At 34.2% G+C, this 58,126-nt stretch overlaps 3 protein-coding genes across 10 annotated transcripts in view; 1 reads left to right on the top strand and 2 right to left on the bottom strand.

The window, feature by feature from the left end:
• Window positions 1–1,133, top strand: part of LOC134255027 (uncharacterized) — a 3,173-nt gene extending 2,040 nt beyond the window's left edge. Inside the window, exon 2 of the mRNA XM_062737558.1 lies at window positions 1–1,133. This exon is cut by the window's left edge and continues 1,388 nt beyond it. Within this exon, the coding sequence (XP_062593542.1) occupies window positions 1–701 (701 nt within the window). The 3' untranslated portion in view covers window positions 702–1,133.
• Window positions 1,134–3,045: 1,912 nt separating this feature from the next.
• LOC134255030 (uncharacterized) lies at window positions 3,046–10,866 on the bottom strand. Of its 8 annotated transcripts, XM_062737564.1 has the most exons (6): window positions 10,560–10,607; window positions 10,087–10,153; window positions 9,730–9,782; window positions 8,585–8,834; window positions 3,798–3,874; window positions 3,046–3,321 (listed from the first exon to the last, which is right to left on the bottom strand). In XM_062737564.1, the coding sequence occupies exons 1-6, from the start codon at window positions 10,593–10,595 to the stop codon at window positions 3,088–3,090; spliced, it is 717 nt and encodes a 238-aa protein (XP_062593548.1). In that variant the 5' UTR covers window positions 10,596–10,607; the 3' UTR covers window positions 3,046–3,087. The 8 variants fall into 8 exon arrangements, with proteins under 8 accessions (XP_062593548.1, XP_062593547.1, XP_062593546.1 ...); XM_062737563.1 differs by lacking the exons at window positions 9,730–9,782; window positions 10,560–10,607 and adding an exon at window positions 10,828–10,866 and having other exon boundaries at window positions 3,058–3,321; window positions 10,034–10,153; XM_062737562.1 differs by lacking the exon at window positions 9,730–9,782 and having other exon boundaries at window positions 3,058–3,321; window positions 10,034–10,153.
• A 15,709-nt stretch (window positions 10,867–26,575) lies between these two features.
• On the bottom strand, window positions 26,576–32,094 carry LOC134255029 (ankyrin-1-like). Its single transcript, XM_062737559.1, has 2 exons — window positions 31,457–32,094; window positions 26,576–30,266 (listed from the first exon to the last, which is right to left on the bottom strand). Exons 1-2 carry the CDS (start codon window positions 32,046–32,048, stop codon window positions 26,641–26,643), a joined length of 4,218 nt encoding a protein of 1,405 aa, XP_062593543.1. The 5' UTR covers window positions 32,049–32,094; the 3' UTR covers window positions 26,576–26,640.
• Window positions 32,095–58,126: the final 26,032 nt, after the last annotated feature.

Raw genomic sequence — 58,126 nt, 5'->3', positions numbered from 1 at the left:
GCACTGCTTTTGTGTTACACATGGAAACTTACACATCTGACAACAAACTGAGTTATAGAGCTGACAAAATGTCCTGTCACATGCTGAAATTAGCAGCAAAGTCTGGCTGTATTACAGAAATGCTGTACATAGCCATGTATTATTACAAGACACTTAGATACAAAGAAGCTTTATCTATAATAGAGATAACCAAGGTCAAGTTAGCACAGCCTTATGTGATGTATGCGTATAATGTATATAGAGAGATATATACTGAGGCTGTAGGGGGACAGTCCTGGTCTACAAAGATGAGACAGGCTCTAGCAATGGATATCATACTTTGCAATAGAATCCATTACATCAGTGAACTGATACCAGAACAACAGTCTTCTCTACAGAGACAAATGTCTGTATTATTCATCCCGCCCTTCGTACTGTTATACATGCTAGAGATTTTGTGCTACAGACATGTAGACACAATGCGAGCACAAACATCTCTAGATGAACTACAGACCCTTGTTCACTATGATCAGGGACGGCTTATACCTTTATATCTCAGAGACATATCGTGGCAGATTCTGGGGATTTGTCAACAGGTGACAGGGAACCTCCAGGCTGCTCTATACTCATACCAACAATCTCTCAGACAAAGTCCAAACAACAAAATACAAACAGCTACAGAAATGAGAATACAGAGTTTGTCAATGGATTCCCTTAATTAATTAAATGTCAGTTGATATTTGTAGGAGTTCACCTGATAGAGATTTATCATTTACATATCCTCTTCTGATTTCATATTTTCTTTTCTGTCTGTTTTATTACATGTATTATAAAGCTAATCATCAGCCTATAATAAAATGAAAGAGGCACTAGTGCTTATTATAATTACAGTCAAACCTGTATTTAGCAGTCACCTACAGGATCCTTAAATATGTGACCTTTAAAGAGAGGTGACCTTTGGATAGAGGTTCATCTTTTTAAAGGAATTTATCATACATAAAAATATGCCAGTTTAATTGTGTTGATATTATGTATTTAACTAGAAATATACAAGGAAGTTAGGTATTGGACATGAGTGATCTCACTTTTAATTTTATTAAATCCGCATGACTTTTGTGGATGAATTCAAACAAAATTAAATTAATCCTAGAAAATAAATAAAATATTTGTATACTGTATCATACAAAATTAAGCATTATCCTTTATCATAAATAAAATTTTTTATTGTGTAAGGAATCAATATCAAGGTATGCAATATCCTCAATCAAATATTATTTTATCAAACTTGATTTGTAAAATTTTTTTTTATATTTTATGTTTAGACTAGTAACGTGATGCGGCAGTCACGCGACTTTAGCACATTGACTTGAAGTGTAAGGAATATTTTTTGCTGGTCAGCGGCATGTAATATTGATACAATTAAATTGTTTTTAAGATTTCAAGGATGGCACTTTTCAGTTAAAATCAATCAAATAAATTATTTTTGATCTAAACTTTGATTTGTAAAATTAATATTAATAAAATAGCGAAGAAGACATAAAATTCTTCTGTAAATAATATTTTATTTAATTAGATATATTTTTTTTGTTGTAAAAGCATTTACATGAATTGTAGTATAATAAACAGACAAGTCACTGTCAGGCGTACATGTGTATGTACTCTCAGTTGATCAAAGAAATGTGCCAGGTGTCATAAATCACTATGCTCTCTTTTTTAAATGAAACATTTTTACCCTAAGCTTCTTGCATTAGAGCAGACATTCATAGCTTTAAGTTTCTTCTTCAACAGGGGTTTGTTAAAATTGTAAATGTGACAATGAAACTTTATATGAAATTGTGACTGTGGCTCAAAAATTTCGAAATTGTAGACTTCTGATGCCCTGTGTCCACTTTCTATTAATTGTAGGATCACGTTTTTAGTATCATCTGACATTTCATTGCCATGGTTTCCCATTTGGTAAACAAGGAAGTAGAGTAATAACAACATCAAATTTACTCAAGAAAATCCGGAAAATTTAATGTCAGTAAGAGGTACTTCCCTTTGTTCATAAAAAATCAATACAACTTTGTTCATCTTTCTACCAATCTAACTTTGAAGTTTTGAAGCGGCTACGATATTCACAATTTTTGTTTCCATTCACCCATTGATGCTGTATACCAAATTTGGTTGAAATTTGTTGATTAGTTACAAATTAAGCTTAGAATGTTCAAAAGTTTACTAACAATGTACGACAGACGACGACTGACAAATACAGATAGCAATGGGTCACTTGACTAAACTCAGGTGACCAAAAAGTGTGCAATTTACTGTGCGAGATTTCTTGCCAACAGTTTAAGAGAGTTTCAATTTTTAATTTTTGTAAATCATTTAGTTTTTATCCCTCTACTTCCAGGCACATTTTTCACCTAATTTGTATATTTTATCCTCCTTTCAACCTTTAATCATGTTAATAGTCGCCTCTATAGGCGATAAACTAGCTTGATTTGAATTTTCTAAGGGATTGCAGAAAATTCTACTTCAATGAAGTTTATCGCTTGTAGAGACGACTAAAAAGGCTTGGGAGGTGTAGAAAACATATCGATTTATTTAAAATGTGTCGAATTATGCAGGGAAAGGAAGAAGATAGATTAAGCAGTGCTGGAGATTACTGAAATTCTCCCAAACAGTGCGCAAAAAATCGTGCGCACCGAAGTTTGCATTACGGGATCTGTAACCTAATGGTCAAAGACAACTATATAAAACCATAACGCTACAGTTCTGCAGCTAGTGATAAAGATGTATGTCTAATACTGGATTCATTTAATATTGTGGACTAAAGCTTGGCTAAAATTACAATTTCATTGATAAGTTAATTCACAGGGATGAAATCTTCATACTATATACAGAACTAATACAAGTTAAAAATGAAGAGTGAAATTTTAAGAACTGGGGAATCATTAAATTTCATGGAGTCCAGTTTTGTTTTTTGGGGATTTAATTTCCAGGATTAATTCACTTGTATCTACAAAAGGGCAAAAGGAAAGATAACTTTAAAAAGCCAAAGCCAGCTTATCTTTTTGTGGTCAAGAGGTACCTACAAATTCTACGAATATTGAGCGACCATTAAATCTAATCATTCCAAAGTATATTGTGATACATAAACAACATAAACAACATACCCTTTGCGTTACTGAGGACTTTCTCGCGTTCGTCGAGATGTGAGAATTCTAGCCCTGTGACAGGAAGTGATCGGATGCTGTCCGTCTCGCCGTCCTCTGAGTCCGTCTGCTGGCCCTGAGTCTGACGAGATTTCCGGGGAGATCGCAGTCGTGGGCCGTGTCTCTCCAAACCTTCCGAGATTTTCTGTTTAATTACAGTAGATAAAACTCGGATGTAAAACAATAAATGATCATCCATTACTGAACTTTTAGACATGTAGTATATATTTTAAAAAATTTCCAAGAAATTATTGAAGATTCAATTAACAACACAATACTCAGTTTTCTGTTAAGTTTATGAAGCCTGCTTTATTAAACCGCCCTCCCCTTTTACCTTCAGAAACTGTTTATTATCTCACTCAGTTTTTTGTTGAGTTGATGAAGCCCCCCCCCCTTTATCCGCCCATCTACCCCCCCCCCCCCCGTTCTTACCTTCAGTGATTGTTCCTCACTCAGTTTTGTTGTTGAGTTCACGAAGCATCCATTTATTACCCCCCCCCCATTATTACCCCTCCCCCTTACCTTCAGTGTTTATACTCCTAAATCAGTTTTTTGTTGAGTTTATGAATCCCTTCTTTATTACCCCCCCCCTCCCCGCCCCCTTTATAATCCCCCCCTTACCATCAGTAACCGTTTGTGTTCCTCACTCAGTTTTTTGTTGAGTTTATGAAGAAGGTTAGACTTGGCCATCTCGGAACCTGTGAATCAAAGTGAAAGTGAAAGTAACAATTTTATATACTCCACATGTTACCAGCTTCTGTATTTTACTACCATAATAAAATGTTAATTGAAAAAAAGATATTAAGTTTGTGACATTTCAAAATTAAACAAGAGGCCTAGGGGCCACAGCGCTCACCTGAGCTTGAATTTACTCCAACCCCCAACCCCCTCCAGCCGTTCATCATTTGAACAAACTAGAATCTACACTACCTGAGGATGATTCCATATAAATATCACTAATCATAGCTTTGAAGTACTTGAAAAGAAGATTTTAAAAGGTTTCCCTATATATTCTTATGTAAAACTTGGGTCGGCCATTTTGGCCCCACCATAGCCCAGGGGGTATTTGAACAAACGAATATACACTACCTGAGGATGATTCCACATGAATTTCATTTTTCCTGGCCCAGTGGTTCTTGAGAAGATTTTTAAAGATTTTTCCGATATATTCCTATGTAAAACTTGGGTCGGCCATTTTGGCCCCACCCTAGCCCCGGGGGGTCATGATTTGAACAAACTTGAATCTGCACTACCTGAGGATGATTCCACATAAGTTTCATCTTTCCTGGCCCAGTGGTACTGAAGGAGAAGATTTTTAAAGATTTTTCCTATATTCCTATGTAAAACTTGGGTCGGCCATTTTGGCCCCACCCTTGTCCCGGGGGTCATGATTTGAACAAACTTGAATCTACACTACCTGAGGATGCTTCCACATGAGTTACATGTTTCCTGGCCCAGCGGTTCTGGAGAAGAAGATTTTTTAAAAATGCCATTAATTTTAACAAATTCATGATTATCTCCCCTTGGAAAAGGGCGTGCTCCTTCATTTGAACAAACTTCAATTCCCTTCACACAAGGATACTTTGTGCCAAGTTTGGTTGAAATTGGCCCAGTGGTTCTTGAGGAGAAGATGAAAATGTGAAAAGTTAACGACGACGACAACGAAAACAACAAGGACGACAGACGACGGACAAATTTTGATCAGAAAAGCTCACTTGAGCCTTCGGCTCAGGTGAGCTAAAAATTCTTATAATTGATAAAGAAAAATAATTCAAAAGATCACGCTCTTTTAATACTGTTAAAAATAAAATTTAAGAAGAAAATTAGAATAATGAAGCCGTAGAAACAGAGATAAGTTAAAAATAGAACTGAGACATTAAAGCAGCAAAAAGCTCAGAAAAGACTTTTTATGTACTTTTAAATCCTAATTAACAAAATTTGTGAATGTGAATATATCGGTGCATTTTAGAATCAGATTATATGCTTAGCGGCTAAGTTTTGAATTTACTTTGCTAAAAATAAATAAATAAATAAAGTGCAGAAATTTTAATTTTTAAAATCTTTACATATTGTATACATGTATAGCACTTGGTTATTTGTGCATTTTTTTATGAGAATATATTTATAACACTATAACAAGAATACATGCAGTTATAATCTGACCCCTAGCCCTGGGCAGTACATAAAACAATCATACGAGGCTGTAATTATCCAGCAATCTTAACGTGTGTGAATGAAATATAGTAACTTGAAGACTACCAAGAAAAAAAATGGTTTCTGTGAATTCAAAATCACACTTTTTTTCATTGTCTCACAGAGTAAATTTTCTTACATCTTATATTAAAAGACTATCGTTTTCTAAATAAAAATCATTGATAAATCTTGACATTTTGATCATGAACACACACATTAATTAGCATGTATTGATTAGTTAAGTCATTTGTACAGTCGTTAGTCTGAGAAACAAACACACAGTAGCTGTGGCCTGATTGATTAAAATGTGGAGTGATTTCACAGAGATTTTCATGCAATATTGATAAAGCCTTCTGTTTGCCTGACACGAATTCTGAATAGTCCACACACACAAAAATAACACATCGGGGGGATTTATACAGGTCATCTGGTTTATTGTATGTAATGGTTTGGGCCGTGAATATCACCCTGGGTAGGTCAGTCAGTAGAGCACCTGTCAGTCGGTAGAACACCTATCAGCCAGTAGAGCACCTTTCAGTCGGTAGAGCACCTTTCAGTCGGTAGAACACCTGTCAGTCAGTTGAGCACCTGTCAGTCGGTAGAGCACTTGACAGTCGGTAAAGCACCTATCAGCCGGTAGAGCACCTTTCAGTCGGTAGAGCACCTGACAGTCGGTAGAACACCTATCAGTCGGTAGAGCACCTTTCAGTCGGTAGATCACCTGACAGTCGGTAGAGCACCTGTCAGTTGGTAGAGCACCTTTCAGTCAGTAGAGCACCTGTCAGTCAGTAGAGCACCTGTCAGTCAGTAGAGCACCTGTCAGTCGGTAGAGCACCTGTCAGTCAGTAGAGCACCTGTCAGTCGGTAGAGCACCTGGAGCACCTGTCAGTCAGATAGAGCATGTCAGTCAGTCCTGTCAGTCGGTAGAATCCTGTCAAAGCACCTTTTTTTCTTAATTGGCTTGATAGAGCACCTGTCAGTTTGGTAGAGCACCTGTCAGAGTTTCATTTGATCATCCGGTAGAGCACCTGTCAGTCAGTAGAGCACCTGTCAGTCGGTAGAGCACCTGACAAGTGATGCATGGGTCCTGGATTCAATTCCTGTCCAATCAAACATTTTTTTTCTCTTAATTGACTTGATAAACAGATGTATTTGGTTATTTTTTTTATTTTATGAGTTTCATTTGATCATCTTGGTACAGGCTAATTTATGATAAATTCACAATGAAAAATTGGCTTCCTTATAAAAAGAAAAAAAACGGTTTGTGAATTGTGAATTTTAAGAAATTCAAAGAAAAAATATGAAAAGAAAAGAAGATAAAAGATCTCTTGTTCTATAAAGCTGTGTAAAAAGATTTTTTATTAATGTACATCTACAGACAAAACAGTCAACAAGCAGTAAAAATAATTTCTGATTAAATTAAAAAAAATGTCTTATAACTAAATAACTAAACATATTCAAAGCAATTATATCAGTATATAAAGATCTGTAGGCTCATAGACTGTTCAAAGCTTAATACTTGCATCTAAAACTATTCATTTAGGTGTTAGTTCCATATTGTTTTAGAAAATGATGTGAAATGTATGTAAAATAGTTTTGTTTCCTTTTTTTCTTTTTAAATATTTTTAAACTACATGGTTTAGTAAAACACTGACTGACAAAAGCCACACTTCTAATTTAATTGTAACAACATTGCAACAAGTAAGCCCTCTTCTTTGTCATTTTATTTGTATCATCGTTATGTCTAGTTGACTATTGAAAAGTCATGAAATCTGCTTTAAAAACACTTCTTTTTCTACCCCTCAACTAGTCTTGGAGATAACTATTATAATTATATTGCCTTGAACTTTGAACTTCTCCGATTCCATTTTTAGTCTTGAACTTTGAACTTCTCCGTTTCTATTTTTAGTCTTGAACTTTGAACTTCTCTGTTTCTGTTTTTGGTCTTGAACTTTGAACTTCTCCGATTCCATTTTTAGTCTCCACTACACTGCGGGACAGGTACAAAAGCAGGTTACTATGGTGACAGTTATACATTAGCTACTCACCGTGGTGACACATATACACGTGTGTGTGAACTTGCCCGTGGGACTATCTATTTCAATAGTCTGGACAATTAGTATAAAAACCATGCAAATCAATACAGACAACTCCAATTATTGTAACATCTGTTTTAGTGATGTTTTGGTTATTGTAATATTTCTTATGATTGTAATCTTCATATTGTTGCTTTCTTTAATACACCCCCCTTTTTAATTCAATTTTTAGATGTAAGCTATTTCTTATTTCTATTCCTAAAGAATAACTGAATAATCATGATAATGGAAACACTCAATGAATAGGGCTGTCTGGTTGTAATTAATTGATATCATATTGTAAGTATCTACTGAGTGAATAAAGAGAAGTGGACTTATATGATACACCTGTTGTATTCCCTTTTTTCTTTGCATTCGATCTTAGGGATGTAACATTCATGCAATAATTATTATGTAATATATGCAAAGTCATTCTGTTCATGCATTTGAATACACAATTTAATCATAAACTGTGATTTCTAAAAGCTTTATGTGATCTTAAAGTTAAATATTTTATGCATAAAAATGCAAACACAGAATAAATCAAAAGCAAATATATAAAAACATTTTTGTATGTGCATTTCATTCAATCTAAATTTTACATGCTTTAGTTGTGTTTGACTTCTAAAATGTGTATTCGACATGAAACAAAACGAGTTCCCTCTATTTTGAAATAATTTAAGTCGTATTTAAAAAAAAAAAGTATTTTTAATATCAATTCATTAAGATTCTGATAAAACAAAGCAAAACTCTTAAACAGATTGTTTTACCATTTCATCTTTTAGCTATTTTCCCACATAAATAGACCAATGGAGAGTAAGACAGAGCTAATATCTCCAGTCTGAAATTTCTTCCAAATGTATCCCCCACCCCTCATAATTATAATTAGAATCAATAATGTCTGAAGGATCAGTCAATTCAAAGATTAATTCTAGATCCCTAATGTAATTCACTCAATTCAAAAAATTGTCCCAATGTATTCCACCTTTTAAGTATCAATCAAGGAATCAGTCAGTTTAGATCTTCTGTCACCCTCAAGCAATTCACTGAACTTTTACTTCAACAAAAGTCCCCATAAAAAGACATCACTCATACACCCAGACACCAAATCATATAAATCATACAGTTCTATCTCCTTACTTAGTGAGTCCTCCATTAGGGAATCATTGAGTTCATCCTCATGCTCACGCTCCAGTTCTGACATCCGACTTGTCCATTCCGACTCGACTCTGCTCATCTCCTCAGAGTGCTCCTTGTTCAGTGAATCCCTTAGTTCATGTAGAGCCGCTAGGTGGCGTTGTTCCTGTTCTGAGGTCATGACCTCCATCTGACCTTGATAGATCTGTTCCAAGGTCAGTCTCATGGCCTGTAACTGCAGGTTAAACTCTTCCTGTAAAACAGATGTTATGATGTCAAGCTTAGGTAATCTTCTTAAGGTCAAGACAGATTTCAACTTTTCTGGTCAATTTCAATAGCATATTTTCATGATCATTTTTTCAAGGTCTAGGCCCATTTTTAACTTTTATGTTCTTTCTTATTCCTTGAACTAGTTACTGTTTAGACTGGTTGACTGTACTACCTGGTTCTTTGTCTGTTGATCTGTCAGTCTCTGGCTGATCATCTCCCCCACTCCCTGTACTTAGTGTATGTGACTATATTACCTGGTACTTTGTTTGTTGGTCTGTCAGTGTCTGGTTGATCTTCTCCCCCACCCCCTGTACTTAGTGTATGTGACTATATTTCCTGGTACTTTGTTTGTTGGTCTGTCAGTTTCCAGCTGATCATTTCCCCCACCCCCTGTAATTAGTGTATGTGACTATATTACCTGGTACTTTGTCTGCTGGTCTGTCAGTTTCTGGCTGATCATATCCCCCACCCCCTGCACTTAGTTTATGAGACCATAGTACCTGGTACTTTGTCTGTTGGTCTGTCAGTTTCTGGCTGAAACCCCCTGGTTAGTGTATGTGAATATTACCTGGTACTTTGTCTGTTGGTCTGTCAGTTTCTGGCCCCCCCAAATGTACTTTGTGTATGTGACTACACTACCTGGTACTTTGTCTGTTGGTCTGTCAGTTTCTGGCTGATCATTTCCCCCACCCCCTTTACTTAGAGTATGTGTCTATACTACCTGGTACTTTGTCTGTTGGTCTGTCAGTTTCTAGCTGATCTGTTCCCCCACCCCCTGTACTTTGTGTATGTGACTATACTACCTGGTTTCTGTCTGTTGGTCTGTCATTTCTGGAATTTTCTGTACCCCTTGTCTCTTAGGTATGTGACTATACTACCTGGTACTTTGTCTGTTGGTCTGTCAGTTTCTGGCTGATCTGTTCCCCCACCCCTTGTACTTAGTGTATGTGACTATACTACCTGGTACTTTGTCTGTTGGTCTGTCAGTTTCTGGCTGATCATTTCCCCCACCCCCTGTACTTAGTGTATGTGTCTATACTACCTGGTACTTAGAGTATGTGTCTATACTACCTGGTACTTAGTGTACGTGTCTATACTACCTGTTTCTTTGTCTGTTGGTCTGTTAGTTTCTTGCTGATCATCTCCCTCACCCCCTGTACTTATTGTTTGTGTCTGTATTACCTGGTACTTTGTCTGTTGGTCTGTCAGTCTCTGGCTGATCATCTCTCCCACACCTTGTAAGATCCTCTCCAACTGTTGTTGATGTTCTTGATCAAGGCCCTCCTTAAATGACATCATCTCCTTTTTCCAACAACAAAGTCATTATATAGTAAATTAAACTGGTTCAAAATTAAATATTCCTCAAGAACGTAACACAAAAAAATTCAAAGATATCGCAGGTTTTTTTTTATAACATCAACAGTTCGTTTTCCAAAGATGTAAAAGTGATGGCATCAGTTTCAGATAAGCTTATGGAAATATACTGTAGGTTCATTTTAATTCACAAGGGTAAGTAAAATTTTGTTGGTTCGTGGGGACATCATTCATAGGTAACTCATATAAACAGAAAGTTCAATTAAGAAATATGTTGACGAAATAAATATTCACAGGGATGCAAATTAGTGGATAAGCCTAGTGACCTATGTAATCCATGAACATTGATGATAATCCACAGAACCTGACAAGACCTTCTGTCTGTATTACTTACCTGATGGTAGATATCTCGGATGCTCTGCTCAGTCATCTCGTCCTGTTTCTGTCTGTATTACTTACTTGATGGTAGATATCTCGGATGCTCTGTTCAGTCATTTCGTCCTGTTTCTGTCTGTATTACTCACTTGATGGTAGATATCTCAGATGGTGCTAGTCATTGCTCATCATTTTGGTACCGTGTCTGTCTGTATTACTTACCTGATGGTAGATATCTCGGATGCTTTGCTCAGTCATCTCGTCCTGTTTCTGTCTGTGTTACTTACCTGATGGTAGATATCTCGGATGCTTTGCTCAGTCATCTCGCCCTGTTTCTGTCTGTATTACTCACTTGATCGTAGATATCTCAGATGGTCTAGAGTGCTCAGTCATTTCACCCTTAGTCTGTCTGTATTACTCACTTATTGGTAGATATCTCGTATGCTTTGCTCAGTCCTCTCGCCCTGTTTCTGTCTGTATTACTCTCCATGATGATAGATATCTCGGATGCTCTGCTCAGTCATCTCGCCCTGTGTTTGTCTAGCCAGTTCTTCTCGAAGTGAGTCAAGTTGAGATTCATACTCAGATCTTAGGCCCTCCAACTGTGAAAAGAAAGAGAGAGTTGTAGATTATTCATATTAAATTAAGTATGTCCCGCTAAAGTTATTTTAGGGAACTACTTGGTATAAGTCATCTAGTATAATACCACACTTGATCTGCACATAATGATTTTATCAGTTACAATTCATAAATAATAATTATCTCACCAATTCAGCAACCAAAAAATTGAACTTTTCACCATCTCAATGAAATTTTAAGGATTTTAAGGAATTTTCATGTTTTTCTTAAATTCCCATCATTAAAAATACATTGTACATATATTCCACCCAGAAACATCATGAATTCTGACCTTGGGGCCATAAAACTTACACCAGCTCACTTTTGATCGGTGTCTCACTTTTTCTAAAGGAATATACAGTGGAAAAGTGAGACTAAGATCAAAAGTGAGTTTGTCTTAGTATTATGGCCCCCCAGACTGACAAATTCATTGGAACACAGATGAAGCATTCAGATTATAGATGCCCCACTGTTCTTTAATTAATCCCCAATAAAATTACTCAAAACATGTTCAAACCATACGTTAAATTTTAAATCTGAGAAATATCTACAAGTTCAAATAAAAAAAAACAGCCATTTACATGTACATCCTTTCTATTGACATTTATGGGTTGAAGGAATGATTAAACTCTATTTGTAAATTACTTGTCTGTGGAATTACGCAACACAGTTAAGGTGCGCAATGGAAATATCGACCAAATTTTGTATTTAAAAATGTGTCGTAATCGGGATGGCGATTATTTTTAGTACATTATTTATATCGGATAATTGTAATTATGATTAATAACTACATATCGAGGACGATTATATTTTATATTTAGACTAGTCATGTGATGCGGCAGTCACGCGATTTTAGCACATTGACTTGAAGCATTGATGTTACATATAAACATTACTAGTGCAAAGGCATAACCAAGTTAAATTTCCAAGTTTAATATATCAATATTTTCAACACGCCGTGTAGTTTCTAAAAAGTGCTGCGATCCTATCTAAATTCTGCAATTTCATTGTTAAAATTTTACTTGTATGACCGAATGCTATATTTTTTGCTGGTGAGGGGCTTGAAATATTGATATAATTAAATTGTTTTTAAGATTTCATCAGGATCGCAGCACTTTTCAGATACATTAATAGTTCTATAGTTGAAATGTAAAAGCTTACTTTGATCCATAGAGTGTATGCCCTTGCACTAGATCGATTTATGAAGACCCCCCACATTACCCTCCGATGTACTTGCATACAAATATGCGGCAGTGTCATACGTAATGTACAGAAAACATATTAATAAAATAGTGAAGAAGACATTGAATTCAAGTTATTGACCCATAGAATATCTGTAAATGATATTTTATTTAATTAGAGAATACATATTTTGTTGAGAAAATATTACTTGATCTGTCTCTCACTGCATACAAACTACGTCACGTTGTAAGAAATGACGTCATATTGACAAGTGTATTGCGATCAGTGACTTATTTATAACTTGTAATGTGGGATTTAACTAACGACAAAACAACACGCTGTAGTAAGTTTTTATGTAGTTTGATGATTTCTTACTGGTTAAATTAGCAGATAAACTCATTTTGTGGTATTTTAAAGAAATGTTGTATGACGTATATTGTGAATGATGTCATAGTCAAGTTTTCCCGTACAAATTAGGCTCCGCCTCCTTTTGTAACCTTCACTGTGCTGCGGATTAAACTCTATTTGTAAATTACTTGTCTGTGGGTTTTATTATTTAACCATTTACTAAGTGATTTATTTGAATTGCACCCATTTTACATGAGGGTAAATTCAAGTTACTTAAATTACAAGCAGCTTAACATTTCACTGAGGTCAAAGACATTTACAGTTAGGGTCAATGAAAGTTTTTAAAGTTATCATTTTAAAAGTTCTAACCCAACATGCTCTATAAGGTACAGAGGAGCCTCATTTATCCGGACACTTTGGTTCCTAGTTAATTTGTCAGGATATGTGAAGCGTCCGGATACCTGAATTACCAGTTTAATAAGACAAATTAACGTTTAAAGAATTCTGTTCTGATGAAAAATGGTCCAGATAGTGAAGCATCCGGATATCTGAAGGTCCACTAGCAGTTTCTAAAATAAGGCAAGCTATTGACAAACAAGTTTATAAAACAAGGATCTCAACAATCCTATTTTTGCTCTGTACCTCATTTGTATTGTTTAAGATAATTTTTTTTAGATTGTTTGTGCATAGGATGAGAATTAAAGATATTGATACATGTCTACAATAGCAATGTACATGAGACTTCTAAAGATGTGATTTATGCCTCTGGTTAAATAACATGTTCAAATACTGAAAGACAAATATAATCATTTGTACAGTGAAAACTGTCTAATCCGACACCTGAATAATCCAACTCACTGTGATGACCGACGTTAAATTTCTTTCCCATTTTACTATTTTCCATGATTTTAACACTGAGCAATCCAACACCCTGTCTATTCCGACACAAAATTGTCTCCCACCGCATGCCAGATTAGACAGTTTCACTGTACATGCAAAAGGTGTACAGTCAAACCTTCGTATCTTGAACTCAATGAGACTCAGAAAAAACCTCCCGAGATATCTGAGGATTTGAAGTATCCCCGGTAAAAACCTTATAGAATATTAAGTGTTTGGGACTTCATATTCTCTTTGACATAACCATGGTATTTGAGATAGATGTTTAAGAAACTGAAGTTCCACTGTATTTAGAGATAACAACAGATTTTGTGATGTGTTTACAAATATTACTTCTACAATCTTATCATATGATACCTTCTTTTTGGACATTTCAATCAGAAATCCATCCGGTTTCCAACTAAGGACCAACCCATCCCTCTCTTCCAATCCAACAAGCTGCATAGAGTCTATCTTAAACATGGCTACTGACTCTGATCAGTCACAATAAGTCTTTAAAATCAAACTTTTCTCATAGAGTCAATCTTAAACATGGCTGCTCTCTTATTACCATTGGACTTAAATTCTTATTCCAGTCCCAATAAGTCATTGAAATCAAATGCTTTTCACAGAGTCAATCTTAAATATGACTGCTCTCCCAGTCACAATAAGTCAATAAAATCTTCTCATATTAGAAGCTCATGCATAACTCAATCCATGAGAGTTAGACTTTTTGACAATTTAAGTACATACTCAACTCAAACTCAGTGTTTTCTTTTAACTGCATTTCAACTAAACATGTGTATTAAGATAATTTGATGGTGTGAATCAATTTAATTGAACTAAATAATTTCAAGTAAAAACTAGATTTAACAAGTCTGCATCACGTTCAAGTGAATTTCAAGTAAATTAGTTGCAAGTCAACTCAATTTCAACTTCATTTAAAGCTGTGTTCACTGTAGCATTATATCTTGCTGAATTTAATTCTAATTTTACTTAAATTTCTACTTTATCATAATTTACTAATCTAATAACTGTCCTCTATATACAAGAATTCTGGGTGACCTTTGTCTTCAAATTTGGTTGCAGTCTCCAGAATATCAAATGCTAAAAGGAAATATGTCCTTTCTTTAAATCCCCAAGTCTCTCTATAAATGTCCAATTCCTCATACTCTACTACAAACACAAAATCTGAGGTCCTTTAAATAAAATCAACATTTGCAATATAGATCTGTGCATGTCTTTTTTTGCGTATCAAATTCCACTTCATAAAACCAACATTTGTTGGGAATAATCTGCATGTATAGGCTTTAAGTATTCAGTTCCACTTTAAATATGATTTAAATTTTAATACACTGGAGGGCGTATGTCACACAGATCCTTTCCCTTTCTTATGAATTCAGTGAATTGATAATAATTAAGAACAGCTGCATAAATCCACATTGCAAGGCCTGCATGTTTAATCTTGTACCAAGTTTCTATTAAATCGTTCAAAGCTTTTTTATTTCTATCATTTCATAGTGCACTTTCACAAGTATGGAATTTCAAAACTGCGAGGGATAAAAATTTTAAAATGACAAGTCAGTACTGACTGAATATATCTTCACTATGATCAACATAATTGAGTACATCACTTTCAATAATTCAAGAAATTGTCTAACAATTTATCACAGTGACTTTAAAACATCCACTGATTACAGAAATATCACTAGAATTCATCCATAGAATTATAACATCTTTAAATTCTTCCAATAATTTATCTCTGAAATCTATAGCAAAAACTTAATGTCATTATTGTTATATGGCATATCCATATCAATTATCACTTATGATACATTGTAACCACAAAATTTCTGCACATTAATTAACACATGATTAATTAAAAAAAAATTGTTCCAAATTTTTACAATATTTCAACCATAAGAAGTACCCAAAAACACAATCACTGCTGAACTTCAAAACAACTCGGTGTTTTAAAATTTTCAGATCGGAATCTCAATAATAAATTTTAATTAACACTCTCTTCAGTTAAATCCATACAGAAAACAATTAATTTCAAATGTGCTAGGGAAAAAATATAGAAATTCCAGCAAAACAAACACGTAAAAAAAATCCCTAAGAATGCATTTGAGAACGAGTCTCTGTCTAAGCAGAATTGAATATCTATATCTTAGTATTAAAAAACTACTGTGAGAAGCCCATCATCTTTACTCCCAAGGTACTACAAAAGTCCTGATTAATAGTAAATATTACCATAGTCACCCTAAAAAAACCAATACAATAGGGAGGAGTAAGCAGTCTAGTATTTTGACACTTCAAGACCAGTTCACATGACCTCAGAATATCTTCAATTTTAAGAGAGGTTTGTTATACATCTCATCCGAAATAAATAACAGGATTTCTATTTTTTGAGAAACACAGCACAATTATTCAAAATCCCAAAGGTACATACAGATGATTCAATGTAATAGCTGACCAATCCCAATAAAAGAATTATTAACTTTGCACCAGCTCCAAGTTCGACTCAGACTCAAAGTACAAAACCTGTCACACGGCTTAAATTTACTGCAACTTAAATTCAGTTGAACTTCAACTTGAGACTTTTAAGAAGCATTGCATTCACTATTTATTCAGTTACTGGACAGCACAGGTGCGTTTATTAGAACAACTACGGTACTGTTAATTAACTCCCCTATACCTGTGTAGTAACTCATTAAACTTTCATCAGGGAGGTATCTTTACCTTTTGATGGGGAGGCTGGATTGATAGTTTGATTACTCCCTGGCAATCTGTCCAATAATTCTACCCCGTCCATAGTCTACATGCACAATCTGGTTAGCAGTTTAACTCACTAAGTTGGTACACAATTGTGGAATATATAATATATGTATAGGATAACATTTACTGTTACATCCTGGTTTAATTTATAATTGTTGACTTTGAGCTATAAGTTTATTACTCTAGTGAGCTGATATTATTTTGTGCACATTTTCCTATCACTGTTTGTTTATGGGTGTTACATCCCTATTTTGCAAATGACAAAGAGGTTTGATAAACAGAAGATTTTCCAAAATATCAAAAATACAATGTATTGGAGAAACCAACAGAAATCAGAGATCATTGTGAGCCATTGAAACTATAAAAATCAGAAGCATTAGCAAAATACCTCTGTATAATCATCAGAGATGACAATGTTTAAATCACTTGCTGTCTTTTTTAAATGAAACATTTTTACCCTAAGCTTCATGCATTAAATATAGCCATAAAATGTCAAACTTAGGTAAATGTTGACCTAAATTTTCTGTGAAATTGTGACCTTTAAAATTTGTTGCAGACTGTTTATCTTTAAATATTTTGAAACTATGCATCACCTGTGTCAAAGTTTGATCATTCAAAGCCACATCTTTATCAAAGATACATTATATATAGCCATAAAACGTTAAAAGAAGAGTCAAACTCACTGACTTCCTTATAATGTCAGTAAGTTACTTACCTTTGAAAAAAATCATCAACTACAAAATTTGAAGAATTCAAAGCTATGAAATTCACAATAAAATCTTAAGAGAGATACATAATAATAACCTTTTAAAACGTTAAAAGTAGGTAGATGTTTTAATTTCAATATTATTACTTACCTGTATATGGGCAATCAAACACATTATTTTAGTACAAATAATAGCGCTTATATGTAATATTCACATGCTCAAAATCAATTTCTTCCTCCCAGTTAGAGAAGACGTGTAAAACTAGCTATTAAGTGTGCTAAAATCAAAGTACTGAAAGTACTCTTGGGAGTTAAACATGGTGTTTAACAACCTGTTCATTATACTTAAATCAAAGTACTGAAAGAACTCATGGAAGTTGATTGATTGATTAATTGATTGTATATTGTTTAACGTCCCATTCAAGAATATTTCACTCATATGGAGACGTCACCATATACCGGTGAAGGGCTTCAAATTTTGACCTTTACTCGGCACTAAGGGCCATTGAACAGTGAGAGATCTTTATTGCTTGGTGAAGGAACAGTTGCTACCCATTTTTTATGACTAGGCAGTCACGGAAAACAACAACTGCATTTCAGCTAATAAGTAATATTCAGCAATAATCAGTAGTGCCCCTACCACACATGAACCCACCACCGTGAACGGTCATGGGATTAAAAATGTTTGATTAATATAAAACAACCATTTCATTTTCAGTGTATAATAAAATGCAGGATGGAGTAACGTTGAAATTCAAACAAAGAGTTCTCATTCATCAATTATATAGTAATATCTGAAAAATAGCTGGAGCAAGAAGATCTTAGAGATTTATGTATTTTATATACCGGTATTAGTCTTTGACCATAACGCTGCAGGTGAGCCATAAATTCAATTTTGGAAGAGGCCATCATGGGCGTTATACTTAGCTTATTAAGCATCATGAAAAATTTCAACAACTTTCAAATGATTGAATTTGCTTCATATTTTAACCTCATGCCATAAAATTCAAAGTTTGGGAAGAGGCACTCTTTGTCTTCATAACTATGCGCATTGTTAATACCCAGGAGCAGAAAAAAAGACTTTCAAATAATCAATGTATTTTCACTATATAATCAAAAGAGCCTCAACGTAACACCAAAGCCCTTGCCCTGGGGCCATTAAATTCACAATTTTGGTAGAGGCACTCTCTTGCTTATCATAACTACATGTATGTACTTAGTTATTTTATTTAATATCCAGAAGCAGAGAAGACGTTTTCAAGGAATTAATGCATTTTCACTATATAATCGATAGGGCCCCACCATTAAACCAAAACTCCTGATCCCTGGGCTAATAAATAAAGTTGTGACGCATGTCGACGGACAAAAACAGATAGCAATAGGTCACGTGAGTGACGCTTATCATAATCTAACAGCATATGAAGTTTGATAAAAAAAATATCTTAGTTTCTTTTAATCTGAGCTTTGAATTGAGCGAACTGCAAAGTGTGACTAAAGGACAGAAGACGGACATAACAAACACTGTATACCACGGCCATATTCATGGTGGGACATAAAAACCATTCTTAGCAATCTACAATTTTATACCTATCCTATTACCCTACACTTTTGCTTATATTTAAGGACAAAACTAATCCTATAGCCGGAAATATTTTAAGCCAAAGTTCAAGTTTTATTAATTTCAAATCTGTATCAGGAAATTTCATCGAAAGCAACAGGAGTCCATAATACATGCAGGAAACGAAATTGATTACTTGAGCTATATTGGGTAAGTTATTGGGAAAATTCGACATTTTTAATGAATTTGATTCAGTAAGGAAGTTTCCATATTTCCTAAGCAGATTTACACATCATGATATAACTGATATACATCTACAATATTATATTCACTTGTCAAATTAGAATTGTAAATGTCTACGCTTGACCCCCCAATACCTATCGAGAGGAACTTCCTTGTCTACCCACATTTTGAACCTCCGGTTAAATCTTTGACTTAGCTCTAGCCTACACATCAACAGAAACGAATATACGCCACTGAAAAAAAAAACTACATTAAAAGCTCACAAACATTTGTTTTGATGACAAGAATTTATAACACTAAAGACAATTTCTAATTCATCTGAATCAGTTTAATCATTGTAATTTGTTGAGAGTAAAATTTGAACATTTAACTTTTTAAAACATAATATACTGTAATGTAAAACATAATATTTGGCGGATATCCCAGACACTTTTGGTTATAAATTTCAGCGTTTTTAAAAAAAAACCTTTATATACAAAGCATTTAGCTAATTTAGAGTGCTGAAAAATAACTAATTCAGTTTACAGTATATTCTAGACAGTATTTTTTAACTATTTATGATTTAAAAAAATGAATGATAAAATTAATCAATTTATGATAATTATGATTTATGAGTTTATCAAAATATGAAACATAAATTATTATACAAAAATATATATTCCACTTTAATCGTTCTCAGTGCTAAAGTCATGCAAAGCATATCAGAGTCCGTATTTGTTGGACTTTGTTATCAAGTGGGGACCTCACAACTAATGGCCATGAGGAGATATGTGATGAAAATCAGGACGATTTGGACAAATCAAGCAACAACAAGTGTTTAGAAAAGTATCATTAATAGTGGAATTTACAGAGAAGGATTCAGTTTGAAAGGATCTGAGGTAGACTATATGTACTGGCCAAATGATCACTCTGTGATCTGGGAATTATTTCAGTCTCAGTATTACAACACACACAGACTAACACTGATCCTATGTGATTGTTCTGATAGTCCACAAGGATTTACTTTGTTATATTTACTGTCATCAAGCATGAACAGAATAATCCAGAGAACGTGTGTTCGAATGAATAAGATATATTATGGTTCTAAAAACAGACAGATCTCTTTATCTGATTCAACACAACTTTTAAGCACCACTCCACATTAACCCTGTGTCAGTGGAACAATTGGAACACTAGAATATGATAATGCCCACTGTTCTGTCAGTGACGTTTGGCCTACCCCGGCCTCTCAATGGATAGACAGATGTCAATCATGGCCCCAGCCTCATGTTGTTAATGATATAGTGAAAAACGGATGTCACTTTGTATTAATTCAATATAAAATAGGAAATCATGAAGATCATGAATGGAGAATTTCTTTCTCCCGAGCAGAACAAAACCTCATGTATGTAATGAATCTCTGACAATTCCTAACTTACGGATTACTTAAATTGATCTTGACGGAAAAAAATATCAATTGAGTAGGTCGTAATGATAAATTACGTGTTCCTATCACATGAAGATGGTAATTTTATGGGTAATTCAACAAAATACAACTCCTCACTGGTGTCTACATGTTTCTGGGAGGGGGAAGGGGCTCTGGGTCTGTTTTAAACTCATCCTCAAATGGGTGTATGAGGGGTCTGTCCTAACGTTTTCATTCCAGCAACAACATGTTTCTGAGTAAGATTCCTGGCGTCAAACAACATCAATTATTTTGAAGACTGTCAGAGTTGTATGAAAAGGGTTTAGCATTCCTGCTACATATTCCCTCCATTAGATCTTATATTATTGATGTCCTTTATAACCCCAGAAACCCAATCTGTACGGATGATCATACTAGAATGAGTTTGATAGAAATCTGTTTGTAGAAATATTATATAATTACTTAATACTAGGCAAATTGGACATGAATATCTGAATTAGATATCTACAAACAATAGAACAGATGATAGGATCACCACTCCTGACACAGTATCAAGTCATTATGCTACAGAACATTACCGCTAGGGTCCTTCAGTACACTGCTTTTATATTTCACATGGAAACTTACAAACCTGACAACAAACTGAGTTATAGAGCTGACAAAATGTCCTGTCACATGCTGATATTAGCAGCCAGGTTTGGTTGTATTACAGACATGCTGCAAATAGCCATGTATTGTTACAAGACACCTAGATACATAGAAGCTTTATCTATTATAGAGATGATCAAGGTCAAGTTAGCAAAGCCTTATGTGATGATGTTTGGGTATAATGTAGATACAGAGATGTATACTGAGGCTGTATGTGGACAGTCCTTGTCTACAAAGATGAGACACGCTGTAGCAGGGGATATCATACTTTACAATAGAATCCATTATATCAATGAATTGATACCAGAACAACAGTCTGCTCTACAGATACACAGGACTTCATTATTTGTACCAACATTTATCGTGTTACACATGCTAGAGATTTTGTGGTACAGGCATGTTGACACAATGCGAGTACAAACATCTCTAGATGATCAACAGACTCCAGTTCACTATGATCAGGGACAGCATATAACTCTACCAATAAGAGACTATCTTTTCTTATTCTGCATGTCTAAGACATTTACTATGCAGAGACATATCATACCAACAGTCTCTCAGACAAGAACCCTATATCACCATCCAAACAGCTACAGAAACGAGAATACAGAGAGTTTACCACTGGATTTCCTTAATAATTTATTACATGTATTATAAAGTTAATAACTAGTCTTCAATAAAATGTAATAGTCATATTGTCAAATGTTTGTTATGTAAAATTTAAACAGAGAGTATTAAGAATGAAAATGAATATATATTTAAAAAAAAAATTAAATGTCAGATAATATTTGTATGAGTTCACCTGATAGAGATTTATCATTAACATATCCTCTTCCGATTTCATATTTTCTTTTCTGTCTGTTTTATTACATGTATCGTAAAGCTAATCACTGGTCTATAATAAAATGAGAGAGGCACCATTGCTTTCCATAATTACAGTCAAACCTGTATTAAGCAGTCACCTACAGGATGCATTAAAAGTGACCTTTATAGGGGAGTGACCTTTGAAAAGATGTTCATCTTTTTAAAGGAATTTATTTATACAAATATGCCAGTTTATTTGTGTCTATATTATTTATTTCACTACAAAATATACAAGAAAGTTTGGCGTTGGACATAAGTGACCTCACTTTTAAGTTTTTTTTTTAATTCTACATTACTTTTGTGGATGAATTCAAGCAAAATTCATTGAATCCCAGGAATTTAATAAAATATTTGTATATTGTATCTTAAGGTAAAAGCTTTATGCCACATCAAAGCAAAGAAAAATTTTCTTGTGTAAAGAATGAATATTTCATGCGATGAAGAAAATCAATCAAATATTATTTCATCCGAACTTGATTTGTAAAATTAACTTCTGTACATATATATTTTTTTAAAATACATGTATGTGGATTGTTGTATAAAAAACAGACAAGTAACTGTCAGACGTACTCAGTTAGTATCGCAGTTATGATAAGGCTGTCCGAAGGCTTAAAATGTCTTAAAAATATACATTTTATTTTGAGCTTAATTTTACATTAATATTTGATCCTTGTTTGAAATTACAGTCAACTTGAAATAATAGTTTAATCAGGTAATATAATAAAGCATTTCTTTGATGTCAGATGACTGTGTTGATCACTATACGGACATTTTTGAAATCCTTATATGTTGCATAAAAATCACCTCGGCACAAGTGCAAAACGAAAATATTGTGCAAAGTTTGTTACATAGATCATTTCATCGTGATCCCTGCTTCATAAAAAGTGCTGGGGGCAGGTTTCATTTTTACTTCTTAAGAAAATATATTACGATAAATTAAAATTACCAACGTAAGAAGGGGTATTTTCCACTCTTTATCGCGATTTATACAAAAACGGATAAACTACATAAGATCCCCCAGCAAAATTCAGTTAGATGACATACTTCTCTTTTAGATTCACGCAGAATATCTTCAATTTATCCTTGTCTTTCACTTGTGCCAGTCCAGTATAAACGCGATTCATTAATTCTAACTCTGTCTACGGAAGTGTAAGGGGAGCGTCTCAAACATAATCTTTTACTATTGCTTGAATATATGCATATCGGACAAGCAAAAGGAATGGAGACATTTAAATATCAAATGTTAAACATTATAACAGCACACACGAGCATAAAAACGACCCTTACTCTTAAAATAAACACATATCCCCATAGTAAATCTACATGCCGTGTAATAATTATGACACTTTCCCCGTCATGTCAGCTCAAGTATGTAGTGACTTGACGTCATATTCTATTATGACGTCATATCTAGGTAGTTCAGAGAAGTTACTACAGTTTGAACAGTTTTATATTTTACGGGCAGCCTTATCCTAGCTGCGATTTGTATTCAATAAGGACCATTTGTTTATTTTTAAGTCACGATTCTGCACCGCTTGACAAATTATTTACATTAGTTACAAATATCGGTAATGAGCCGACTCCAGATCAGGTCACGTGATTAGACATAATGGCCGCAAATGACAGGGGAAAATGGCGATTTCACTTTAGACTGGTTTGTCTGCCTGATCCTCAATATACAGACAGGTGACCAGTAAGGTAAAGGGCCTCGCTCATTGGCTGATAAAAACTAACGCAGACGTGTTTTGAGGAAACCAAAAACAAATCACAGAGTGCACAGACACCAGCCGTTACATTGATACTTTTCATAAATATAGTTTTTGATAATTTCTAGGCCCACATTTTTTTTCAGTTTTTATTACTTATATCCAGGATTCTTTTAAAAAGTTCTCCACTGGGAGGCTTATATGTAATCACCACTCACACCTATCACTTCGCCTGAAGATATTTTAATACGAAGATTACCATGTGATTACAATGTATAAAGCTTACTGTGTCAAAATGAAAGTTCGTATCCCGTATCTCGTTCAAATAAAGAATTAAAGCATTTAGATAAGTAAGGCTTAATCAAAAACTGACGTTCTGATGGGAAAAAAAGTTTCCCTGCTTCATCACACACCGACTTCAGGATGTAGCAAAGAGCGCCACGATGGACCAAACAGATAGCAAGTAAACACTGGGGGATTCTTGTGTTTCGTGAAAGAAACATGCTTTAAAAATTAAATGATAATCAATAATTGAAATGCATCTTTTGTTAACCAGCTTTAAATTTGTGTATTCTTTCGTCGTCTGTCATTTCTAACGACTTGTGTCTGTTTTCTAAGTTGTAGACGAAGTTTAAGAGGCCATTAATACTTTTTCCGATAGGTGTCGCGCTTAACGATTGTAATAGTTGAACAATGTCGGTTATTATCCGGATGGTATAATTATGAACAACCCATTGTACTTCAACTTCCTTAGATAAATAGAATAAAATAAAATAATCTAGGAGAGAGAGAGAGCAAGAGAATCGCATTATCATCCAGCAAATATTTTTGTTTTACAATATTTTTATCAAATTAAGAGCACAATGTCTCAACGATAAGATTTGAAAGTCATTATTATTAATTCAAAATATTCCATATATTAAATTTTAAAAGATATTTGAAAATGTATATTATATTGTTTATATTCCACTTTAATCAAAAGTGTAAATAAAGAAATACATTGCAGAAACTGTAGCTGCAGATCTGTAGCTCGCTGGTCAGAAAAAATGCCTATCATTTGTCCTTATTTCTTTTAGATCAGCAAGGTGTGACATACAGTATGTTGCTACCGTTCGTTAGCTCTCCGAAAAAATATATTGAAAGACCGTAGAAATATGTACAGTACCAACCCGGTATTGAAAAAGTGTATGGGCATATTTATTGCGCACAAATATGCGCTCCGTTTCTCGTTTTATTTCTCCATGTTTTTTAACTGTCACCTAAAAATATTACTAACCGTGTGTTTGTAACATATTCTTTCACTGTTTTCATAACAAAATATTTCCTATAATTGTTGTTAATATCCTTCCTGACCCTGAAATCTAGATCATCGAAAATTTCGTCTGTTTATACTTGTATTTTGGTTTGCAAGATAAATCTGTCCAACACACTTCGCGCAGATGTCAACTACGAGAGCTCTTCACAGAGGAGTCAAGAATATTTTTGAATCTATCTTCTTTGCAATTGAAGTTAAAATTTAGAAGAATTACTCTAAAACTAAGCGTAACTTTTTGTACGCAATAAACATGCAGTTTTAACAATGATGGCACTGTAGCTCTCCGGTCTGTCAAAATAATTTTTCGGAAAGCTACAGATCAGCAGTTATAGTGAACAACTTGTTTTTTTTTTCTTTATAACTGTGAAAGATATGCGTCATATCATGAATTATATGGAGATAACGCTGCCGACCGGTCACATCTGCTTTGTGCTTTTTGTCATGATCGGGAGAAACATATAAGGCAACAATAAAGATATCTCATAATAAAAGTATCTAGATGCATATATATGTTTTATCGGTGAGACAAAAGAGCATGCATAGTTGTGAAAATCTTACTGAAAAGTAAATATAAATAGAAGACGGACTTGACAAAAACACTTGCCGCGAAGATTTGTACATATTAAGCAATATTTGATATTCATCCCCCCCCGAACATAAAATCTTAAAATCTTAAAATCTTAAAGTTTATACAATAAAAAAAATTGGTCCAAACGAATTTTGATTAATCAACAGAATATAACTGTATGTTGTAAACATAACAGTTCGAACTCATGTGTCGCCTGTATAGGGTTAAGATAAATGAAACCCTTAATTACACGCAAATAAAGAATCATTACCCGTCTCACAGAATAAATTTGAATATTACAGAAACACAGTGCAATGTTTTAGCTTTATATCAAATAACAGACTGCTCCCTTCCTGGTTTAAAAGTTTTATGTAGCCGCATGACTTTGCTCTCTTGAAACAAGACGTTTTATTAGACTGAATTTTATTGATAACTTAGACCTTTAAATAGCAGTAGTACAATAAAATAAAGAAAGCCATATGACATTAAAAAATAAGTAAGCTTAATAAATTACTGCAAATACGTATACTTTTTATTCAAAAGAACTTTTTTGTGTTTTCTTACAAAAAAAATATTCTTGCATATAAAAGAATTATTATTAAAAATGAACAATAAAACGAACTTTAGAAAAAATTATTTTAAAGTACAATACATCTATCTCGCTTTTACATACGAATATCCATCTAAAAAAAAAATTTGTTGTCACAGAATCTTTGGTGATTAACAGTACGGCAGTAATCACTAAAATTAAAAGAAACAAAGATCAATCCACACAAATTTTTAAAAGCAATAAATATCTGTAAACCATACATAAAACACGAATCCGAAGCACTCCAGGAGTAGACTCAGGTGCCCAAAATGAGAAAACATACCCTTTTGATCGGTCATATTCGCCATGTTTTTTCCGATGGATAGAGGCAACGTTCCTTTGCCAAATTAAGTACAAAACAGTCTATCACTTGGTCTGTTTAACCCATTCATGAAAGGTTATTTTTGCTAACAATGCAATCTAAAAATATAATATAATTCTCCGAACATTCGAACATGAAACAGAAGTAACAGATTCTGTGGTGTCTTCGATTTCAGATTCACTAGGAAATAGCAAGTCGACATATAAATGAAAATAAATATTGATACCTGTAATTGATAATACAAATTATTTAAAATCTATATTATAGTATCCCACTCATTTTTGCAAGCTCTAATCAAAGCTAATTTTTTTTAAGCTCCATATCTCAAAAATAATGTGAACGCACTTGGTATTGGGAAACCACTGAATCCATCTTCAGAATAAAAACTCAGCACCATACTGTAGTAAAAGTTCAGCGATACTGTCATGACCATATAAATTTGCTATGTACAGTGGACTCTTATTGTCTTTATTGCATAAATTAATGCAAGTATCATTTCTTAATAACAATAATTCGACCGTGCTGTAATGTCCGTTTTCACAGGCTATGTAGAGTGGACTGTTTCTCTCGTTGTCACATAAATTAATATCGGCACCTTTGTTCAATAAAAGTTTAACCATTCTGTCATCACCGTGGAGACATGCTAGGTACAACGGACTGCAGTGACCTTTATTGCATAGATTGACATCAGCACCTGAATTTGATAGAAGTTCGATTGTGCTGCAATGTGAGTTTTCGCAAGCTATCCAAAGAGGACTGTTTACATCTTTATCACATAAATTAATGTCAGCACCGTTGTTCAGTAACAATTGTACCGTGCTATCATGTCCATTTTGACAAGCTATAGAAAGAGGACTGGCTCCATTCTTGTTACGGAAATTGATGTCAGCACCGTTGTTCAGTAACAGTTGTGCCGTGCTATCGTGTCTATTTTGACAAGCTATAGAAAGAGGACTGGCTCCATTCTTGTTACATAAATTGATGTCGGCACCGTTGTTCAGTAACAGTTGTACCGTGCTATCATGTCCATTATGACAAGCTATCCAAAGAGGACTGTCTCCATCATTATCACATAAATTGATGTCGGCACCGTTGTTCAGTGACAGTTGTACCGTGCTATCATGTCCAGTTTCACAAGCTATATAAAGAGGACTAACTCCATTCTTGTTACATAAATTGATGTCGGCACCGTTGTTCAGTAACAGTTGTACCGTGCTATCATGTCCATTTTGACAAGCTATCCAAAGAGGACTGTTCCCATTCTTGTCACATAAATTGATGTCGGCACCGTTGTTCAGTAACAGTTGTACCGTGCTATCATGTCCATTTTGACAAGCTATCCAAAGAGGACTGTTCCCATTCTTGTTACATAAATTGATGTCGGCACCGTTGTTCAGTAACAGTTGTACCGTGCTATCATGTCCATTTTGACAAGCTATCCAAAGAGGACTGTCTCCATCATTATCACATAAATTGATGTCGGCACCGTTGTTCAGTGACAGTTGTACCGTGCTCTCATGTCCATTATGACAAGCTATATAAAGAGGACTGATCCCATTCTTGTTAAATAAATTGATGTCGGCACCGTTGTTCAGTAACAGTTGTACCGTGCTATCATGTCCATCATGACAAGCTACGTGAAGAGGACTGGCTCCATTCTTCTCACATAAATTGATGTCGGCACCGTTGTTCAGTAACAGTTGTACAGTGCTATCATGTCCATCATGACAAGCTACATGAAGAGGAATGGCTCCATTCTTCTCACATAAATTGATGTCGGCACCGTTGTTCAGTAACAGTTGTACCGTGCTATCACGTCCATTTTGACAAGCTATATAAAGAGGACTGATCCCATTCTTGTTACATAAATTGATGTTGGCACCGTTGTTCAGTAACAGTTGTACCGTGCTATCATGTCCATTTTGACAAGCTATATAAAGAGGACTGTCTCCATCATTATCACATAAATTGATGTCGGCACCGTTGTTCAGTAACAGTTGTACCGTGATATCATGTCCATTTTGACAAGCTATATAAAGAGGACTGGCTCCATTCTTCTCACATAAATTGATGTCGGCACCGTTGTTCAGTAACAGTTGTACCGTGCTATCATGTCCATCATGACAAGCTACATGAAGAGGACTGGCTCCATTCTTCTCACATAAATTGATGTCGGCACCGTTGTTCAGTAACAGTTGTACCGTGCTATCACGTCCCCTATAACAAGCCATAGAAAGAGGACTGTCTCTGTTCTCAGTATCATATGAATTGATTTCATCACCGTTGTTCAATAAGCAAATAATTGTGTTCTTACGTCTCTCTCCAGTTTTTGTTTCGATTCCGGCTTCTTTGATATGATCTTCATCATTTGCAGCAGCGAGTAATAACGGACTCCACCATCCATCTTTTGTTAACTTGTTAACGTCAGCACCAAGTCTTACTAACTCTTCAAGTGTTGAAAAATTATGAAAAATCGAAGCAACATGAATTGGTAAAAGGTCATCCCATATTTCCATCATTCCTGATTTTTCATATTCTTCACTGAGAGAATTTAATAGGTTTAAATCACCATTCGCACATATAGCAGAAAATATAGGATGTTCTTTCAACTTTGTTTCAGGTATACTTTTCATGAAAAATAAAGAAATGTCAGTATGACAAAATACAATAAATCCGACTAAAGGACATATTTCACTTTTGAATGAATAAAGGAAATCAAGTCTTGTGAAAAAAGATCTTTCAATTAATTTTTGAAATTCCGATCTATCTAATTCACATTTAATTTTTACAAGAAGCTTTTCGCGCGAATCCACTTTTTCCTTAAAAGAGTTGATGACGCACTCTTTCCTTAAACATGGATTGAGTAGAACATCTACAAGGTGTTCTGTTTGCATGTCAATGATAAACCTGTCCACAAGATCATCAATGTATTCTTCAGGAAGGTAAACAGTGAAGGGATCGCGATCTTCCTTTTCTGTATCGTCTTCTATCATCACCCGACGTCTCAGAAAACCACTGTCTGCGTACTGTATTGTCTCTTGTGGACAATCAACACCAAACACCAGAGTCGTTATCTCCATAATAAAGTCGTGAAGGAATTGGAAAGCATTTCCGACACGTTTGACATAAGATCCTTTCAGTTCATGTAGAGTACTACGAATGACTGATACATGTATGTTTTCTTGTAACTCACACATACCTAAAATTTCTTTAAATTTCATCAAACAAATATCATTTTTTACAATAGCATCGATTTTCAAATTGTTTTTAAAAGCCACTATCAAGATAAGTGAGCAAAATCTTTTCTTGTCAGTTTTCTTCCAAATTTCTACTTCATTTTTAATAAATTTGTACGGATTTTTAAAGAAATCAACACCCTTTTCTTTGTAGTTCGCCTCCCTTGAATAAAGCTTACAAAGCAATGGGAAGTAAGCTTCTGTTTTGATTATTTCAGTAACAACCTCCTCGGATAAATGAAGATTCTGTGAATACTGATTTAAAATCGCTCTTTTCTCGTCAATCGTCAGTCCATTTTTTTCGTTGTCAATTTCTACTACAGATGAGTCATCTAATAAGTTACCCTTGATTCTCTTGTCATTAAAGACGCACCTTCTACATGATATCAATAGTTTATTCTTTTTCAAGCAAATCTCCAGCGTTTTCTCTAAACGTTTCCACGAGTGATACAAAATTTCATCTAACGACTCCTTACCTAAAGGATCATTTAATACAAATAATATACGATTTTCTGAGACTCCGGTTGAACAGATATTTTTTATTTCTTCCACCTTATCCACCGGTATGACATTCCATCCCTTCTCTTTAAGAATTAGTGCAATATGTTGAATTATTGCAGATTTCCCGGATCCAGAATTTCCTACCACTGTGATGAGGTTAAGACTTTCAAACTTTTCTTGAACCGCTTCACTTGCTCTTGTAGGAATGAAGGCAACATCGTCTTCTCGCCAATTGTCCAGAATCTCTTTTACCAGAGTGTTTTCTGAAAAAAGATATTTTTTTAAGATAATAAGTATAAAAACAGAAAATAAGAAATTGTTAAATCAAATTGTATTTTTTGGTAAAACTGTGTAACTGTCCACTAAGATTGTGCTCTTAAATTCATCTGAATCTGAATTAAGAATTGAAAAATACTGTTGCATTGTTTTTAGTGAATGCAACATATATTTACTACAAGAAAGTATGTAATTTAAAGTATTCAGAAAAAGAAACGAATGTATGTACTGTCTTTAAGTTGTGGTTTATGGTGAAGTACAAATAAAAACTATGGATGGAAAGGATTCTCAGGCCATATAATATAAAAAAATGGAGTATGGGGTTATTATCTAATGCAAACAAAATAATATGAAATTGGATTGCAGATAAGTTTTTTTAGATATCGTACGGTAATTTAAGTGTTTTACATAGAAAGAAATGCAGTTAATCGGCCTATTGTTTTACATAGACATAAATGCAGTTACTCGACCTATTATACTTAAAATTTGAATTCACTTTGGAAAAAAATAGTTAACTTACAAACATGATAAATTTGATCTTTTTTTAACTCTAGTTAACTTAAAAATATACAACAAGAGAAATGGCTGTCAGGGATAAGCTAACATCCACGACTTTTGATAAATGCAACTACTAGTATAAGGTTTATCTAGAGTGAATGTTGCACATGTTAAAACAAGATTATATGAAGTGAAAGACCTACAACGTGGAAAGTTTGACTCTATATCTAGTGGTAGACTAAGTTTTACAACCGGTTTATGAAAATATGCGGAGAAAATCTTCCTCTATGATTACAACATGGTTTCCTAAAAAAAAAGGCTTCAAGGTGCGTCTCAGTTTCCATAATATATATGCAGGCCTTACGTTTTGTAGTCCGTGTACATCGAGAATTTTCATAGATGGAATTTCAAAAAAATATTTAGGCTCTATCCCCGATAACAAGACAGACATTTTTGCAATTATTCGATCATTATAGTTTGCACAATATTTCCGACATCTCGTAGGTATCATGGAGATTTTCTTGCTTAGCCAACATTTTTCAAATTGCAAGAATCTTAAGGAAACATATTCCACATTACTAATATAGAGAAATGTATTAGTCATGTAAGCGTGAAACAATAGTCTCCGCCTCATATCGTATGTAGTAAATATTTTAATGACATTATTTATTATAGTCACCTTTGTCTTCGGATTTTCTTTTCAATTCTTGCAAATCCTTTTCCACAGAAGATAGCTTCACCATTAAAGACTGGTTATTCTTATAATCTTCCCTGAGTTTTTCTATGACTGTTGTTTCGTACTCCTCTTCTAAAGCCTGACTTTGAATATTATTCAGTCCAGACATGTAGTCTTTTTTTGTGTACGTTTGCAGTCTTTGGCAGATATCAGTTATGATTGACCACGTGTCATCAAACTCTGTCTGTGAGGTAGAAGCCGAGCTAATGTGTCCAAACATGCTGTTTCTTATCAATCGTATCCTCTCAATGTCATCGCCGATCGTTACTTCTCCTACTGACGGCATCGTGTTTCCACCCCAACCGTTTGTTGGAAGAGGAATCTTTATACATATATTTCTTATCAGTGTATATAACAATGTTATATCAATTTCTTGATAACCATCAATTTTGGCGCCTATAAGATGAAGTTCTTGTTCAGGGCGTATTTTCTTATAAATCGATGATGCTTTCACTTTGCTGTAGACAAGACCAGGAGGTACCTCTATTTCTAAGACATCTCTACAGGCCTGGGTCAATTCTTCGTTAATTGCCATCCCGAGTTTAGCAAACCTAGAACGACCGCCAGGGTCTGGTCCAGAAGCCATTTTGTTTCTAGAAGACAACTCACAATCTGAAATTATAATTCAGCAATTAATTACTTTTGTAATTTCCTGTTTACAGGGTCTCAAACAACGGCAGAGCATTTTTATTTTCTCTCTCGACTTAAAACGTAATTTACTTTCATAATGAAGGTATCGTGCATATGTCATTTTTAATTCCTGTAGCCTCAAAGTCTAAAAGCCAGGATAGCAACTTACAAGCATAGACATTGACAATAATTCAGGTAATTATTCAAATTAACGTAGGTCTCGCATTTAAAAAAAATGAAAATCGATCCATGTTGATTTAGTTAACGCACTGTGTTCACAAATGATCTATGTTACGTTGATTTTGACGGTTTTAAACTAAACTTCAGAACCTCCCTGCTTTCATCGTTTGTGTATTTTTTATGCAATGATCTACAGAATAAACATTCAGGAAATCATTAAACTACAATAATGTGTTAGGGAAGACATTTACAAATCCTTAGGATCTTTGTAATTGTACAGGTGTGTTTCTCTCCCACACTTAATTTAAGTAAATGATCTGATCAGCTTGTTTACAATACTTACCTGAACTTAAAAAAATGTTTAAAAAATTATGAAAGACATTAATTCATAAAACAATATACAGAATAATCCAAATAATGGTTATTTTTTCGTGTATATCAACATCACAACTTCCTTTTTTTGCAATGTGTACTGACTTTGATCAATTCTATTTTTAAACAGCCAATGAAAACTTGGGATCCAGGAAGCGGATCCATTATGGAATTAACAGTATTGGACACTAATCCACGTTACGGGATATTCAATTCTCATTTGTTTTATTTGTGCATGATCAATTTGTTACGTAAAAACGAAATTTAAAAATTTACTTCATGATGGATATTTATAAGAATGAATAAGTTCTGTTTTCCAGTTTCCCAGTGATCTTTTCCTGTTATTAAAAATCTTGCTTGCGGGTTTCTTAATACTTCCTTGTAACTAAACCTTTATTTTTATATTTCGGTGTTGTAGTGATTATAATGGCAAACAGAACTGAACTCAACTGTATGAATAAAAAAGATGACTTCAGCTTTTAAAAGGTCAATTTTCTTTTTTTACATTGTATGTAGTAACATTTATTTACCACCTGCATGTGGTGTTTATGTCTCCCAACCTCCTTATTATTAAATAGTATGATACTACAGTAAAACACGGTTATAGCGAAGTCCTGGGGACCTGTGAATTTAATTCGCTATATCCGTAATCCGTTATATGCGTATAAGGAATTTGTATAACCATATAAATCGAGTTCGCAATATGCATGTTTTCCTTCTAGTGTTACTATCAAATATGTTAGGGAAGCAAATATTAGAAAACATACATTCGATAACTAAAGTTTTATTATGAATTGAATTTTATATACAAATGTTGAGAGAAAATAAAGTCAGTTCAATTATTCAAATTTTGAAATCTTTGAAAGTTCTTTAAAAAAGATGTAAAATTCATTAAATTTAATCTCAAAAGGACTCAAAATCAGTTCGCTATATCCGTAAATTCGTTATATCAGAGTTCGTTATAACCGTAAAATTTTACAAAGATTTGTTAAGATTTTGCCGGGGACCCAGAACGACTTCGTTATATCCGTGAATTCGCTATATCTGTGTTCGTAGTAAACGTGTTCTACTGTTTTACAGTTGAGCCTCATTTCTCCGGAGGCTTTGGTTCCTAGTCAATTTGGCTGGATATGTTAAGTGTTCGGACACCTGAAATACCAGTTAAATAAGACAAAACAACATTAAACAATTGCGTTCCCATGAAACATTGTTCAGATACTGAAGCGCCCGGATTTCGGAAGCTTCGCTGTAGTTAATTAATCAATTTCAATTAATTGGAGAAAAGATACTGATAAATAACAATGTTATCAGAAATTTCTTTTAATGATTTATACTTTGAATGTAGTGAAAATTAAGTTCTTCTTTCCTACATGTAGACATCACTAGCGGACTCAAGATTCAATCTTCATAGGTCGCAGATCCCACTGTTAGAGATACAGAGTGGTCCTTCGGATTATACCTTGTAAACTGAGGTCCCGTCTCACAGAAGGTGTTGGCACGAAAACGATCCCTCGGTGCTCAATGGCACGTTAAAGTAAAAATCTGTACCTTGTAAACTTGCAGAGGTGGCTTCTTTATATGAATAAAAAATTCCCGAAAGGGACGTAAAGTAAGACAAACTGTATTGTTTATAGTTTTTTATCCCATGTTTACCTCTTTATCCCGTGAACATGATTCACTGGATAGATTTTTGATTTCCAAAAGTTAAGTGCAATTATAACGTCAAAATCGTTTTTGCGTTAGCGTGATGAAGTAAAACAAATTGGAGGCCCATATGAAAACAGTGTAGTACATTGGTTGTGAAGTGTTAAATATGGGATAAAAAGATTTTTTTTAGCCCATCATCAAAGCTCGTGGACAAAAAACACACAATTCTTTGGATAAAATGCATATCCTTCTACAAATCAAGGGATATCCTATATTTTTATCATGACAACTTTATATTCCAGTATTTTGTAATATCAAGCAGGATGAACGAAGATAGAGAAAAGTTTTAAATTGATTTCTTACATTTCATTAGATTTATCTAGACTTGCTTTTCTTCTTTTATCAAAATACTTAAATATTAACTCAAAACCCTACAAAAAATGAGTTATTTTACCTACCGTATGTCTCTTTTGAAATTGTGCCTTCTTCTCTCTTATTGTTTTATTTGCTACTACCTTCGACAAATCAAAGAATGATTTTCCTGTTTCGCAGTGAAATCTTTGTCACGTTAATGAATACAACAACGGAGTAATATAGAAGCTAAGATTTCCTTAAACATTGTTGAGCTGTGCTCAGTCAAAGACATCCTATTCTATATTTTTTTAATCTAGAATTTGAGATTCACAATTTTGGTATTTAATATGGAAGATTATAATTCAAATAAAGTATTTTTTTTATTTTTTTTAATTCCAAAAAAATGTTTAAATATGAAAACACAAATAACTGAAATTAAAATGAACAAAAAATAGATCAAATAAATAAGAAATTGAAATAAAAATGAGCCAAAAAAGTTCTTATAAGGAGAAAAGAAACGAATAAGATTAATCTCTTGGTCTTAAAAGACCTAAAAAGTTTAAAAGGTCAAGGTCGGAAATTCATGTATTTTGAGAAATAACATTCAGTATGAAAACATTTCTTTGAAACATTTTTAAACCCCCGGTGACTTAAGGGGGCCGACTATAGTTCGAGTTATCGCTCTTTGCGCATCGTCGCGCGCATTATGGTTTTCGTTTGTTGTAGATTTCCAAGAGATTGCCAGTATGCGTAATTAGCTAATTAAAAAAAAATTACGCATACAATACAAAAAATTGGTTTAAAGTAAACAATGTCCAATGCTTATAAACTATTATATTTTTTTCCTTACAATTTTCGATTTTTACGACATTCCTTTAAATTTCTGGCGCTGTTTACGTCTTGCGTCAGACGACAACGTACCATCTGTCAAACCATCTGTCAAATAACCGATATGAACTATAAGATCTGACCATGAGATACAGAGGACTATTTGCTAAAGAGGTGAAGGCAAGGAATCGACAATGTAAGCAAGAAAATATTTTTAAAGCACGAATGTGTAGGAAAAACGCTGTTCAGTCATGTAATGCAGACTTGCCGACAAACGCACCGTCCGGTTCCAGTTCTTTGCCACACGGATGTTCATCTGCTTGTCCACCAGTTGCTGAAAACACAACAATCCCATCTTTAGATCACTCTTACTCCATGTTTCCAGCTTCATCTTCATTTGATTTTGTTAATGACACATTTTTTTCCGGTAAACTCAGATCTGTTACTCATACGCGTTTTGTTGTTGATTTGCAATGTCTTTTTGAAAATATGAAGTGTAATTACTGTGACCTGGAACTAAAATTCAAACAAGCTATTGGTGTACTTCCCGCTGGGATAACTGGCCACTTAGTTCTGAGATGCCACAGTTGTTACCGGTATGTGCGGGCCGCTATGGGGAAAGTTCATCGTGTGCCTAACAAGCATAGGGGACCACCTGTTTTCGATGTCAATTCCAAACTGGCAACAGGTAGGTCAAGTTATGCAATTTATAGACTCAATTTTTTTTACGTTGACGGTAATTGCGCAGAAAAATAAACATATTCTAGGGTGATTTTTTTTTCACAAATTGTTTTCAAATGAGTTAAATGTTGAATATTCTATCACTGCAGAGTGCAATTTTGTGCGTATTCTTAGAAAAATGTAAATGCAAGAAAAAGTATGATTTACTGTAAAGGTAACTTAATAAAGTTATTTTGGGTAGTACATGTAAATAAAGCTACATAGGTAATTTAAGCTATAGCTAAATCTAGTGATTGTACAAGACCTGTGCATATATGCTTGTAATAATCTACTTTTTTTAGCAATCCATCACTCTGGTATAGGGCCCACACAGGCTAACAACTTTATCACAGCATTGAACCTGCCATTTGTTAGCTCCGGTCTATTCAAGAAAAGAACTGACGAAGTCAGTGATACGTTACAGAGAGTTGCCTGTACTTCCTTAGACAAAGCAGGGACCTATATACTATAGATAGTATATAGGTCCCTGGACAAAGCTTTGTCTAAGGAAGTAGAAATGACAGTTAATGGTAATTGAATTTTACAATTTTGATTATATTACATAGGCGTGTCGGAAGCAAATTGAAAGTAGGGGCGGGGGGTAATTAAAAGTGGTGGGACAAAACCACCAAAAAAAGGTACCCCCCAATTTTCAATGCCTATGAAATGTAAGCCCCCAGTTCCAACGCCTATGTATTAATCATGAAATTTCAATGTTTCTAATGACTGTAGTGAAACTCGGTTATAACGAAGTCGCCGGGACCTATGAAATTACTTCGCTATATCCATAATTCATTATACAGTTTATATGTATAAAGGAATTGGTTAAATTTATATAGCTGCCTGGGGATCCAAGATAACTTCGCTATATCCATGAATTTGCAATATCTGTGCTCGTACTAAACCAGTTTTATTGTATCTAGTCAGTTATCAAAATTTGTTCTCAGTCTATCATCATGTCTTAGGCCTGGGGGTAAAAGAAATTTCATTTTTCATACACCAGGCTAAAAGTGCATAATAATGAAAAGAATACATTGCATATATACAATCTACATGCCTAAAACACATATTAAATTCTTGTAATTACTTAAGGAATGAAGCTTATTTCAACTTATGTTATCCGATATAACATAACTTGGGGCAGTTTACGCTTTATAAACCGCGAAGCGGTTTATAAGAAAGCGTAAACTGCCCCAAGTTTTGTTATATCGGATAACATAAGTTGAAATAAGCTTCATTTCTTATAATTTAATTTCAGTGTAGACAATGAGGCAATATTTCCTCCGGAAAAGGGCTTCAAATTGGGTATTATTTTAAAAATAACGTCAAGCGCAGTAATACGTTTTTGACGTAACTCATTGTGACGTAGGCAAGTTATGTTATCCAAAATATTATATGTTCCCCAGAATGATTCAGCCAATGAAATTGCTTGATACAAGTAAAATTAAATTATTACTGATCGAATTGACATTTTTATCCCATGTTTAAACTCTTGAAAATAAAAATCAATCAAATGAGTAAACATAAAATTCAGGATAATAAGAATTCATTTTATCTGATGTTAATTGCTTTTATTTCAGAGTTATAAAATTAAAAACCATTTTGAAAATAGTGACAATGCTATGCTTATTTTTGTATAGATGGGATTATCCATCCTACAGCCCCAAGAAATTTGCCCCATGGATATCCACCCCATAAAAAAAAATAACAACTGAAAACAGAGCTGCATCAGTACAGGTATACTTCATTCATGGGCGTCAGAAGCAAATTGAAGAAGGGGGCCGCTAATCGAAAGTGGGGGCTAAACCAACAAAAGAAAGTAAATCATAAATTTCCATGCCTATATAATGTCTATTTTTGCAAACGAAAAAAGGAGGGGGGGGGGGCTTAGTCCTACCCAGTTCCGACACCTATGTTCATGTATTTCGATTTTTAAAGAACAGAACAGGCAGAATTCAATCAACAAAATGTGATTACAGATTTTTTGTTACAAAATTACCACTAAAATTTATCAGTAAAATAAAACATGTAAAAATATGTGATTTTTTAATTGCTTTATCCAGCTTGATGAAAATGTTGGTGTACATTCATTTCGATATACATATATCCTGCAACTACCCCTAGCAGTGACCAGATGTAACATATAATAAAGATAGGTTTATTCTTCAATGCACTAAAAACCATTCTGTCTGTATTGACATTCTAAATGCATTGTGACGTCATGTATACTGCAATGTTAACGTCAAATGCTAAAATCTGTTTGAAAATGGCTCAAGTCCAATTTTGAGACGCCCCCCTCATGATATTATGTAGTTTTTTGTTTTTATTTTACATGCAAATGATAAAAAAAAATAATCTAAGTAATATATTTCCCAATATTGAATTAAATCTTAATAAATTCTAATAAAATATGCAATAATATCTTATCGCATTGGGAATTTTTGCTAAAATTTTAGGTTTTGAGATGCCCCCTTTTGAAAACCAGACGGTAGAATTTGATATTAAGTACATATAATGTAGAATGTAGTATTCCTCACTACATACTACGATTTGAACGAAAAGTCTATTGTAGTAATTTTTAAATTTGCTTCGATGTGCCAAAAAATGACACTTTCCTATATAATCCTATAGTAAAAGTACCTGAATTTTGAGATGGTCTCCCTAAAATAACCAGACGGTAGATTTTGCTGAAACTGTGTATATATATCAATACATGTGTAAGTAATATATGATATAAAAATAAAGAATTTCGCTATTGTAGTTTTCCCGCAAAAAAACTATAGTCGGCCCCCTTAAAAATGACTTTAAACTTTTATTTGGTAATTGTAAAAAGAAATTTCCCAATGATAACTTTGACTTTATTGTTACTCTGATATGTGTAATCATTTCTTTTCTGTTAATAAATTAATGTTACACGTATTATTGTTATCATACTTTCTTAATAAAATTTCACCATACAATTGTGTTTGTAAACATGGAGATCTAGAGAAGCTCTGTTATTGTTTTTGTGTATTTTTTCGGCCTGTGTTGGATTTGCAAACTTTTCATGGATAACTGTATATTAATTGTCAATATTGGTGTGCTGTTTTTTATGATGCTTTTTCGAGATATAATTTTTACACATTTTTATTATTACCTGGGTACTGTATCGAGGTTATTTTCGCCCCGTTTTATTTTCGCCCTTTCAAACTTGCAAACAATTTTGCCCCATTTTAATTTCGCCCAGTACCCCTTTTGCTTAAAAAGGTATAATTTTTACTTTTAATTCGCCCCTTTTTAAATTCGCCCAAAGGAGGCTAGGGTGAAAGGGGTGAAAATAAAACGGGGGCGAAAATTTCCCTGTATACAGTATTTGTATAATAAAGAATATTAACAAGTAAAGAGGGAAACATTTCAGCTCTCTAGATCGTTCCGAATTTTGTGTTTATTTTTTGTTTTAATTAAGAAATGAAACATATCTCAGCAATCTTTCCACTATGAGTCACTTTAAGTATTTAGTTCACTTTAAGAGTCACTTTAATTGTTCCTGTTTGTTGAGAGAAGTGGCTTCACAATGAATGCCGTTCTCATTCATTATATTTCTCTTATTTTGTAAAATACGAAAATCAACAATGGGAGACGGACATATTTTAGTGTTAGAAAATAGACACAGTTTTTGTATAAGAGGTTACCTTCGCCTTTTATGTTCAAGGCTTTCTTTCGTTCTTTCTCGCTAAAGACGGAAAGATTTAGATTTTTTTGAATTTATTTTTGGTATCATTATTGTTACAAATACAATGAACCAAATTTAAGGAGGAACAGGACCTTTCGCTGAAAAAATTCCTGTCAGTGAATTTTTTTCGTATTTTTTATATTACTAATTTAATATGTACTTAACATTTTAAAACGGTCCTGTCATGGGATTTCTTGACTTATTTAAAATATATCGCCCCACAAATACCACACTGTTTAGAGTTTGTATGGAGTTTAGATACTGCAAGTTTACGGGCCCATAACGGAGTCCATAATGCGAGTTTTTGCGCACAAACGATAAATATGACAAATATCACTATATAATCAAATATTTCAGAATATTCATAGTGTTTAAATTATCTGAAAGCAATTGTTTTAATTTTATGTAGCATTTGGGTGGGATAATTTTTGCATTTTTCAAGGCAGCTTCAACGACAAAAACGTCATTTGGAAAAAAATTCTGTCAATAAATATTTCTAAATTTACGATTGAATGCCAGTCCTTTGTCGTAACTATTTACTGCATAAAAATTACAGGGTGAAGCTTACCTCAATATTGCACAGGACATCGTTGAATTAGACGTAAGCATGATAAAAACGCTTCACGTTCGTATTTTCCGAGTGCGGGATATCAATTGTGACGTCACTCGAAAACATAAACATTCAAATTATCGAAATAGAGAGAATCTCTGCTACTAAACACAAAAAATATTAATAAAAAAAATCTGCTTCAGAAATTTATCACGATACATTGACTGTGACCTGTTTATTATGAAATAAAACTGATCATGACGGTTGTGTGTACTTGATCTCGCTGCACTGAGAATTTAAACACTACGTCTATGACGTCTGTGACGTCAGACTGCACGGTAAAGAGAAACAAATGTGTGGATAGGGCAACTTCACAACATCTAAATAATGGCAAGATCTATTAAACTTTTATTAATAATAATTGCTAAAATTAAATCTTTGAAAAACAATTTTAGAATATATGAGAAAATTACACAGGCACTGTTGATTTTAACAACGTTTAACATGTTTATCATCACCGATTATGACGTAATATGTCTTTTTAATCATGTGACATGTGTCCTGTCTCCCCTTAAGTGGTTAATTGATTCATTTAAATAGGAAGTTTGGATGTTTTTATCGAACGTCAATTGCTAGATAATATCACGTTCATTTTATATAGCTAGATGAAAGAGAGAGGGAGAGAGAGAGACCCGCTTCTGATCAAGCATTACAACGGATATGTACACAATCATAAATTTATCATGTTTACAAAATTACCACAATGCATGTCGAACACGCGTTTACTCGATATTTATGCGTATTCTCAATTTGATTAGCTATTGTATTTATCAGGGATGGGGTAATTGAAGAAGTAATTGTAATTGATCGTAATTATTTACAGTTTTCAAGGTAATTGGAGGTAATTTGTATGTTATCCTTCTTTCAATTACAAGTACAGTGGTTAGAGCATCTGTCTGCTCTAGAGTCGCGAAGTAAGGAGTCAATCCTTACGTGGCGGGTTCGAATCCCACTGTGGGACGTGGAGACCGGTCCTTCGGATGAGACCGTATGAACCGAGGTCCCGTGTCGCAGTAGATGCTGGCACGAAAAAGAACCGTCCCTGCTCAATGGCCCTGGGTGCCGAGTATAGGAAAATATTTGCAGCTTTCCACAGGCAAGTGGTGGCGTCTCAATATGAGTGAAAAATTCTCGAGAGGGACGTTAAACAATATACAATCAATCAATTAATCAATCACAAGTAATTGAATGTATCTAAAATTTAAATTACTTTTCAATTACATTTACATTACTTACTTTCAAGTTATAAGTTTAAAATAATTGTCTCATAATGATACAGTATGGCATTTAGCTTGTGTTTGTGCGGTAATTAAAATTCTCATAATTGTTTAATTTGTGTGTACAACATGCCACAGTACCCACGGATGTAGGTAGAAGTCTTATTTTGTCCATGGAAAAAACAAACTTATACCAAAGAACATAAACACCGAATAAATGTTCATAATAAAGAGAAATATTCAGGATCAATCATGAATTAAAGAGTATTGGATGAATTAAATGTCCATGAAACTATTTCTTAAAATTTTGAAGCTAAATGTAAACACTGTAAATTTTACATTTTTAGGTCACTTCTTTCTTAGAGATCTATCTTAATTACCTCAAAGGTATTAAGTTGTAGCAACAGGTTCGGCACCCACTGAAAGACTTTTCAGAGGGGCTGGAAAAAATCTTCAGACCAAAAAGGTGTTGTTTGAGTGATACGGTGTTTGATGATGATAACAATGAAGTCATAATGTAAAACATTTCAGTAAATAATTCCTTGTGTATCCCAATGCTTTTTATACAATAAATTTGTTTTCAAGATACTTTAAAAAATAAAACTTAAGGATTTTAATCCCTAATGGGACAAAATTCTCTACCCTTAAATGTCCATCAAGTACACCATACTCTGATATTATATTAAAGCATTTTATAGTTGGAAAGGATTGCCCACGAGAAATTTTCAAAAAAGTTTATTTTGTAAGGAGTAGTTAATTAACAAAGATTGCATTGAAGTCTATGGGGAAAAGCATTTTTTTCTAAATAAAAATAAAAAAAATTGAATATCAATAAATCCTGTGGTGGAAAGATGTATTGAAATATTAAAAATAGAATGATAATTGAAAACAATTTTTTTACCAGTTCAATTTTTGTAATTGATTTTTTATTAATCAAAAAGGGGGAATTAACTCTTATCAAAATTCAAAGTCATGAATTAGGACACATCCCACTAAACATACCTATAGTAATAAATGGGAACTATGTCTAAATAAACTGAATATTGAATGCCTTTATATCTTTTACGTTTTCAATTTCATTGAATTTCTTCCAATTAGGGATTGAAGACCTCAAGTAATTGAAATGTATTTAATTACATTCGTATAAACAATTGAGAGTAATTAATTAAATTTGAAAAATTCAATGTAAATGAAAATATATACAGTTGTGGTATTTCTCTATTATATAAACATACAGAGGGAAAATATCTTCAATTCCGTATGAAGTTTGTCAGAGGTCAGAGGTCAGTACATGACCTAATCACACGGCGCAATAATATCTGCCGGTACAAAAATTATAAAATGACCTGGTCCTGCTCTACTTGCTTTTCACATGTTTCATGTATAAAAATGAACAAAATAAGCAAGTAAACTGATAATCATTTTATTTAAAATTTAAACAAGTATTTCATACAGTTTTGGGGCTCTCAATACAACCTGTGTACATAAAAAAACTAAGAGCTTAGTGTTTGTTTACATTTTTCTTCACTTTTGTCAGCTGCACAGTCTCTAACGTTCAGCCTTATTTTTCTTGGTAGACCTTTGGTTACAGGCCGGGGCCCGGATATAAAAGGCAGCCAATCAACAAATGATGGGGAAATGCAACTTTCTATGCAGCTTTCAGATCTGAGAAGTATTTCTGAGAAAATATGCTTTTTTTTATCATGTTAAATTCTAATTTTTTGTATGGAAGCAGCCACCTTGATTGTGAATAATGTGTCCATCTTTCATGGTTGAAAAAAATATATCTTGAGTAATTTAGGAATAAAGTTCTGAAGCTGAACTGAATTTTGAATTTCTTCTCAGTGATTGACAAAGTAGGCGGAGATAACCAGTGTTTTGTTTACACAGGAAGTGGCTGTAGCCATGTGCTGCAGCACATGCTCTGCGTGGCATTACTATACTATAAATAGTTTTCACTAGTGATTTTTATAATTTACAGAGAAAAATTGACTGAAAAAAAATTATTTTGTCAATGAATAGAAAATACACAGGTTTTGAAAAAGAAACATACATGTACAGTTACTGTATTAATGTTTTTTTTTTTTTATACAAACTTTAGGTGAAGAAAAAATATTCACAAGTCAAAAGAAATATTTTCAACACAGGTTTGAGTTCCTAATCACTCCCATATATGTCCCATGTATGGCTGATCATTGGGATTAGGTAGCCAGTTTCTCACAAGGCTCACAACACATTTTGGCATAAGGTCTCTCCTGTGATAAATGGAATTTTTTCTCCGCGGATCCTGTCGTAGGGCATTTCTGTTCCTCTAAATATATCTCGGAACGTTCTAAGTTTTTAAGAACTTGTGTCCAATCCTATTGTTTTAACATCAAAACAATAAAATATGTTCAAACCATATCTCGGAACCTTCCATATCTTTCTATTGAACAACATAGTCTAGAATCTTTTGTATTTGTCCTTTCTCCTCTGAGAATTACTTCTGTTTGGTGTCTCCGGATTCTCTAACCACCACATTTGACGGTTGGTTTCCGATGTTATGCATGAACGGTAAAGACAATAGATACATTCCTCTTCTTCATCGTTCTGATTTATAACAAAATCAGCAATATCGTCATTGTTCTGCTCCTCCTGGACCTGGTTTACATTGTCCTCAATTGAAACCTCATTGAATTCCCACTCATAGTGTGCAAATAGATGGCGTATTGTTTCTCTCTGAGTTTCTGTGACTTCAATAGCTAAAATAGATTTGTCGTCTGTTTCCTCCACGTTGTACTCGGCAAATTCCAAGATGGCTACACATTTACACATGGAACACTGGAAAGCCCAACCATATCAAATGAAACATACAGGATACATTTGTTGCTTACATGCAGAAAGTAAACAAACCACAAATGTAAGCATAGAGCTGCACAAATGTATTATAATGTTTTACATACTCGTGATTATTATTATTTTTTAATTAAAATATTTTAAGATAGATAAATTTTAAAAAGAACTTTATTAGGAAACCCTGATGTGCCTCTGTAACTCTGCAGTGAAAGGTCAGATTATGTCATTTTCAGATGCTAGATCAGGAATTTGGCGGGGAAGTGCTAACTACAGATAGGATTAGGTGTCAAGTCTGACCATTTTTATGTTAGGGGTGTCAAGATTGCAGATACATATGTACTTGGATGTAGAAATCTAAAATATAGTTTTTTTTTGTAAATTTTCAAGCATAAAATTGCCATGACAAATGATGTGTAACGTGCAACGCAGCCGAGCTTGGGTGTGTGGTAATTTGTCTTGTATCACCGAGGCGTTACACTAGGGTTCGTTCACCTGTTAACTCAGATTTTCGTTGACCAATACGATTATAATCAAATATATACAAATACAATGGGTTTCTTCTTGATTGGACAACCACTAACTGTTGTCAACGGGTGTCTCCCGCAATGAATTTCTCTGGTCCTGCCCTTCTAATTGTACTGCTGCATCTTGGCACGTCCCCCACTTCTGTGGTATGCCACCTCCCTCTCCATCAGCCTACTGCCTTATACAGGTCTTACGTATAAGCTAATATTTGTGACCCTTCACTGCCTATCCCCTAACACTGTGTGCCTTATTCAGGTCTTATCACCAGTTGAAGAGAATAGACAATCAAGCCTTAACAAGCTTGTCACCAAAGAGGTATCCTGAGATTCTGTAACACGGCATGTGCTACCTCAGTGCAGTCAGTCCCAGTACAAAGGCAGTTTCATATAACTTGTATGATCTGAGAATTAATATGTTTTAGTGTTTAAGAATTAATATAAGAACGTAGGTCTAATGTTAAAACGAAACTAAATAACAAAAACCGATTTCCGTTTCATTACCCTCCCCTCAAGATTATATGCGTCCTGCATATTATTAACTATTAACAATTTATCTACATATGTACAAATCTTTGCAATGCCTGACAATTGATTTCATCTAGGGAAGATCCAACTCCAATTGATCTAGTTGGACAGGCTGATGTCTGTTTACTTCGTACTGGTCTGCCTAACCCCTTTTCCTCTTTTGAATCCTTGTGTTCACTTTCACTAGGTCGTTTCTTCAGTTTTGGGCAGTTGCGTTTCATGTGGTCTTCCCTGTTACACTCATAACAACGCAATGGTTTGCCTTTCGCTTGTTTGTCATACGTTTTACTGACTGGCCGTTTCAGTTTCAGTTTTTGAATCTCGTTTGTTAACGTATTCATGTTAGCCTCCATGGACTTCATCCATGACTCAAGACTGTTTTGGCTAACCTCAGCAGATGAGTGTTCTGCTGCCGATACTCGTAAATGGCCTCTTGCTTCTTGGATTCGTCGCTCTGTTCGATTTTTAAGCCTCGAGTTCAACGGCTAGCCAGATGGCTTCATTCAGGGTTTGAGGACGAGATTGTTTGATGCGGATCCTCATCTTTGAATCTACAAAGGCATCTATGAACGCATCTTTGGCCAGGGTTTCTCGCACATCTCCAGGTGCTGATACATGTACGAATGCCAAATTGGTTAGTCTTCTAATGGCCTGACCTAACTCTGGTATTGACTCAGATGCTCTTTGCCTTCGTTCTTTTAGCTGAACACGATACAGATCTGTTTGGTTAGGAGGGGAGAACCTCTCCTCAGGGGATCTGACCAGTGTCTTATAGTGCTGTCCAGTATCACTTGGTAAATCACCTAACACTGACTGTGCTTGGCCACGCAGTGATACAGCTAGGTAAAGACTTTTCTTATCCTCTGTCCAGGCGTTTACAACAGCACAAGCCTCAAAATGTGACTTGTAGTCAAGCCAGGAACTGGTTCCTTCATACGTGGCTGGCTTGATTATATGGCCTGTCTTGGCATTGTCTGTCCCTATTGACTGCCTATGTGGTTTTGGCGTGTCAAATAGATGGCCTGTCACAATGTCGTCAACCCCAGCACTTGGTGTGTAGCTTGGTTTGCTTTCGTCTGGAAATCTAACTTTAGGCCGTGCGCGGTACTCGTCAAATGGCACATCTCCTGACATACCGGTATTATCAGAACTGTGTGTCGCATATCCAGACTCTTGGCTTGCCGCATTTGTCTGAACATCGTTGCTGGTTGGCGTTCTGATCCTCTCTAAGAGCTTCTCTATCCGCTCTATAGTTTCTGACACTTTCTTTGACGAATTCATGGTCAACAAAATCCCGGTGCTTGCCACCAAACAACGCGGCCGAGCTTGTGTGTTTGGTGATTTGTCTTGTATCACCGAGGCGTTACACTAGGGTTCGTTAACCTGTTAACTCAGATTTCTGTTGACCAATACGATTATAATCAAATACGAGGGTTGTCCCAAAATGTCGTAGACAATGTTTTTAATTTTTTAATCATGCAACCAATGCTTACCAAATTTTGCAAAGACATAATATAGTCAATGTTCTTTAAAACTGTGAATTTTTAAATACATATCTTTCATATTAATAATATTAAAACGATTTTTATGAAGGCCGATAAGGCATGTCAGCGCACGGACAAAATTCCGAAAAATTAACGCATATAACTATTACATTTGCTTTTATTTCTTTAGTACTGTATAATACAATGAACTCAAATTTAAATCAATAAAACCAGAATAAAAATCTTCATATCATGTTAAAATGTCATAAAACTATCATTAGAAACAGAAGATTGGTGTCATGATTTTTATAGTATCGTTGAAATGAGTTTGATGAAAATGACGTCGTCAAGCGCGTAGTCGGCGCACGGAGACGTAATTAATTGTGTTGGATATGGTTTATATACATCAAAGACGGGAAAAAAGAGTAAAGAAGTGATATTACACACCAGATTTTAACAAGGAATTTATTTTTATATTTCACGATATTCAATGAGTTTTTCTTCTGTTCTGAAAATAGTTAAATACGGCATGTAAGAAGTAGAGTACTGTTTGATAAACGCAGACAATTTGGAAAAATCTGGACCGCGTACGACGTCAAACAATTTGTATTCTCTGTTGCCTACAATGTAAGGCGATTTTTCGACTAAATTTCGACTGAAATTTGAATCTGCTTTTTAAAAAAAACAAATAAAAAACAAATGGGCAGTAGTAAATTTAAATATGTCTGTTAATGAAGAGTCAGTGGATTTTCACTTAAAAAAATTTGAATGTTATTACCCGCTTGTGACGCAGACAAAGAAATTATGACGTTATAACAGACGTACTTTACGATTGCTTTCGTGCGCCGGTGTACACTTATATTCTTTCTTTATTTTTTCATAATTTTCCTATGGGATGTGATATCATCATGAAACTTGAAGTGCATGATTATAAAATGTTACTCTTTGCTATGACAAGGAAAGAAATTTAATAAAGCTAAGAGAAACAAAACTGTTTTTCATGTCTACGACTTTTTGGGACAACCCTCGTATATACAAATACAATGGGTTTCTTCTTGATTGGACAACCACTAACTTTGGTCGACGGCTGTCTCCTGCAATAAATTTCTCTGGTCCTGCCCTTCTAATTGAACGGCTGCATCTTGGCACTTCCCCCACTTCTGTGGTATGCCACCTCTCTCTCCATCAGCCTACTGCTTTATACAGGTCTTACTTATAAGCTAATATTTGTGACCCTTCACTGCCTATCCCCCAAAACTGTGTGCCTTATTCAAGTCTAACCACCAGTTGAAGAGAATAGACAGTCAAGCCTCAACACGCTTGTCACCAGAGAAGTATCCTGAGATTCTGTAACACAGCATGTGCTACCTCAGTGCAGTCAGTCCCAGTACATAGGCAGTTTCATAATATACAGTCCCTGAAACGTTCTACTTTCCCATTTTTCCGTTCGCTCACCGTTCGTTCACCGTTCGTTCAGCGTTCGTTCACCGTTCGTTCACCGTTCGTTCAGCGTGCGTTCACCGTTCGCTCTCCGTTCACAGTTTTGCGTTCACCGTTTACCGTGCGCTCGCGTTCACCGTTCACAAAACGTTCACCGTTCGCTCTTCGTTCCGTTTACTCTGCGTTCACCTTGCGTTCACCGTTCACTTATCGTTCAGTTTTTATTGTCATTCGGAACTCCGAAGTGAAAGGACTTATCTTTTTTATGGTAAGGATTTACACGTTTTTGAATTAAATAACTAAGATATCGTGTTTGAAGAATAATTATCTCAATGCAAAAACTATCTACGATATTTATATTTCTATTATTTTAACTTAGCTGTTACTTTATTCAACAAATTCCCCTGGAAAATACATGTAATACATTAAGAACCTACATGTAAGTAGAACGATTCTAAAATATTTTATTTAAATAAGGGCAATGTACAAATACTTCAAGGGCGGCATTTGAAATCGTTAATGGATGGATAATATTCCAAGTCTTTTACAAGACAAGAATATACAAAAAAATATTTCTAACACGTATTCAAAGAAAAAATGCACGAAAACATGCTAGAACTACATATAGGTCTGAGAATTATGGATATACTGCAGATATTCAGTAAATTAAATATTTGTAGAGCGAATTAAATTGATAGTGTGATTTTAAATTAAAGAAAAGATCAACTGTTTAAAATGTTATACATGAGAATTTTTGTTCTTCTTCACGTATATAAAGTGTATAATTAGAAAGGGAAAAAAAACTTCCTTCACCGTAACGAAATAATATGTTTGCCATTCAGTATGATTAAGAGCCCCCCCCCCCCCCCCCCCACGTGCCTTTTCTCCCGAAATCAAATTCTTACTTAGTATTTTCAGTATATATTAATTAATATTCAATGTGTATTGTAGCACAAAAAAAAATCATTCTTAAAACAAACATCAAAACAATCATTATATACATACATGTGCCGACAGTGGTATTTTGATTTGCAGGGATTATGCTTCAAATTCAATTTCAAACTTAATCCTTCCCGGTATATACATTTATTACCATTATTTATCTTTTTTTCCGTAGAAAAGCGAAAATCAAGCGTAGAAATGATGTCAAAAATGTTAAAACTTCTTTGAAATACTAAATGACTCTTTGACTTCGTGGAGCGAGGTTTCAACACCTCCATTGTGTCGAATTATTTTGATTGACAGGACAAGCACGTGCACTTCGAGTGAACCTTGTGAACTTGATGAAGGAAAATAAAAGCCGACGCTTAAAGCTTACTGTCAAATGGATTTGTTAATCTTAAAAAAAATTGATTACTTTGACTGTCCGGAATATTAGAAAAAAATGACATGAATTTTTTTTCGATGCAACAGATATCTGAGAATCGAGAGGTCTTATTACATCTCTCTCTCTCTCTCTCTCTCTCTCTCTCTCTCTCTCTCTCTCTCTCTCTCTCTCTCTCTCTCTCTTGCTTTTACAGTTGTCCTGTTAAATAAAATCTAAACAAATATATTATTTATTTAGTTATGAAAATCTAATTTATTACAAATAATTTGAATGCCTGTCTCCATTATCTTTTCCGAGTATAATCACGGTCGGGAAATGTCTTCAGATATACATATACATGTAAATCTTTGCTAAAAAAATAATCATAAAAAATAAAAAATAACAAATACATATATAATTTTATTGCATTAAAATTTTAAATACGGGTGTATTTATGCAATATGTCAAAAGACCTTTGTAAATTAATAAAAAAATCGTTATTTTACACGAAATCGCCGTGGCATCGAAATATAAAGTGTAAAGTTTTTACAACTGTGGTACAATCATACAATGTAATAAATTCATTCTTTAAGTAGTAGTTTTCTCACCTGAAGACCACATTATTTTATTAGTTAAAAAAATTTATTTTTATTTTATTAGTAAATTAATTTTATCTTTTATACTACACGTGTTCGGTAACAATTACACATGTTTTACGGCAATAAAAATCGTGTTATGAAAAAATTGAATTCAAACATCATACGTATGTGAAGAAAAAAATGTTTTAATTATTTATTCACTTATTTATTTATTTATTTATTGTTTATTCAATTTTAGCATTTAACAATAGAATACAACAGAATAGTTTAAATGCAAGGGAAAAATCTGAGGCATTCCGAATAAATCGTTTATCTTGCGTTCACCTTTCGTTCACCGTTCACCGTTTGCGCTCCGTTCGCGTTCTGCGTTCACTCAACGTTCTCCGTTCACACATCGTTCACCAAGTTGCGTTCAGCGTTCACACATCGTTCACTCACCGTTCGCTCTGCGTTCGTTCACCGTTCGTTCACCGTTCGTTCAGCGTTCGCTCACCGTTCAGGTGGGAAAGTAGAACGTTTCAGGGACTGTATACTTGTATGATCTGAGAATTAATATTTTTTAGTGTTTAAGAATTTATATAAGAACGTAGGTCTATCGTTAAAACGAAACTAAATCACAAAAACCAATTTCCGTTTCAGATGAATTAAGAGAAATCAGACAGGAGGCATTCAGAAAAAAATAGGAACAGCTACATCCTCCTCGGGTTTAGCCCGAAAAGAACTCAACACTCGGATGAATGCGAGTAAGGAAAAGTTCGACAAAGAGCTGTTACAATTCTGTACCTCGATCAGGACCAAACAAAGACAGGGGGTTGATGTTAAACACAAACCCAATACCGGTTCCTCAAATAAAGGAGGCAAAGTCAGAGGACATAAAGGCCGACCATTTTCGCCTTACTAAATGACTAAAGTGTCTACTCATATTTTATTAAACTTTGAGTGCATCACTTATGTGGGACTGAACTATTGATCCTAAAGTGACTCTATTGTCCGATTTGAATTTGAGTGTATCACTCTTAACGCAAACGAACTAATCCCAATGGGAATAATTCATTGCTTCAAAGTGTCATTCACTTATGATAATATGACAAATTATGTTCTGTGGATAATCATTGAATAAAATATTCACTTCCTTTGGATTTTTACAATTTTATTGATATGTCTTTTGGTGATGCAAATGTGTCTTCAATTTTCATATTGGTTAGTTCAACTTAGGTACATCTGGATTATTCTATTAATGCATACAAGATTTGTACGCATGCGCTGCCGTTTGTTTTACCACGTGCAAAGGTATGCTCACATTTTGAAATACACAGCCTTTAGAATGGTGCGTCGTTTCGATCGAAACATAAAAAGAAGAAAAGGATCTATTAGGGCAATAAATCACAAAGCCCGCAGAAATAGAAAGTTTTCCTCAAATGATCTTAATGCAAGAGAACATGTATTCAATCTGACTAAAAGCAAGTTAACAGATAATGAATACTTATTGTTAGCAAAAGGGATGAAATTCATCCCTACACCTTCGACAAAAGTCACTAAAAAGACTTACTGAAAGATTTTGATGAACTCGCACGTAAAATGAGATGTAAGTTCAATTTCAAGACTAATCACGATGAAATTCATCCTTTCTATACTAAGAGTGGATATGAACCACCAAAGATTATACGTGCACTTGAAACCTATATCAATAAAACTAAACTTGAACTTTCCCCAATTCAAATAAAAAAAATGCTCACATATTTATCTCAACTTGAGAGAAGAGCGCTCAACCAATTACGAAATCGCAACGATATTGTTATTAAAAAGGCTGATCAAAACAACATGTATGTTGTTATGAACAAACACGATTAAATAAGGGAAGGCGATCGCCAACTGAACACTAAATATTACGAAATAATTGACAATTTTGATTTGTCATTATTCCAAAAAAATATTGAAAATAAAATCGATGAACTTTAAGCAAATGGGTACTTAGATAAAGTTACATATAGATTTTTAATGGACTTTACGCATTTACGAATAGGTAGACTATACTTACTACCTAAACTTTACAAATTAGATCAGACGATGTTTGATCTAATCAAGGAACAAGGCCACTGCAATCATGAAATCATTTGCCCAGCACGACCTATTATCTCGCAATGCGGGTCGGTGCATACATGTCCAAGAAAAACTTTGATGTCGATATCGACGATATCGACAATTTTTTGTCGATATCTTATCGATATTGATCGTGATAAGAATTGTTTCCTGGTGCCATATTTAAGACTATTTTACGTCGATGTCGTCGATATCGACAATATCATGACGATATCGTATCGATATCGATCTAATTTGCATAATTTATTTTTACATTTAGGTATAAAATAATTTTACAAAGTCACAAGTGAAGTCAAAATTGATTCATTATTGGCATGAATATGAAAATAAATTATGATTAAGATATTTTCGAGTTGTTATTGTTTAAAATTAGATTAAGAGAAAGATGTTGGGTTAGGGTAAAAACTCTTGCAAATGTTTTGATAATCATGATTCAATATCGATACGATATCGTCGATATCGACGATATCGACAGTAAGGTTAACTTAATAAACACAGAAGTGTTGTAAAAATAAAGTTTTTGTATAAAGGTGAAGATTGGTAAAGTAATATGCTTTTAACAGTTATGATTTGATATTGATACGATATCGTCGATATCGACGATATCGATGGCAGGTAAAATCTTCGTAAAATTAAAGTGATTAAACATAACCACATTCAATGTAACAGGGAAGGTATTTACCAAGGGTTGATCAAACATGATTCGATATCGAAGTGATATCGTCGATATCGACGATATCGGCACTTCAGGGAAAGATTCATAAAGAAAGTTTTAAGTAACAGTTGTTAAAAACAGCATATTAGGGATGAAAACCACAATGCTTGGAGCAATCAAGATTCGATATCGGCACGATATCAAGGATACTAACAGTAAGGAAAAAGTATTAAAACAGGAAGTATTGTTATAAACACACGAGAAAAGAGACATATAATAGAAAACTAATAGAAAGTAATACGATATCGTATCTACATCGTGTCTTGGACATAACACGGTCGGTGACGGAACGAATCAGCCAATACGTTGACTATTTCCTAATAGTCAAAACACAATCCACTTACATCAGAGATAGCTCTGATTTCATTGTAAAAATAGAAAAACTTAAACTTCATGCTGAATGCATAATGGTCAGTTATGATATTACATCCCTGAATACAAATATGCAGTTCAATGAATTACTCACAGCTGTCAGTGAAACATACTCCAAATACAACAAAGGAGAATTCAAAATTCCTTCACCACCTACAAAAGATCTTCTGTGGTTGTTACAAACAATATTAGAGAATAATGTCTTTGAATTTAATTCTAAGAAATATAAACAAATAATAGGTTGCGCAATGGGTTCAAAATGCAGTCCTGAAGTGTGCGACATCAGAATGTATGAAATCACTTCAGAAATTCTAAACAAATTTCCATTTGAACAAAATATTTTTCATCACAGTCGATATCGAGATGACGGATTTATAATCTATCAAGGGAACATGGATGAAATTCATCAATTTTTCCAAATAGCAAATTCGCATCATCCTCTGTTAAAATTCACATACGAAATTTCTGACAAAGAAATGAACTTCCTTGACATCTCCCTATTTAAGGGAGAAAGGTTTGAATTAGAAGGGATTCTTGATGTTAAAACTTTCATCAACCTACTAATACTTTCCAGTATCTGGAACGCAATAGTGCACACAGCCCTTCAGTTTTCAAGGGTATTATAAAAGGCGAAATCATTCGTCATTTACGCAATACAAGCGATTCTAAAATATTTTACAATGCTGTCGAGAAGTTCTAAGTTTCTCTGTTGAAAAGAGGATACAACGAAAATGAGATAAATAACTCAATGAACAATGTTCTGGAAAATTTCAAAAGACACCATTTAATTCAGAAAAACTGAAATACTGGCACCCTCTATTACGAGAACCCGATCTCAAAGAAATATTCAAAGACAAACCCATCATAGCTTATAAAAACATAAAAAAATTAGGAGATTTCCTAACTAGTTCCAAACTAAAATGAATGTTTTCAAAAACATCACTTATTTACTGGTCAATTACAATGTAATAAACCAGATCATTCACTGATATATTAACCTATTGTAACATTCCTGCATACTTCTGCAAACAACTTTCATCTATGTTTATAATATAAATAAACATAGCCTGAACGTGGGAAATTCCCTGACCGGCTCTACGATTGAAAAAAAACTCACCGGTATACAATAAATAAAATAGAATAAATAAACAATGTTTGATTTACATAATTTATATAGGTGGATTCCTGATGATGGCGGACTTATATACTCCCCGTCAATGAAAACGCAACACTCTACCTTAGGGTGAAAAATTATATACGGGATATAACTCTGTACCAAACAAGTTAGGACATCTTTTACTTTGCCAAATCAGTTATTCATTGGTTGAATGGTTTCCATTCCATTACCGAAAGATGATTTTTTTTCCTCTCTTAACAGAAAACATTTCAATAAAACAACCCCACCTCTTTCAAACATTTTAATCAAAACATTTTAGTCCGCCATGTACAACATACATGTACGCAGTCCGATTTATACCATGCATTAGGTTTATCAATGTCTTTACCTGAGCGAAATAAATATTCTTGGGCATTTTTAATTGCCTGTTGTTCAGATGCTGAGGTCGAATTTTCTCTAACTTGGCGTTGTGTAGTAACTCTTGGACTCCCGGTCAAGAAACTGTTATTTATGATATTGAAACACATGAGCTTGATGAGTCGTTAAATAGCTGCATTTGCATCTGCACTCTTTTTTTCTTTCTTTTGAGAATCTCCAGCATTAGCGATGAAAATCAGTCCTTTTGAGGAAATATTGGCATCACATCCGGTAAAGAAAGAAGGATTTCTTTTCCGGGATTTTCGTATTATACTTTTGATAAACAGTCTCAAAACCTTGAAAACCCAAAATATTGTCAAAAATTTTATTAAAAATGCAAAAAAATTATTTCTATTAAGAGGGCTAAAAAGAAACTTCCGGTAGAGGAAAGAAAGTCATTCAACCGTTAAATAACAGATTTATCAAAGTAAAAGATGTCCTAACATAGTACATAGTTATAACCCGTTTATACTTTTCAACCGAAAATTAGAGTGTTGCGTTTTCATTGACGTGGAGTATATTACTAATGATAATTAGTTATTTAAAATATTTATTTATTATTTGGCCTGTTATCACACCGCAGAAACACTAAATAAGTGTCGTATCTAAGTGAAAACGGGGTTCATGGCTTAATGGGAGTCACTTTTTTTAACATCATCGGACTTACATTCCATCGTAATTGACAACTAATAAATATGTGAACCTTCATTGAGGAATTGTGTTTATTTATCATTTTCCTGAGATGGGAGACCCGTGACAGCATCCTTGACGTTTTTTCCCAGGCGCGGTTCCAGGAATTGGAGTTGAAGGGGGCGCCAAAAATAGGCAAGGGGCCTAGGGAGCCCCCGGAAGTTCCTGAATTGTAGAGATTTTGTAGGTTAAAAATGAGGTCTACAAAGGCGACATATTTACATTTACTAGACAAAACTGTTATTTACGCTAAATTTGACATTTTTTTATCTTGCATTTTCACAAGTATAATAAATGTTGAATTGTACATTTCCTATTTCTGCTTCCATTTCAGAAATGATTGATATCTCAAACTATTACGATATACAATAGTCATCATACTGAAATGATTGAAATTGACTCCCGCTGTGGACTCCTTTTTTTCATTTAGTGATATTTCAGATTATTACTATATAATTTATTTTTGCTTGTATTCTTGCCTTTCATTGGTTGATTTCCAAAAAGGAACGCATAACATTTTGTATAATCTGGTATGGTATGGGGACACACCCCCTTGACAACCAGCATAATCACCTGTATCCATCAATCCCCTCATTTCCAGTCCTTGGGATTCATGGAAATATAATAGTCATCACACTGAAATGATTGTAATTCGTGAATCGCAAATATTCCCGGGGTAACTGAGCTGACCAATCAGATAAAAGGTATGACGAAGATTGATTGATTGATTGTATATTGTTTAACGTCCTTCTCGAAAATTTTTCACTCATATGGAGACGTCACCGTATGCCAGTGAAGGGCTTCAAATTTTGACCTTTACTCGGCACTCAGGGCCATTGAGCAGTGAGGGATCTTTATCGTGCCAGCGCCTGCCGCTGACACGGGGCCTCGGTTTTTAAGGTCTCATCCGAAGGACCCGCAACTTTCACTTCAAAGTGCCGAGCTCATGGCGAAGGAACAGTTGTTACCCATTTTAACGACTAGGTCGGTCGCGGCCGAGATGCGAACTCACGACCTCCCAATCACGAAGCGAGCGCTCTACCGACTGAGCTACCGTGAACGGTGGTATGACGTTGAGAAAGTGTCACCAAAAGTTGCGTGGCGGAAGGTTAGACAAACAAAACTACTACTGTACACGCTGCATTTCATTTCCGAAATATGCATAGCATTTCCGACATTTTTTAGATTTTATTTCCGACATTTTTTTATTTCATTTCCGACGTAAATTTCTTTTCATTTCCGGAATTTACCTGTGCGGCAATTCAATGTTTTCTAAGTAAAGGAAAATGGAATTTTAAAAGTATTTATGCCAAAATATTCATCAAAAAAGCATCTTTACATATATATATGCATACATGTACCACTTAGTCTAGGCGAAAGTGTTCAATGAGTATAAAGCTTTTTCACCACATTTGATGTGCACTAAATTAAATGTCAGTGACAGCACCATACTTATGTCCATATCACTGATTGATTTACAAAATTGGATTTTGATTTAATCCTTTAAATTTTTCATAAGTCAAGTTATAAAATCTGTTAAAATAGGTACTACATATGTATTTGAAAAATGTCGGAAATGAATACAAAAAAAATGTCGGATATGAAAACAAAAAAAATGTCGGAATTGAAAAATTGATAATTACCAAAAATTCCGGAAATGAAATGCAGACACTGTACAGTAGGTCAACACATTCATACGATTGATATGGTTAAAAGATGTGCATTCAGACTTTGCAACAGTGACAGTCGGTATCCGGCCCGGAATGAGGGGGTGATATTTTACCCATTTCCTAAACCCAAAACAAATATTGACAAATGCCTACGGCGGATCAATGCGTGTAATCGTCCCCACAAACAACTCAACGTGGACAGGATAACAAAAAAAAAACTTATGTCTGCTCCAAGGTATGGTCAATTATGTTATTAATATCGATCGTAGCATACAAATTAACGCTCTTATAAATGATTTTGCGTATTTAAACAGAAGTTACGCATAGGCCAATATGTTTATTGTGAGCAAATGTAGCCAGAATGTCCTTTGCTGATTTTTAACATCGTCTGTCATGTCCCGAATTATTTAAGAAATCACTATCTGGATTTGAGAGTATGCCAGGGCATCAACAATAGTGGAAAACATGGGATGTTTTAGCATAACGGGTTTCGCCTGTTATGCTCAAATTATCCAATGTTCCCCACTATTGTTGATGTCCCTGTCTTAA

Source organism: Saccostrea cucullata, unplaced genomic scaffold, assembly GCF_032062105.1.
Source record: "Saccostrea cucullata isolate Sc308-1 unplaced genomic scaffold, CSIRO_AGI_Scuc_v1 ctg2003, whole genome shotgun sequence".
Classification (NCBI taxonomy): Eukaryota; Metazoa; Mollusca; class Bivalvia; order Ostreida; family Ostreidae; genus Saccostrea; species Saccostrea cuccullata.
Note: the sequence above shows the minus strand (reverse complement) of the source record. Positions and strands in the feature narration are given on the sequence as shown.

What these genes read in the sequence shown, in the direction of transcription:
- LOC134255030 (XM_062737563.1), bottom strand. Translation starts at nt 10,863, where the DNA reads ATGACTGAGCAAAGCATCCGAGATATCTACCATCAG. An exon ending in TCCGAGATATCTACCATCAG is followed by an intron (nt 10,154 to 10,827) that starts GTAAGTAACACA and finishes TGTTGGAAAAAG; the next exon opens with GAGATGATGTCATTTAAGGA. An exon ending in AACACAAACGGTTACTGATG is followed by an intron (nt 3,322 to 3,797) that starts GTAAGGGGGGGA and finishes GTAATTAAACAG; the next exon opens with AAAATCTCGGAAGGTTTGGA.
- LOC134255029 (XM_062737559.1), bottom strand. Translation starts at nt 32,048, where the DNA reads ATGGCAATTAACGAAGAATTGACCCAGGCCTGTAGAGATGTCTTAGAA. An exon ending in AAGAAAATCCGAAGACAAAG is followed by an intron (nt 30,267 to 31,456) that starts GTGACTATAATA and finishes ATCTTTTTTCAG; the next exon opens with AAAACACTCTGGTAAAAGAG.